We start from the raw sequence: 72,089 nt of genomic DNA, 5'->3' as shown, positions 1-72,089 counted from the left end.
GTACCATTTAATAACTCGACATCTTAAGCCACACAGTTGAACGTGGCCTTTCAGTTTTTTCGAGACTGTTCGCTCTGTCTACCCCGCAAGGCTTGTAGACGTCCCGTATGTATACATATGTGATCATATATTTTTTTTCAAATTATCGTCTTTGTGAGATTGTCGGCCGCATATTTTACAAGAGACCGCGGAAAAATCTAGTGATTAATTAATATAATAAAGTAAGCTCATGAATTTTTAATATGACATGATCAAACAGAATATTATCTAATATGCTTTAATATTTTTCAATATGCTTTTCATACTGCCGCGTATCCAAAGTTCGATTTTGGAACTATATCATGGTACTAATGTCAACGTTTCTATCGCGGGTAAAACTATCGCTGTTTCACTTTTTATTATGACGTGACATGAGACAACGATGGTTTTTCGCGCGACGAAAACTGCGGCGCGCATGCTATGCTACGGTGGCTGAATCTAGTAAACAAACCCGACTCAATTGAATCGCTGTTAACGTGAACGCCATGCCAAACCGTCCGCTATCACTTTAACTCGATAGCGTTATACCTAACCGTTCAAGTTTTAGAGCTGTATAAAATTTCAATAAAATTATGCAAGCAGCCGCCTTATAACCCTGCTTTTACCGGATGGCCAATTATTTTTTACATAAAGGACTTTTCGGAATTACAAACTGATTGAAAGTTTCTGTAACTTTTTTTAATTAGAGTCTTATTAAAACAATGTCCGTTTGAGTTATCTTGTCCAAATTTATGTTTTAACTTTAACTTCTAATTTTAAATATAGGGTTGGTTTATTACAAAAAAAAGGTGAATAATCATACCGAATTTTGTAATTAAATGTTTTAAATAATTTTTACATATATCTACATATAGTTACTTCTATATCCTTTGCCGAGTAGACAGAGCCAACACTCTTGAATATTTTAGGAAATTTAATGTCTAATGTCAAATTTATCAATATAGTTTAGCTAGTTTGATGTGAATACGTTTGAGTTTTTATAATTTGATAGAAATTTATTGTGAATTAAATTATTGCGTAATAAAACAAACACTATCATTAAGCCAAGCAGCTGAGCGTGGCCTTTCGGTTTTTTGATGACAATTGGCTCTGTCTTCACCTGTGTTATGTTATGCTAAATTTAATACTTGATAAAAATTTTGTTCCAACTTTGATGCCGGGAACTATATTAAGACTAAACCTACTGCGCGTTAAGAGAAGCACTGTCACACATACTTTTTTTTTTCACTTATAACATTGCAGTTAACATTTTTTTTTTCTTCTACCCGACCAGCCTTGGGTTAATAAATGATATTTTTGTAAGTTCCAAGTAAATAAAAATAAATTCAAAATTTAAAATGAAAATCTTTACATTTTTGAAATGAAAGACATTTTAAATTTTTACATTTTCTAGGGTATACTAATGTTATATAAAAAAAAACAATATAAATAGTTTTCTTCCAAAAATTTTACCATTTATTTTTAGATGAAATTTCGTACAAGAAATCGTTCAAACAATGTAAACAGACTGGATGCCCCCAGAAAACATTCGGAACAATTTAATTTCATTTTATACTGCGGTCCGGGCAAAGGCAACATCGTCATGGTGCCAAAGTATAATTTTATTGTCATTTTATGCTAAAATACTGCAAGAGCGCTAACTCAGACGGTGTGGAGTTTTATGGGGTTAGGCTTCGCTACGTGTTTTGCTGACGGATGATTTAAAGTTATTACCTGATCGAGGGTCTGACCAGTAATAATTGATTGCTAGTAGACTCCTTTAGTTAGTGGGATTTATGATAACTGTGGCTTAGTTAAGTCTCTTTACACATAATGTGGCTTTCTTGTCGAATGAGATGATAATGAGGTAAAGGTTTGAAAACTTGGTATCTTTCGCTTAGACAACGGAAAAAAAGTCGATCCGATACATTGTGATTTTTTTTTGCTTTGTCTTTTTTTACATTGAAATTTACATTGTTACAAGAATAGTAATTAATATCTTATTAAAATAATAGTGGCTAAGGCTAATAAAGTTGGGATATCTCTTGTGAGCAATGGACTAGCAACCTGTCACTATTTGAATATCAATTCCGTCATTAAGCCGTACAACTGAACGTGACTTTACAGTCTTTTCAAGACTTTAGACTCTGGCTGCTCCGCAAGGGATTGATTTGACACGTGATTATATGTACGAGTATGTAAAGGCAAACCAATCCCATTTTAGATTCAAAGGAAATTTATATTTATTAAATAATAGTTATACATACATATGGTCTCGTCTATATCCTTTGCGGGGTAAACAGAGCCAGCAGTCTTGCAATACTGGTCACGTTCAACTGTTTGGCTTAATGATAAAATTGAGATTCAAATAGTGACAATTTGCTAGCCCATCGCCTAAAAAAAGAATACCAAGTTTGTAAGCCTATCCCTTAGTCGCCTTTTACGACATTCGTCGGAAAGAGATGGAGTGGTCCTTTTCTTTTTTATATTTGTGCCGGGGACCACACGGCATTCTTTAACAAAATCGAGGCTTCAATTAGTTAATATCTGCCGTATAAAATGTCTAATCCGTTATATAATGCCTTTATTCGGCTCACGAGCTATCGTTCATTCGTTATGACTGACCACCAAATGATTTAAAAATGATGAAGATATGTATGTCAATTCATAGTGTCATTCCAACCAGGAATAAAACATTTTATGTAACAAAAATGGCGCTTTTATGGGCATTCCGCCCCCTTCCGCCATCGGGATATATCCTGTTCCGGTACATTAAAGGGTTGCTCGTAAAAACTAGGATTTGTTTCCAATAAGTATTTCCACTCAATTTGTTTCAAGAGTTACATTATATGTATTCATACATATTATTTTTGTGCCGTGTGGTTCCAGGCACTAATATAAAAAAAATAGGACCATTCCATCTAATTTCCCATAGAAGTCGTAAGAGGCGACTAAGGGATAGGCTTTTAAACTTGAGATTCGTTTCTTAGGGGATGGGTTAGCAACCTATCACTATTTGAATCTCATTTTTATCATTAAGTCAAACAGTTGAACGTGGTCTATCAGTCTTTTAAAGGTTGCTGCTTTGGTCAATGGGTTGGGTTAGGTTTCTACGATATTATATTTAACAATATATGTATATGCATATACAGACACATAATCACGTCTATAGCCCTTGCGGGTTAGACAGAGCCGACAGTCTCGAAACAACTTTTACATTTAAAATATTTGTTTTTTTAATTATTATACCTTTTTATACTTAAACACATACAAAACTGCTTATTACTATTTATGCTATTTAGGCAAATCTGTTATTAAATATCCTTGACTAATACTTATATATCATATCATTAAAAGTGTTTGTTCATCTTAGTGTATGTAGTATCTTTCATCTCTAGACTAAACAAGAAAATTTAGTACTGAACAATGTCCGTCCAGCGAAATCCGGTGGTACACTCATCAACAAATATCATAAACAGTAATTATAAAGTATAATGACGTTTATATCCCTTGCGAGGTAGACAGAACCAACAGCCATTAAAAGACTGAAAGACCACGTTCAGCTTCTGGATGCAAAGAAATTCTTGAGCTCAGTGATAGAATTGAGATTCAAATAGTGACAGGTTGCTAGTCCATCGCGTAAAGAAGGAATCCCAAGTCTATAAGCCTATGCTTTAGTCGCCTTTTACGACATCCATGGGAAAGAGATTAAATGGTATATATAATATTGGTGCCGGGAACCACACGGCACCAATATCTTTTCTCTCTATAATGTTATGTATAAACGACGTTGTGTACAATTTATTGCCGACTGTACCAAGTTCGACGAAGTTTGTTTTACGATGTTGCCCTTGTTGAATCAATGGCTTTGTTGACACTCCATGTTGTCGAGTTGTGTGCTGAAAAGATGTTCCAACATTGATGAAGCTTCCATTATTCATTATACAATGTTTATTGTGGCCTCCTTTGGTCGTGAACTGCTGTCATTATCATTTTCCTGCCTTTTCCGGACTGGGTTTTAGATATATATCACCCGCGGATACGTTCGCGTTTAAAGTGTGTACTTCTCCGTACTCCGCACAATACACACATACGGTCACGTCTATATCCCTTGCGGGGTAGACAGGGCCAACAGTCTTGAAAAGACTGAATGGCCACGTTCGGCTATTTGGCCTAATGATAGAATTAAGATTCAAATAGTGACAGGTTGCTAGCCCATTGCCTAAAAGAGAATCCCAAGTTTGTAAGCCTATGCCTTAGTCACCTTTTACTACATCCATGGGAAAGAGTTGGAGTGGTTCTATTATTTTTTGTATTGGTGCTGGGAACCACATAGCACTGCCGGGAACCACACGGCACTCCGCACAGTATGTATGCAAAATGTCAACGGACATCGGTTTAGTAGCTTTGACGTTAAGGACGGATAAGCGAACGTACAAACACACTTTCTCATTTATAAAATTAGTATGGATTCTATGACATCGCCTATGACCACGGTCAAAATGTGACCAGTTAAAAGGAGTTGAGTTAAAAGTCCTATGAACCACAAATCCGGTTACAAAAGTACAATAAATCGACGAGCTTGGATAAAGAGAGTTATTAATGTGAATGAAGCGAAAGGAGTATGCAGAGATCGTGGCAAGAAGAAAGATTCGTGTTTTTATGTTTATATGCAGATACTTACAGCGGATCCCAGACTCGAATCTGAAGCATTAGAAACGGGAACATCGAAAGATACATACCTACATACATACATATAATCACGTCTATATCCCTTGCGGGGTAGACAGAGCCAACAGTCTTGTAAAGACTGATAGGCCATGTTCAGCTATTTGGCTTTAAGATAGAATTGAGATTCAAATAGTGACAGGTTGCTAGCCCATCACCTAAAAAAGAATCTCAAGTATGTAAGCCTATCCCTTAGTCGCCTTTTACGACATACATGGGAAAGAGATGGAGTGGTCCCATTCTTTTTTGTATTGGTGCCGGGAACCACACTGCACGGCACATCCAAAGATATGTAAGAGTAAGTTTGATATGAGTGAAGGTAACCTTCAAACCTTGTAATTATTTCTTGATTATTACATGTAGGTTAAATTTTATTTTCTACTTCAAGTGGGTCATTGCTAAGGAAAACAAAACACATTGTATTAAATTAATTAGTTTGCAACATAACCTCAAATCCTCGTTCAGAAGCACCAGAAATAATTTCTCTCGCATCCTTCACATAACCTAATAAGGCAACTTATACACACACTAATTATTAACATGTTTGTTTCGCATCGTTTGTCATCCCCCTAATCCGGCCCACGCCGCACCTGCGTCGCGACAACCGGATCAAGCCGGATAAGTCGAAAACAATTTGCCGCCGAAACCCTGAGTGCGGCCCTGTCGAATACAGTGCACTCCAAATTTGAAATTCGAATATCAAACAATGGTTTCCTATCTGTTATCTTTGAAGTTTTTTTTTTGTGGACTGCGTTTGAAATATGGTTATGGCGTGAATGGAAGGTATCGATTAAAGTCACGGTGCCTACCATAGAAATCGTAATGATGTTAAACTATAGAAGTCGCAAGTACTGGCAAGAATCTCTCGTTGTAACTGATGGTAATAACCACTCTATCAGATACCGTTTTCATATTGCATATCAATTCTGAGTTTTCTTTGACAGCTGTAGAGAAAACTGCGTGCCTTTCAAGAGGACTATTATTCTTTGTCTTATATGTTAACTTTGCCTTAGGGATTAAGTTGTAATTGAACATTGGTTAGCCGCGGGTAAACGCTAGCTTAGTATAAAAATTACGAAGAGGTTACATTTATCGCTTGTAGCGATTTCGGAGACACGAGGAAGACGGCCCAAAACTGCCATTGAAAAAAAAATCTCATCCGCCAATTGCATACCATTTATTTTGCGGACCAATTAACTGCGAGCATTTACACGCTGAAATGAAATTCGGCCGATACGCGCCAAAATGAGATTCGGCCGTGGAAATTTACGGTATAAGTTTGTATTTTGTGACCCCTTTCGGGCGCTCTGTTACTATGGCAACACTCCCTTGGGTGCAGAGTTTCGCTACGATTGGATCGTACTTTGAGACTACCACGAATAACTGAATGTGATTTTATAATTCTTTTTTTTTTTTGAAACGGTGTAAGCCAGTACCTGATAGGAAAAAGATGAAATACAATTTTCTTTATGGCCAGTTACAACAAAAGTTTTTAGTGTTAACAGTAATTATAAGAAACATAGGTATGTATGTATTTAAATACAGATCATAAAAAGATTTTTAATGTAGATACATTAAGGGTGCATTTTTGACATTTGTTGTTTATCTGAGTTTAAAAAAGGAGGTTTAAAATTCGACGTAATCTTTTTTTAGCTAAGCTTGAAGGCTTAGAATTATTTATAAATAACATTTGGCAATGATCAAATACATATTATAGCCTCATAAGGTCACCTTGAAAGTTATGCACTAATATCTACCCACTATATCCTCAGGTAGAATAAGGTGAACATTCGACTCTACTACAAATTACATACGAAAATTGTACTTTACATTCGGTACTTACCCCACATAAAGTGTGATAAAGGAAGCCCATATATTTTCGTTGTTATTTCATTAATTAAGTCAATATTTTTTACAAGATTTCGGCCTGTTTTTCTCTTATATATAAAGGTAGGGCTCCGGGAGTTTTAATAACATTCCCCAAGGAGGTTTAAGTGTCACTCGGGATATGAGCCTCACTTTATTACAGTCTGTAAAAACTAAGGCTATAAGATTAATATTAAAGCATTTTTTTTTTTGCTTTTAAAGACGCTTGCATCGTAAAATTGTTATAACATTGGGCAAATTTTTTTTTAAATTAGCCTCAGGCGTTGTTGTCTATGAATCATATTCTTACATTAGTTACATCTTACAGTGATGGAAATCATTGCAAAAAAATCTGCACATTTTGGTAACTGGATGTGTAACCATGATCCAATATGTATAAGGTTACAGCGTAGTTACAAGACTCAAAGATAAATTAAACTCACAGAAATAATGAAATAACCTGAAAATTTTTAACTTAAAATTAAAAAAATACGTATTTAGACCAAAAACGTGTGTGTAAAGTTATAATATAGGTACATTAAAAATCTCAATTGGAATATAACGTTAATGTCTATTTATAAAAAAAGCCGATATTTGAGATGAATCAACCTACTTACATTAATTGGAATCTGTAATCTCCATATTGTAAAGCAGTACTTAACAATATGGCCCAATTATCGGTTGTTGAATAAAAATGAAAAGTAAAATGGGGAACGTTGAAATTTGAATTACGAAGTTCAAAGACAATATCCCAATGAATGGGCGACAATTTTCTTTTTTTTTTGTTAGTCGCCAATAGCTTCGCAATGTAAAATCTCGGCGTCGGCGATAATTCGAATTTCAAATATTGTCTCTGAAGAGATTATTTTAATGGAAAGTGAATCGCTGGGCGATTATGGCGCGTTCTTTTTTCAAGTTTTAAAAAGATATAGTCGATTTATTTTGAATCTGAGTTTGAATATTTTTACCATTATAAAAAAAACTAATTCAATCCTATTTTTGTTTCACCAATACGATGCCACTTTTAACAACTGGGTTTTAGAAAGCACAAAAGAGGAAAACAGAAAAATCGTATCTAATGAAGACTTACTGATGAAAAGTAATCTTGCCAAGGTTCTTTCAGAAATAACCCTAAAAAGGCATGCAAATTCTTCGTATTCTTTTGTTTTCATTTCATCGCTGAACGCATTGAGAGAGTAGAAACTTCAAAGTAAAAATAAAAAGTATAAAACTTGAATGTAGCAATAACAGAACGGGGCCGGTTATTGCTTTTTCATTTCTTACCATAATTTTTATTTATCGGACTTTTATTTCTCGATTTGCGCGAACAACGTTGGCGTTAATTTGAAATTACTCGGCTTTTGAATGTTTCGGAATGAAATTGAATGGGAAATGTGTCTTATAGTGTTTCAGTGGTTACTAGTTGGTATTTCTGAGGTATTTGGGTGGAGTTTACAAAAAATGGATGCTAGGTACTATCCGGTAGAGGATATATGTATATCCAATACATTTTTTACTGAGGACATCGTAAGTGACGAATAAGGTTATTACCAACTTATATAACAACAGTACCAACTGTTGAAAATTTTTAGCAGATGATATCAGGCAAGTCAAGCTATTTTAAATCACCTTAAATACTGAATTATTCTGACAACACAGCTAATGAAAATCACCCAGTACAGAACAATTTTGCTACTTTTAGTAACTCACGCCTTTGTTCCGGAGGGATAGGCAGAGACTACATCTTTCCGCTTGCCACGATCCCTGCATAACTCTTTCGCTTCATCCACATTCATAGCTCCCTTCGTGCAAGCTTGGTCGCTTTATTTATTTAAACTTCATTGCACAAAATACAAATGTATAGCACAATTGGCGGACTTAATGCTGAAGGCATTATCTACCAGTCAACCATTGGGTCTTGCAGAGAACTTTTCATTTGTACCTACATATATGGTCCTTGTGATGAAAATAAGAGATAGTAAAAGATTGCCAATCTATAAAAAGAATTTAAAGTTAAAAAGCATATATTTTGATTGTTTTTCAATTTACGCGGCTGGAGAATAAATATAAATATATACGGGACAGATTGCACAGATTGAGTTAGCCACGAAGTAAGTTATACTAACTCAACGATACTATATTTTATAATAAATACTTATATAGATAAACATCCAAGACCGATGACAATCAGAGAAAGTTCGTTTCTCATCATGCCCTGGCCGGGATTCGAACCCGGGACCTCTTGTATCGCAGACAAGCGCACTACCAGCTCAGCTGGTATACTTTATTTTTTCTTCGCTTCCCTTTGCTTCAAGCGTTCATTTATGACAAGTGTAAAATATTAATGAGACTAAAGAAACTGTGTTAGTATATTGTGCAGTATACTAACACAGTTTCCGTACATTCATTAATTTGTATACACGCTCGGTCTCTCTTCATTTCACCTCGCGTTCAACTAGAGTGTTCAAACATTTACTCAGCAAAATTGTGACGTCATCTTAATATTTCTAGCGCCGTGTAAATGTGCTCAAACATTTGTTCTGTGGAAGTCTAACGTTCGTGTTGTGTTTTGTTAGACTAACTTACGCGCTTGGTTTTGTTCTCGTTGGAATTTTGTTTGCTGGTCTGAAAGCAGAGAAAAACGGCGGCCTCTGTGGCGCAGCGGTAGTGCTCTAGTCTGTGACACTGGAGGTCCCAGGTTCGAATCTTGGCCAGCGCTGAGAAACGAGCTTTTTCTAATTGGCCTGTTTCTTGGATGTTTATCTTTATAAGTTTTTTATAATACATAGTATCGTTGGGTTAGTATCTCGTCACACTATTTCGAGGCTAACTCAATCTGTGTAATTTGTCGCGTATATATTTATTAATGATAAAAATTCTTATTGTTGGCCAGTTGCTTCTCATTTCCGATCAAGGGAAATATTATAAATTAAAAAAATAAAAAAAATTTACACAAGAAATTATTTTTCTTAAGGCCATGTGCTATCCACCTGTCACTATTTGAATCTCAATTCTATCGTGAAGTCTTAACGTGTTCCTTCAGACTTTTTTTAGACCGTTGTCTTTGTCAACCCTGTAAGGGATAAATAAGTAGTATGTGTATGATAGAACGGTAAAAAAAGTGTTAAACACAGATTGAAATCTTTCCGGGGCCATGCATCTTTTATGCGCTGTGTCTATTAGTTTAATAACCAACCAGTGCTCTCTCTGAAGAAATATCGTTTGAAATTCAACACATTTAGGCAATGGATTTGTAAATATGAGTTTGGTTCACGCAAACACTACACATGCGATCCTGTGTAAAAATTTTAGCACACCAAAGTTACCGTTCGTTTTTATTTTTCACGTAGGTACAGACAACAACACGCCAACATACCCAAATTCACAGTGAATTCGCCTCTACCACCGCGCCATAGAGTTCCTTGGAGTATAACTTGATATGCGGTCGACTGTAATAACTTACAACATCGTTCCTTTCATAGCTAACTGTGAGTTTAAAAGTGGGTCGCCTTCAGTGGTATGTTTTCTTATTTTCCCGAGTCCACCGCTGCTTCCTAAGTCGACATTTGTGACAGCTCTGACTTTTAACTTAGTTAATAAACAATAATGTTTGTCTGGTATTCTTGTGTTTTCATTGAGCTTCATGCCTTCATGTTAAAGGCAAATTTAGTTTAAACTTTTTTCCAATACACTATATTTTTATATAATTTTTGCAGTATACTTAGTTCATGACGGCCTCTGTGGTGCAGCGGTAGTACGCTTGTCTGTGACACCGGAGGTCCCGGATTCGAATCCCGGCCAGGGCATGATGAGAAAATAACTTTTTCAGATTGGCCTGGGTCTTGGATGTTTATCTATATAAGAATTGATTATAAAAAGAAGTATCGTTGAGTTAGTATCTCGTAACACAAGTCGAACTTAGTTCGAGGCTAACTCAATCTGCATAATTTGTCCCGTATATATTTGTTTATTTGTTTTTATTTTTAGTTCACGCAAAAGTCTCCCAGAATCTCGATTTGATGTAGTGAGCTATAACGTATTTAGAATATTTTAATTGTGCCGTCTGAATTTTCAAATGTACACTATCAATTACATACATTCATAAAATCACGCCTTTTTCTCGAAGGGGTTGAGAGGCAGAGACTACATCTTTCCACTTGCCACGATTTCTGCATACTTCTTCCGCTTCATCCACATTCATAACTCTCTTTATGCAAGATTTCGGCGGTCTTGGGTACTCTTCATCTGACCTTTTGCCTGGACGTAGGTACTTGATTTGATCAAGGTACATTTGTCTTATATTATTATTTTTTATTAAAATTGACAATAAATTCACAATTCTAGTTAATTAATTGGATACTTCCATTAAAATAATGAATATTTATAAAGCTTTTCCTACCATACCCTCAACTCGCCCAGTTGAAAGTGAATTAAAAAAAACTTGCAATATATAGAATAGATTTATTTCCAAAATTGGATACAAGGTATCACTTATTGACGTCACATTAACAATACGTCACAATAAAACAGAATACTGAACATCTTCACAGCCGAAGATATTATCAAAATTCACTCCTATATCAAATTCTGGGTCTAAAAACACATAACCAAATCTATCAATCGCCTACCGCGTTATATCGATCAGAGCTGCCCAACTTTATAAATATGTATACAGTAGGTATGCGTATAAATATGTATGGAGTCGTTAAACGCAGAGCTCTTGTATAATTCACGATGTTTCAGCCAAATTAATATTGCTGGAATGATGCGTAGTAGCGTCCGAATGTTTTTAAAGGTCAAAAGATTTTTATAGGTTTCAACGAAGCAAATATTCTTGCAAGGCATGCGCGACACCGTTTTTACCGCGCGATTAAATTACGCTAAAAAAACCATTTTTGTTCTCTGTTTGCTCAGTTTCGTCAAAATCGGTGCAGTAGTTTTTCGATTGCAATGATTTTTACCGTTAGTCGTATTACTACGTACGCCATCATTATTATTTTCTGTCAAAAACCACATGGTTACTTATTACAGTACAATATAAAATAATAAAAAAAGAAAAACAAGAAAAGATCCCAACGTATTTTCATCCAAGTGAAAGCAAGGGAATGAAAATAATTATACATTTTTACAGACGGACAGACAGCTATACAGCTGAATTAGCATTGCAAAGAAATAAAAATCTGTTGGAGAGATTTTTTAAAATTTAAGGTTCCGTCCATATTATTTTTATAGTTATTTTGATTAAAAATAAAATCACGTTCATATAACTATTTCGCGGAAATTTAAGGATCTATTATCTTATTCTTTTTCCTTTTTCTTCTCTTTCTTCTAATATTTAAGAGCTAACTCTTATCGGTGGAGTTAAGCGGAGCGTCCACCATTAATCTCTCTTCTCTATATTTTTGTTTTATTTATTGGTATGTTGTAGGTAACGTTTACTTTTTTGCTTTATTTGAACAAAATATTTTAGTCTCGATATTCCTCTTCCTCTCTTTCCATTATTTTTCTTTCTACTAACTATATTAATATTATAAAGTTGAAGAGGTCGTTTGTTTGTTTGAACGCGCTAATCTCAAGAAGTACGTGTTCGAATTGAGAAATTATTTTTGTGTTGAATAGACCATTTATCGAGTAAGGCTTTGGGCTATATAACATCATGCTGCAACTATAAGGGGCTCAACAACCGGCATTGTAAAAATTGTTTTACTGAATAAACGAATTTTGAATTTGAATTTTGAAGAAAACGGGGAAAATTATTAATCCTTGATGCCCAAAATAACTATACCACGCGGACGAAGTGGCGGGCACAGCTAATAGTAAATAAACACCAAACATCTTAAACTTCCTTTTGTATATTTTATTTTTTCCGAAATCTAAAAAACGGTACCCTACAAATAATAAAAGAAACTCTGAACGTTCGTTTCAGGTTTTGTAAAGTACCTACGTTCTGTGAAAGTAGCCAATGATTCGGAAAATTAATCTCTAAGGTTAAAAATAAGGTTTTACTGATTTAAATCGATCTGTGCTTATACAATACTAGCTGTTGCTCGCGAATTTGTTCCCCATTAAGTGATACCTTGTATCCAATTTTGAAAATAAATCTATGCTATTCTATTATCTACCTGCGTCGACGCACACTTCGCCTCATGGGTAATCAAGGTACATCGAATCGTGACAAACCAATCAAATTTAATACTATTCAGATTCCAAAAAAAATATTACATAAAATATTTCCAGGAAATGAACTCAATAACACCACGTATATTGACATAAATACCGGTATACCAAAAACCGTTGAAATTTAATTTAAAACCGACGGCAGAGCCAAACGACCAAACAATGTTACCTGAGGTAACTCTGAGATAGTTCCACTACAATCGGGTTTAACCAAAGGTAACCAATTTGTTCGCATCTTAGAGGGATGACGTAGAGCGCGCGCAAACAATATCGAAAAATTAAGATAACATACACACATTGTACTTATTATACACGAATTGAAAAAATCTGTGCTATACTTATTTTATAGTGGTAAAATTTGTAACTATAATTTTTTAACTCTATCTCTTTACCACGGATGTCGTAAAAGGCGACTAATGGAAAGGCTAATAAACTTGAGATCCTCTTTAAGCGACGGCCTAGCAACCTGTCACTATTTGAATCTCAATACCGTCAATAAGCCATACCTTTCAAACTTTGCAAGACTGTTGACGAAAGGTTATTACATTTCATATTAAAATTTGGCATTTAAATTATATTTTGAATATTTTTACAGTAAATAATATAAAAATGTATTATTTATATCATGAAACGAATTCTAAACTTGTAGTTACTCTAAGGGTCGTACCGACCCATTGTTCTATGTTTTATTCAATCCAGACTCAACCCAAATAGCTTCCTTTGCCGATTCCACGTTAGAAAAGAATATTTCTATTGCATTATTATCGAATGAAACCCTAGTTCAATCGACTTTGCAAACTTTATTTATATTTTTATGTAAATAAAAATTGGTCAAGATTACATTATAAAGCACGAGTAGTTGACAAACAAACTTACGGTGAGGGAAAACATCGTGAGGAAACCTGCACATTCAGGAAACTGGATGTGTAACCATGATCGGTCCAATACGGGTAAGGTTCCCCTGCAAAGGTTGCGGAGGTCAGACGGGAGTCGCATCGTGTGTAAACCTGACTCACCCAATCCAGGATCCATGGTCAAAGGTATATAATACCCCAAACTCCTCTCCAGAGTGGTGAGAAGAAGTGGACAAACAAACCTTCCAATTTTTATTATTAAGTATCCATACATACATAAAATCCTCATTCTCAGAAGAGCATGAATTACATCATTCCACTTACCACGTTACCTGCATACTTCTTATGTTTCATTCACATTCATGCATGCTCTTCGTTTTAGGATACTCTTGACCTGTTCCCGATTTGATCAAAATTCTCCTTCCAATTTCAACAATCAGACTTTTCTTTCATTCACTTACTACATGACCAAACCATTAATGTTCACTAAACCATAATATAATTACGACACTGGAGAAGGACTTTTAATCCCGATAAAAACTATACAAAGGATCTATGTCTAGTTTGAATAGTTGTGGAATTTGCCAGAAACCTGAATTCTTTTGTAGGTGGCGGTAAATTCGGGCGGGCGAAGTGAATAAGGATAATATTTACTCGTATTAATTATTCTATACCTAGGTATTTATTGATTAAAATGTACTCTTTTATTTGCCAACGTATCATTATCCCTGTGTATTTGTGGTTCGGGATCATTGACTTTACTAATTATCGCAATTGGATGCCGCATTAAAAGGTATTGTTGGTTATTTCATAATTATTTACGTTATTTCATCCGGGTTTAATTATTAACGAAGGTATTTTTTTTTAATTTTCATAACATATATATAATATGTGTATGTTTGTGTGCAACTACGAACATACATATCATCACGTCTATATCCCTTACGGGGTAGACAGAGCCAACAGTCTTGTAAAGACTGAAAGGCCACGTTCAGCTGTTTGGCTTTTTGATAGAATTAAGATTCAAATTGTGACAGGTTGCTAGCCCATCACCTAAAAGAAGAATTCCAAGTTTATAAACCAATCCCTTAGTCGCCTTTTACGATATCCTTAGGGAAGAGATGGAGTAGTACTATTCTTTCCACTTCTTCTGCACTGACGCCTTGGAAGCGCCAGTAAACTTAGTTTTAAGTAATTTATTTGACGTCAACCAATGTTTTTAAACCATACGTTTTGACAATTATTAAGCGATATGAAGTATCCTATAATAATGAATAAAAATTTTGAATTTGAATTTGAACTTTTTTCTATTGGTGCCGGGAACCACACGGCACAGCACACTTTGTGTGTAACCATAAATTATTTGTGTTTTCTCACCTCTTTGTATTTATAAGTTAGACCAGCGACCCGCCCCGGGAAGTATTATTGATTTGCATACAAAATTTCACTGCCCATTTTATTATTTATAGTATTAGAGGTCGAAGTATCTTATGTTAGAACATGGATTTCTAACTATACATATAAACCAAAGTATGGATATAGTTAGAAATCCATGTTCTGAGATGAAATTTGTTTCATTCAAATCGGTGTAGCAGTTTTGCTGTGAAAGTTCGACTTTTGGATTGATACATTGATAGATAGATAAATAGATATAAAATAGTAGTAAGGGATTTTTTTACACGAAGTGCCCTGCGGCTACAAAAAATAAAAAAACAATAACAATTATCAATCTAAAATGTAGCTCTCAATAATATATCTATTTTCTTCACATCTCGTCACACATCGCGCCGCCGCCGTTAAAATGAAAAATCTTTTTCTGAGTACACACTCATCCATCTAAAGCTATTGTGATGTGTAGATGTGTGGAATTTGTGGAGCCCAATAGGCGGTCAGTGATCGATGGATTATGTAAATTCGGTCAGGATGTTTGTGCCTCTGTTTTTTTTTTGTGTCCATTGGGAACCTTGAGAGTCGATTGTCGCGTGTCGTAATCGAGTAACAAAAAAAAAAGATATAGCGAATGATCATCATATGAATGTTCTTGGTTCATCGTTAAAATATTTGCTTTAGAACCCGGGGTGCACTATCAAGATTTGTTTACAATTGCATTCATGGGTAGACAGAGCCAACAATCTTAAAAAGACTGATAGGCTACGGCCAGCTGTTTGGTTTAATGACCAAGATTCAAATAGTGACAGGTTGCTAGCCTAGCATCGCCTCAAAGAAGAATCCCAAATTTAAAAGCCTATCCCTTAGCTGCGTTTTACGACGTCCATGGGAAAGGGATGGAATGGTTCTTATCTTTTTTCTATTTAATCAGACCAACAATTCAAAACAAAAAAAAACCTTCCCCAAATTGATCGATACACCTCCCTCGCTTCACTGGCTCGGTCAAACAATAAAATTTACGTCCAGTTCACAAAACTCCAAAACCTTTCCGATACAAATGATAACTCAAAAACTCTCCAACTGATAACAACTATACAGGGTGATTCCTTTTCGAAAAATTCCCGTACCAAAAATAGCCGATAGGCTCTATCGGGGCGCGCATCCCGGCAACAATTCAGAAGTCGATTTAACTTGGTCCTTCGAACGATCCCCGTCCGCGAGGCCCCGGGAAATTTATTTCCCATATCGGGGAAAACAAAACGTTTCCCTCCGTTCTCAATTGCGGAATGCGCAACTGCGTCCCGAGAACTTTGTGATTTTGTATGGAAACTGCTATTTTAGTTATTTAGATTTTTATATCTTACGCAGTATGATAGAATTGTATAAACGAATGATATAAACGCAGTATGATGTTTGAGCGTCGGTGGAACAGTATGGTGGTTAAAATGCATGATGCGCATAAAGGTACAGGTTCAAATCCAATCTTGGCCATTTGCCAAGCTATACTAATATTATAAAGCTGAAGAGTTTGTTTGTTTGAACGCCCTAATCTCAGGAACTACTAGTTCGAATTGAAAAAATATTTTTGTGTTGAATAGACCATTTATTGTGGAAGGCTTTAGCCTAAAGCCTTCCTCGATAAATGGTATGGAAAAAATCACGCTGCAACTATTAAGAGCGAAGAAATAATGGAAAATGTGAAAAAAAAAACGGGGAAAATGATTCATCCTTGAGGGTTTCAATGATGCCCAAAATAACTATTCCACGCGGACAAAGTCGTGGGCACAGCTAGTATTGAATAGAAATTATGTACGTAGGTTCGTATACTTACCTTCTTCTACCTCATACTTACCTTCGTTGAGGTAAAACATAGTAAAAAAATCATAGTTACATATGATCAAACACGGATTTTGATTCTCCTGCAAAAGTTGCGAAGGTCAAATGGAAGCGGCTTCATGTAAAATCCTGTCTCATCCAATACCAAGGATCTATGGTCAAGTGCATACCACGGGCTCATCTCCAGCGTGGTGTGGATGCAACCGGGACTAAAGCCAGGAGGAAGACAAGGAGCAAGAGACATGAAAAAAAAAAATTAGTTCGAAAAAAAATCAAATTTGACTGAAAAAAATATGCTACTTTCCCGATATTAAAGTATTTTATTCCTTATTAGTTTCTGACCGAGACTCTACTCACACATAGCTAATACACTTTCTTTAAAATTGTATAAGTTTTGTCTACCCCGTAATAAAATTATATTTATATGTTTTTTTTTTCGATATCGAGTATTTGTTATTCGATAATTCGAATGTTCCATTTGCATCCGGGGCGATAAATTGGTTGACGCGAAAAGTTTTATTGACAACAAAACAGATTTTTCTTTTTCATCCGCTTTCCGAATTGAATTCAGATATATTTTTACTATGAAACTTGCCAATTTGAATTCAGTGCAAGCTCACATACATAAAAACTTGCCGATTTTTATAGTTGAAATATTTATTGCTTAAAAATCGATATGAGGGATCTATATCTGGACCTATAGAAGTCAAAAATGAGATTTTAAGCATTTTTGTTTATCTGTTTGTTTGTACTTGTATAACACGAAAACTATTCTTTAGATTTTGATGCGGTTTTCTCAGATATTAGTCAGTGAGTTAGTAAATGCTTAATTATTCACAAAAGAAGTACATTATAATAGAATAGAATGATTTATTTTCAAAATTGGATACAAAGTATCACTTTTTGTTTTCACATCAATCATAACTACTACCGCTTCCAAAGCGCATGTGTAGAAGAAGCGGCGGAACAAACTACACTGCAGCATTTTCACCATTCGTCAATTTACAAATATAGATCTCTTAAATCTAAATCGTGGACGTATGCACATTGTCTACATTACAAGTTTAAAACAGTAATACAGTATAAAGGCGGAGTGATGTGTTCGTTTTGGTTAAATTTAAAACCGCCCGCGGGAATTGCAATTAATCCTCTGTTAGTGCAAATCTAGACCACGTCTACATTCACTATTCATAAATATTTGTAATTATGAATGTTTGCAACGAATAAACTCAAAAACCTATTGTACAGATTGTCACAAAATTTAGTGCCGGGAACCACACGATACTACATTTATTGTTACAATTGTAACTAAATCCGTAGTTTACGTCAGATTTCAGACTCAAATTTACACGCATCCATAATGGAATTACACAAAATATGTTTACAAACGAAATGAATACGATACGTACGTACATATGTTTATTTACGTTACAAGCGTTCGGATGTCTGATTGTTGTTGATTTTGTAAATGTTAAGGCTAAATTCACCAAAATGATGCAATGGAGATATTTGTTGTGAATTTAGACTTACTGGTTTCTGTCACACTACATATGTTTAAACATATCACGTCTTTATCCGTTACTGGGTATACAGAGCCGAAGTCTTAGAAAGTCTCAAACGACACGTTGCCACTACACAAGTTATAAAAAAGCAGGTACTTATCTATTTAATTTTAAAATAACTAAAAGGAATGAATTTAGATCTACTTCCATTTTAAAAGTGAGCTGAAAGAAATTATAAATCTGACAATAACATTTTATCAGATCTTTTACCAACATTTTAAAAGTCAATAAAGTCTTTTGGACTCAGAACTTCAAAAACAAAACCTGATAGTATCGTAAATGCTCTGTGCGTATATAAAATGCAATCGGGAACATTATATGCTAATTTGAAGTAAAGTCGCACGATAGATATAGCAATTTTAAACATGATAGTCATAGCACATCGACGATAATCGTCGCATATCATAAGCACGTTATTTGTAGCACATTGTAGCTCACTAGTGAGTGTCGTAGCACATCAGTCGTAGCAGATCGTAGCACGACAGTTGTAACTTATCATAGCACGTTATTTGTAGCACTTTGTAGCTCACTAGTGAGTGTCGTAGCACATCAGTCGTAGCAGATCGCAGCACGACTGTTGTAACATATCATAGCACGTTAATCGTAGCATGATAGTCATAGCAAATCGAAGCGCTATAGTCGTAGCAAATCGTTGCACAAAATTCTAAGCAATCAAAACAGGGTATTAGGTATAATACACACAATTTAATAATTCTCTTCTCTGTTCTAGCCAACCTGTAATTTAGAGGAAGTATAACTGTTGTGTGCGAGTCATTAAGCTCTTTAGGCATTACGCTCACAAGGGATTCATTTGTATGTTTGTTTGTAACCATTGACACAATTTGATCGCAGCACTAAACTCGCTATAATTCAGTAATAGTGGGTAATTACCCGGCGATTAGTTCGACCGATAATGAATAGCTGGCCGCTTGGTTTGCTGCTATTACGCCTAAATGTATGTAAGGGGATTATCAGACCTAGGTATATACATTAGTGAAATATATGTTATGTACATCAAATGATGTATAGTATAGGTAAGAGAAAAGTTTGTTTTGGAAGCGGTAGTACTTATAATTAGATTTAAGTTATGTGACGTCAATAAGTGATACATTGTATCCAATTTTGAAAATAAATAATAGATTTATTTTCAAAATTGGATACAATGTAACAAAAAATATTCTATTCTAATAATCTGTTCAAAAGTTACCGACCAAGTTTATGTTATTCAGGTAGCTAAAAAAAATAATTGACATTCACTTTCCGCCCCTATTTATATAGGTACATACTAGCTGTCGCCCGCGACTGCATACGCGTGGAATAGTCTTTAATGGTTCTCCTACATCGTATGCTACGTAAGGTGTTACAAAATTGTATTTTTGTACAAAATTAACATAAAATAATAACAATAAATAAATAATTTTACCTGCAAAGGTTGTGGAGGTCAGATGGGAGTCGCTTCATGTAAAAATTTCATTTACCCAATCTAGGATCCATGGTCAAAGGTATGCCTTTGACCATGGATCCTAGATTGGGTATGCACTGGATTGGGCATTGGGGACCTGGGGTATGCCCCAGGCTCCTCTCCAGAGAGGTCAGGATCCAGGACTAAAGCCAGGAGGAAGAAGAGGAAGAAGCATTTTTGTAACACGATAACTTTCAAACCGTTGGTGTGATTTTGATAAAATTTTAAATGTGTTTAGCATCTGTCGATAGAATTTGGAAGTTCGTCGTTTGTAAAGGCATCATAATAGGTCAAGTAGTTTTTTTGAGATATTCACTATTTCGTTAAAAGTATAAGTATTTGCAATTGCCAAACTTCGTCACGAACGCCTAGTTTTTAAAGAACAAATATAAATTTTCGATTTTCATTTTTAGTGTAGGTAACAAAATTAAAATCTTGAGTCGCTATTGAACCATCACTTCTAGTCCCTATGTGAACTGGCCCTAACAAGATTAATAAGACACGCCTTGAAAACATGAGCTCAAGAACATTTCCACATAAGATTACTTCCACTTACTCAGTTGTTTCTTCATTCAGCTGAATTAACCACTTTAGCAGTAACGCTTTGCTCTGTAATAGCCCGCAGTAAATGCAGCTCATGAAGTAAAGACTGAGCGCAATGAATAACCGATTTCTATATCCCTTGCGGGGTAGACAGACCCAACAGTCTTGAAAAGACTGATAGGCCACTTTCAGCTGTTTGGCTTAATGATAGAATTGAGATTCAAATAGTGACAGGTTGCTAGTCTGTCGCCTAAAAGAAGAATCCCAAGTTTATAAGCCTATCCCTTAGTCGCTTTTTACAATATTTATCCGTGGGAACGAGATGGAGAGGTCCAATTTTTTTTTATTGGTGCCGGGAACCACTCGGCACACGCAGCATTATACTATTTATAAAATAACACAGGTAATATAACGTACCTTTATTTAATCTCGGACGTTTCGAATTATGTTACAATGATCCGTAATCACCTAGCCGTAATACCTATTTTATTTATAAACTGAGCACCATATAACAATCACTAATTAATGGTCGAGTCATTTGAAGTGAAAAGAATGAATATAACTCAAATCGCAATATAAACAAATTACATTACACATAAGTTAAATAAATAATGATTTACCAGGAATGATTACAATTATTCTGTTTTACCAGGAATGGCGTCTTTACTTTTTTATAGTACGTCCGCTACCAGGACCTATTAAAGACAGTGTTGCTAAATAATTTATACGTGGTTTGTAAGATACAAGAGGCGTTTAGTTTATACGCTTTTACATTGTAACCCCTTGGGATAAAAATACTGAAAGAATAAAATAAAATTTATTCAAACGTTTATTTATTTCTTTTTCGCTGCCATATTGCATTTTTTCAATTATTCATTCATTCAATAATTATAACTTAGACTAAGCGGAAACCTTGTTACAAAAAATTGGCGTCACATTTGTAAAACAAATGGTCAATTACAGGTCCTTACTGATAAAAAACTCTAAAACAATAAAAAAATTAAAACACTAATCTCTAAACATCTAAAGAAATATCTTTCAGAAGACTCACGCCCGGAAAATTTAAAGAAAGGCGTTGGTTTGTGTACATATTTAGAAGATGAACTTACATTAACTTACATAGTTTAATTCAATTCGTTCTACCAAGAAATAATACGTTTTGCCTGTAGTCTTCTAAAATGTAATCAATTTACCTACTTTTTTTTTCTTCTTCTGTTTTCAAACTTCGAACTTAATAATTTTGCCTGACATATTTATTACACACTTGATAGTAAAGGACTGATTTGACAAAGATTTCCTTTTTGATAGTATGTTAAGGTACTTTAGGCATCCACCAAGGAAAAACTGACTGAAATTTGCAGAGTTTCAAGTCCCGAAAAAGAAAAAAAAACAAGGAAATTCCGTTATAATTGTAATAACATCTCCTGAAAAAATTATGTTCCTGAGACTTGATAAAAGAAATGCGAATTAGTTAAACAACATAATATAATTATAACAATGTTAATGATAAAATAAAACGGTAAATCACAAAGACAAAGAGTTCTTAGCGTAGCCAGAATAAAAATTAAAAAAAAATATGCCACAGACAAAAATAAATCTCTAATTGTTGAATAATTCATCGTCCTTTGAGTCAGTACATTTTTAACCAAAACACCGCTGATCTAATGTTTCAAAGGGAAAAAGTAAATATAATTTCCATTTAAAAGGTAAAAGAAAAAACATAAAAGCCATTGTTCTCGAGCAGAAACAAGTACAAAATTGATAAGAAAGCTGCGAACGAAAGAAATTTTCTGACATTTTTTATCTGTACTGCGAAGACATTTAGCAAAAAAAAAAAAAGAAAGTGTTGGAATAAGATGAGAGGAAATTCTATGCGGCCAGTGACATAATGGTTGTTATTTAGTTGTTTTGATGTCTTTTTAAAACCTGGCTTTAGTTTCGGTGTCATCCTCACCACTCTGGAGAGAAGCCTGGGGTATGCCTTTGACCATGGTTCCTGGATGAGTCAGGTTTTTACATGAATGGTAGAATGAATCTTATGCATGCAATCTCGTTCCTATGGACGTCGTAAAAGGCGACTAAGGGGTTGGCTTATAAACTTAGGATTCTTCTTTTAGGCGACGGGCTAGCAACCTGTCACTATTTGAATCTCAATTCTATCATAAAGCCAAACGCTGAAACAAAACAGCTGAACGTAGCCTTTCAGTATTTTCAAGACTGTTGGCTCTGTCTACGCTTTTTCCCCGGAAGGGTAGTCAGAGACAACATTCTTGCACTTGCCTCGAACTCTGTATACTGCTTTCGCTTCATCCACAATCATAGCTCTTTTTATGCAAGGGGCGGTTTACGGTGTACTCTTGACGAGACCATTTTCCAGGGCGTCCTTAATTTGATCAAAGTATGGTCGTCTAGGTCTTCCCACTCCATATAAATAAATATATACGGAACTATATTCGCGCGGGCGAACATGAGGGTAAAAATATAAATAAATAAATTTCATTAAATCTGTTAAACCCACAGGAAGAGATGGTATTACATCTATTCTATACGACAATAAGCACGACTTTGCACAAATTAAGCCTTCTGATACGTAATCTTACGCGCGCCCAATACAAATCTTACAACATATAAATCTACCCGAAATCGGCCGACCTTTCTTCGCCCCTCGGGAAATCCCAGCTGTCTGGACATGAGATATGGGACTCAGTAATACTCGTATCATCAGGATTATCTTGTGAAGACCTTGGCAGCGTCTGAGACAGTCTTGGTTAATTAAGTCTCGTGATGAATATAAATATAATATACTCGTATAAGCAAATTCATCTTGGCTTCAATGTTATGCCATTTACCTTTAGTGGCGCTCGGGCTACATATGCTAAGGATCTTAAAAACTACTCTAATTATTATCTTTTATAAAGTAAAATCTTATACAATCTTTATATAGATACAGATTTAGAGAAAGGTTTATATGGATATACCCGTGAGCCGGATTGCTAGTTAATAATGGTAACATGGATTGCTATGGAAATATGAAGTTACTAGAGACCGTCCGCGACTTCATCCGCGTGGAAACTCTATCAATCCCGCGGGAACTCCGGGATAAAAAGTAGCCTATATGTTATTCTGGGTCTTCAGCTACCTACATACCAAATTTCATTGTAATCGGTTCGGTTTTAGCGTGAAAGAGTAACAAACATCCATACTGACATACTCACAAACTTTCGCGTTTATAATATTAGTAGGATAAACATAATATGACGATAAGGCCAGCACATACTGAACATATTAAAATCTACGCCATCTGAGCACAGGATTCTATACCAAATATTGCAATATCAAGTTACGTACACTCAGCAATACAGACAATATTCTTGGATAATAAAGGTCAAAGTTGAGTAATTTGACTCTGCGTTGCCTGTACAGGATCTGTGGTAATAGAATTAGTCAATCCATCCTTGTATACATATATTGAATCACGTTTTCTCATACGGGGTAGAGCCAACAATATCGCAAAGACTGAAAGGCCACTTTCAGCTGATAGGCTTTATGATAGAATTGAGATTCAAATAGTGACGGTTTGCTTGACCATCGCCTAAAAACATCCCAAGTTAAGCTTATCTCTTAGTCGCTTTTGACGACATCCATGGGAAATGGGACAGCTGTGGGGGCTTCGTGATGGAATTGAGATTCAAATAGTGACAGGTTGCTGGCCTGTCGCCTACAAGAAGACTCCTGAGTTTATAAGCTTATCTCTTAGTCGCCTTATACGACATCCATGGGAAACATATAAAGTGGTCTTATTTTAAAGTGCCGGTTACCACACGGAACGGATGTATACAGTTTGTGTAGTTTGATTGAATACGTATTCATGATGGAATTGAGACCCAGATAGTGACAGGACGCTAGCCTTTCACCTAAAAGAAGAATTCATTCATATAATCACGTCTATATCCCTTGCGTGGTAGACAGAGCTAGCAGTCCTGAATGACTGATAAGTCCACCTTCGGCTGATAGGCTTTATGATAGAATTGAGATTCAAATAGTGAAAGATTGCTAGGGCATCGCCTAAAAGAAAAATGCCAAGTTAAGCCTATCTCTTAGTCGCTTTTGACGACATCCACGGGAACTAGATGTAGTGGTCCTTTTCTTTTTATATTGGTGCCGGGAACCACACGGCATTAAAAGAAGAATTATGAGTTTATTAGCGATTCCCTCGGCTTTTACAATCTGTACGAGAAGAGATTTGGCTGGCACAAATTCTGGTCTTTTGCTGCCAGATCTAACCACAGACTACTGCTACCAATCCATATTTCGTTTATTTATTCCTTGAATATGTTCACAATATACAAAGGTCTCAAATATTCAAGCACAGTTTCTGTTAACACACATTCTACCTTTGAAGGCGTCGGAATTATGTACATATATCTTAAATAAGCAGCGTATAAAGGCTCTTTATTATTATTATCATTTTGCCATTTTAATGTCAAATAATAATAATAAGTTTGTCAAATTATAATATTAATTAAGTTCTTAGAAGGGAAGGTAGAAGGAAGAATATTTCCATTTGCCACCTCTATTACTCGTATCTATACAAAAAACAAGTATAAGTGTAACATGAATGTATCATGAAAATTGATGGAAATTAGTCCACTTATTTTTTTGTGAAAAATTAACAATTTTTTTTTATATTTTTGGTGTTTCCTCATTACGCATTTCTTACCATCCTGCCGTAAAATTATTCGAATAATAAGCAGAACCATTTGAATGGGGTCGGTTATAAAAATATATATAACACAGAAATACAGCTCATTAAATAAATAAATACTACACCGAACATCCGGACCTTGAGTTCGTTTTTACGAACAAATAAGACGCTAAGATATCTATAAAATTGTAATAATAATTGTCTGCCTTAAAAAAAATGTGATTATCTATTCTTATGATTGTTTTTATTTATAGGAAAATAAATTGTTAGCATAGTTTAGATGTGATCCCTTCATGGGATAAGTCCGCCATTGCAAGTGTTTTGTTTATTTTATACCTATGTACTATTTTCTTGTTACTGTGTTTTCTATGCAATAAAGATATTACAAACAAACAAACAAACAGCTTCTTACCTTTACTTAAAAAAAAACGATAATTTAATTAAATTTCAGAACAAACTTAAAAATAAAGTAATTAATTAGCAGTACTTTTAACTAGTTCACAGTCTAATTGTACCTATTATATAAAAACTTATTCTATAAAAACTTATTCTGTCATTGTTAAAAAATATGTGAAATGGGATTTCTTTTGTAGCTAGTCTAGCAACCTGTCACTATTTAAATCTCAATTCAACCATTAAGCCATACAGCTGAACATAGCCTTACAGTGTTTTCAAGACTGTTGGCTCTATCTACCCTGCAAAGGATATAGACGTGACTATAAGTTTGTACATACAAACATACATATAGTCACGTATATAGCCCTTACGGGGTAGACAGAGCAAATAGTCCCGAAAATACTGAATGGCCACGTTCAGCTGCTCGGCTTAATGATGGAATTGAGATCCAAATAGTGACAGGTTGCTAGCCCATCGCCTAAAAAAAGGATCGCAATTTTATAAGCTTATCCCTTAGTCGCCTTTTACGACATCCATGGGAAAGAGATGAAGTGGTCCTATTCTTTTTGTATTGGTGCCGGGAACTACACGGCACTATAAGTTTGTATACGTATTTTTTGTACTTGCCTGTACTTAGGATGATCCGATCCACTAAGATTAATACAGTTTTTGTAATGGCCAGTTTCAGCCATCATCATTAGACATAACTCTCCTGTGCAGTCTTGCTTAGGCTGACTTGTCAACACGATAAAATTTCACAAAAACAAAAAAGAATAAAGAAAGTGTATTTGTGTTACAGAACTTTGTGTCTATTCTTACGATGTTCTCTTCCAATACGATGAGATATAGAAAAAACTCCATATTGCATTCGTTTTGTTCCTTCACTCAGCTGGGTACCGTAAATTATGTGCATATATATTTTTAGCATAATGCTGGGGGAAATCTTTGAAATTTTTGAAGTACCTAAGTGTTGATATTTTAAGTAAGTGTGCCGTGTGGTTTCTCGCACTTAAGAATAGAACCACTCTATATATTTCCCATTGATATTGTAAATGGCGACTAAGGGATAGGCTTATGAACTTGGGAGTCCTCTTTTTGGCGACGGGCTAGCACCAGTCAAAAATTAAAAACTTTTATTCATATTAATAAACTGACAACGTCAACTTCACTATTTGAATCTCAATTCTATCGCAAACATTGGTCGCAAACATTGGTAGCAAACATACGGTTGATTCACGTACTGCAAACATAACCCAAACTTGGCACCTTTTATATGATCACTGTGTGATCTATTCTAATAATTTATTTTCCTGTATATAAAAACAAACATAAGAAAAGATAATCACATATTTATTTTTTACGTATGCAGAGATCGTGGCAAGTGGAAAGAGGTAGGCTCTGCCTACCCCTCCGGGACAGAGGCGTGATTTTATGTATGTATGTTATATTTACGGTAAACAATTATTATTTCAATATGATAGATATCTAAGCGATTATTTGTGGTTTAAAACGAATTCAAGATTCTTATGTTCGGTGAAGTATTAATTCATTTAAAAATAGAAGACGTAAGAGACGAATAAGGGACTAAAGTCTTTCCTTTCAGATGGAGTTCGGTTCACCGTCTATGGGTCAGGTCATACACACATTTTACGGACTAAGAGTCCGTAAAATTTTAATTTATTGAAGTAAGTTAATGCTTTATTGTTCACTAAAGGAGTACATTTCAAATATAAAACAGTAGTACAATACAAAGGCGGGCTTATCCCTAAGGGGGATCTCTTCCAGCCAACCTGACAATAAGAGGTTGGCATACAAATTTTATTTACCCGACGAAATAATACAGATTTCGAGACGCTTAAATTAATTTAAAAGTATATATGATACCTTTTAATATAATGTTTTATTTCATCTCGGTAGAAAGTTACCACTAAGCGGACTAAGGGCTCCTCAGATCTGGACTTTAGAAAGATGATGATATCATTCAGCGATCCTAATAAAAAAAAAATCTTTATTCTAAAACTTTGAAACATTTCCTCACAAATACTTAAAAGAACAAGTTAAACTTAATTGTATAAAAACTACAGATTTCCCCACGAATTGAATGAAACTAATTTGAATTGCAGTAACAACCCTAACATTAGTAGACTTCTGAATAAATAGATAGAGCCACTTTTTAATTATTCAAATGATGTCCCGTCGTCGTCCAACGTGAAGTGGATCAAAAGAGATTTCAACTTACAATATTTGGGACGAAGATTCAAATTGCTTTGACGCACAATTTGCATACTAGCAGAATCATTTACTTTGCGATATTGGTACTTCATTAGAGTTTTGCGTTCATCTTGCAGTTTGGGAGTAATAACGTTTTGAGCAATTTGCTTTCGGTATAAAAAGATTGAGTTTGGATGGGAAATGTTTGTGACGTGATTCAGTTCGTTTTGGCATCTTTTTTTATAAACTTAATGTGTCATTATAAAGGTATGCTCCATGTTTTTTTTATTAGTCTTAAGTTCTTCCGAAGATTATGCGTACGTTTATTATTTACTAGCTTTTATTCGCAGCTTGGGCCGCGCGAATTTAGCGCCACCTTCAAAAGAAGACAGGTTTTTTGCAAATCCCACGGGAACAATAGTTTTTACGGGATGTAAATCGCATGTTCTTAAGAATCAGCAGGCTTGACAAAATTCACTAACATTGTGAATGAAAATGATAGGAAAAAAAATCCTTTGTCCTTCTTCAGACTTTTACGAATGAAGTTTCAACAAACTAACATTACTTTCGAACTTAAAATATTAGTTGAGATTTTTAATATGATTGAAGTATTAAAGATTAACTTTAATATACTTCATGGTCACGAACTTTCGGAATAAGACAGCCCTTATGCATAAAAAGGAAGACTAGATTTAAAGACTGAAAAGCCAAGTTCTGCTCTGTATGGCTTAATTATGGGATTAATAATAAAGCACGTGCTAGCCCATCACCTTAAAGGAGAATCCCAAGTTAATATAATTCCTTAAGTCACCTTTAACGACATCCATAGGAAAGATATGGAAAAGATTTAAAGGTCCTATTTTTAAGCGTCAAGGCACTGTAAATGTAATTACTAAATTTAACTTAGTTTTCATTAGGTACTCATTTTAATTACCGCTCCATATCTAACCATCACCAACTCTGTGTGGCCAGTCGAGCAACGCAAACTAAATTTAAATACCAAAGTCAAATTACGAATGCTAAATTCAATTCAGCCCTACACTGAATGCTAAAACGTGGTATTCCAGAATTCTGAAGTAGAAATAGGATTTATCTAGACACGGCCGCTGAAAGATCTAAATAAGATTATGGCATCCGTGTGTTCAGATCCGAGAGGCATTTGAAAGGGATTTAAATGTACAATTCGATATTTTTATCGATAATAATTAATATAGTCTCGATTTGAACAAATTTCGTTTTAAAGTTACTTTGTGAAGTTCGAAGATTCCATGCTGGTATGATGGCAAATAAAATAAAAATTAGTATGCCAACTCTTTCTTCTCTTCTTCTAATTGTGAAAAAACAACCAAGGGAAAGGCTTATAAACTTGGGATTAATTATTAAGACGATGTAATAACAATGGGTCACTTTAATAACCTCAATTCTTGGCAACACAAATATTGGATCTGTCTGCCCCGTTAGGGAGAAAGACGTAATTATATGTATGTACGTATATCATATAACAAATGCCAATGATACGTTTTAAATGGAGCGGATTAAGTCTCTAGCAATTTATCAAATTAGAACCTAGTAGTTCTGTATCGCACATCAAAATACAAACTATTATTCCCCAAGAACGGTTGCAATGTAAAAATATATAACCCACAAAACTTAAGAAAATTCTAGATAAACTTAAAAGTATATTTTATAGTTCAAGCGTACGGAGAGCTGACGTGCCGGTGCCGGACGTCCGGCCCGCGTGTCCGGCTCGCCGGGACACGGCCGGAACCCGTAAGCATTCACCCCGATTGCAGTTTAAACACTCTAATGTGGTGCCCTTTTATTTCACTGCTTGGTTCCAAATTTGCCTTTACATTATTTAAAGATTGAAACATGTAAATCTGAAAATAAAAAACCAATTGTTGGTCCCGACATTAATGGGAGTGAAAGTTGGGTATGGCAAAAGCACGAAAGCAGAATAAATGCAGTTAAAATGAAAGCGTTAAGGAGTATGATGGGTGTGAAATTGAGTGACCGGATAAGGAACAGCGTGATAAGGGAATGTTGTGATGTGAGAGAAGATGTAGTTACAGGAATAGAAAAGGGTAGGTATGTCAAGATGGTTTGGTCATGTGGAGAGGATGAATGAAAGCAGGTTGACTAAGCAGATACCTATGTAAGAAGAGTGTGGAGGGAAAGGTCGGAGTGGGAAGACCTAGACGAACGCATCTTGATCAAATTAAGGACGTCCTGATATAGGGTCAGGTCAAGAGTACCCAAAACCGCCGAGCTTGCATGAAGAGAGTTATGAATGTGAATGAAGCGAAGAAAGTATGCAGAGATCTAACAAGTGGAGAGATGTAGTCTCTGCCTACCCCTCCGGGAAAGAGGCGTGATTATATGTAGGTATGTATGTATGTAAGAGCCAATTTCTGACCCGTAGCGGTTTAGTATAACTGATTTAAACGTTCGCGGTCCATTATAATATTTATAATAAATACATATATCAAACGCGCACGTAACGTACCTTTATTTTATTTCGGACATTTCGAATCATGTTACAATGATCCAAAGTCACCGAGCGGAGTAGACAGGGCCAGCAGTCTTGAAAGACTGAATGGCCACGTTCAGCTATTTGGCTTAATGATAGAATTGAGATTCAAATAGTGACAGGTTGCTAGCCCATCGCCTAAAAAAGAATACCAAGTTTGTAAGCCTATCCCTAAGTCGCCTTTTACGACATCCATGGGAAGAGATGGAGTGGTCCTATTCTTTTTTTGTATTGGTGCCGGGAACCACACGGCACTACCTGTTTACCTGTTTGTATAAAGCGTCATTTAAACACGCCGACGCCTGCCCCTCTGGGCGGACCATCGGAAATTAATAGCGTTTCCGAAGTCCGCCGGACAATTCCGTCTCTACGGCGTTCCGTTCATCCGAATCAATGTGAAACTATTCAATTAGTGTACTCGTAACGATATAATACAACGTTGGTTTGATTATTGTTTTGATTATTTAACAATGTGCCGTGTGTTCCCGGCACCAATAGAAAAAAGAATAGGATCACTCCATCACTCTCTCATGGATGTCGTAAAAGGCGACTAAGGGGTAGGCTTATAAACTTGTGATTCTACTTTTAGGCGATGGGCTAGCAACCTGTCACTATTTGAATCTCAATTCTATCTTAAAGCTGAAAAGCCTATTAGTCTTTTCAAGACTGTTGGCTCTGTCTACCCAGCAAGAGATATAGACGTGATTAACAGACGTCGCACAACTAAAACCACACGGCACACTTTTCACTCTAACTATATCTAGGAGGAATAGATAAAACTGACGGCCTCTGTGGCGCAGCGGTAGTACGCTTGTCTATGACACCGGATGTCCCGGGTTCGAATCCCGGCCCGGGTTAGATGAGAAAAGAACGTTTTCTGATTGGCCTGTGTCTTGGATGTTTACCTATATAAGTATTTATTGTAAAATAAAGTATCGGTGAGTTAGTATCTCGTAACACAAGTCTCGAACTCACTTCGGGGCTAACTCAATCAGTGTAATTTGTCCTATATATATTTATTTATTTAAAAACTATCTTCAAAATACTGAAAAAGTACAAAGAATAACGAAATATTGTCTTCACAGTTATAATTTAACCGTTATCTTTTTATGGTGTTAATTTTAACTTATTCATAAGTTAAGCTGTACGGATTTTATGTAGCAAAAGCCTGAAATGTAGCGGAAAGTAGAACAAATGTGCATATATCTTAGTTTACGCTTGGCAATAGAAAATTTTCTGTGAAAATTTTTTGTACAGTACTCGTATCATAAATTAATTCTACTTAATTCTCTTTAAGGACTGCGTATGATATTATTTTATGTTAATCACCAGAAATATACAAAGCAACAGTAACTTGCTCGTTTATTCCACGTCTTAATGAGAAGCGTAATAGCGATAGTTTATCGCGCGATAAAATCGGCGTCGCGCGTGACATGTCCAGTAGCGACGTAAACAATAAAGGTACCGTGAGCCAGTTGTAATATGTCTTTTCTTGTAGATTTTATAAATCAATCGCATACAACATTATCATCAAATTTGTGTACTATATATATATAACAACATTCAACAACAACAGCCAAAAAAAAAATAAACATATATATATATATTACTAGCGACCCGCCCCGGCTTCGCACGGGTGCAAAATTATAAATGTTATTATACATAAAAACCTTCCTCTTGAATCACTCTACCTGTTACAAAAAACCGCATCAAAATCCGTTGCGTAATTTTAAAGATTTAAGCATACAGACAAACAGACTGAAATAGCGACTTTGTTTTATACTATGTAGTGTTTGTTGGCAAAAATTGGTATCGTTGAGTTAGTATCACAAGTCTCAAACTCACTTCGAGGCAAACTCAATCAGCGTAATTTTTCCCGTATGTATAAAATTAAATTAAAAAAACTAAATTCACTTCAACTTGTCCGAACTTACTTCGAGGCTAACTCAATCAGCGTAATTTGTCCCGTACGTATAAAAAAAAAAAAAAAAACTTAATTCACTTCAACTTGTCCACAGTGCCCATGACCCAAGTGGTAGCAGTCGCCGGGGAGCCAGTCTACCTTCCGTGTGACATCAGCACCCAGGATGACGTGGACGCAGTTCTCCTGGTGCTGTGGTACCGGGAAGACCTGGGTACACCTATTTACAGGTAACATACCGGTTTCATTGATATAGCAGGGTTCATGAACTCCAAGGGGTGCCGTGTGGTTCCCGGCACCAATACAAAAAAGAATTGGACCACTCCATCTCTTTCCCGTGGATGTCGTAAAAGGCGACCAAGGGTTAGGCTTACAAACTTGGGATTCTTTTTAGGCGATGGGCTAGCAACCTGTCATCTTATATGTATCTCAATTCTATCATTAAGCCAGATAGCTGAACGTGGCCATTTACTCTTTTCAAGACTGTTGGCTCTGTCTACCCCGCAAGGGATAAAGACGTGAACATATGTATGTATCTATGAACTCCAAATAGGTAACCTCTGCGTCAATTATTGATGTATCATTATTATACAAGAGTTTCATGGAATTCTTGTAGGCAATGAGCTAGCAATCTGTCTATTTGAATTTCAATTCCATCATTAAGTCATATAGTGCCGTGTGGTTCCCGGCACCAATAGAAAAAAGAATAGGACCACTCCATCTCTGTCCAATGGATGTCGTAAAGGCGACTAAGGGATAGGCTTATAAACTTGTGATTCTTCTTTTAGGCGACGGGCTAGCAAATCTGTCACTTTATATGTATCTCAATTCTATCATTAAGCCAAATAGCTGAACGTGGCCATTCAGTCTTTTCAAGACTATTGGCTCTGTCTACCCCGCAAGGGATATAGATGTAATTATATGTATGTATGTATTAAGTCAAACAGCTGAACGTGGCCTTTTAGTTTTTCAAGATCTTGACTGTTGGGTCTGTCTTCCCGGCAAGGAAAATAGACGTGACTTAAAGTATGTATATTTGTAACTAGCGGCCCGACCCGGCTTCGCACGGGTGGACATATTTTTGTGTTTTATATTTTGAAATAAACAAAGAGTAAAAACAAATTTATGCCTATGTCACTTTTGAAGGTCTATTCTATATCTGTGCAAAATTTTATCAAAATCGGACCAGTAGTTTTTGAGTTTATTCCACACAAACATACAAAAATACAAATCTTTCCTCTTTATTATTAGTGTGGAGTGTGGATATTATTAGTGTGGATTATTAGTGTGGATGTGGATAATGGTCATGTTATTAATATTATTATCGTCCACGTAAAGCAAAACAGAGTCTCAAACATCAAAGTGGAATTTCCACCTAACAGTAATTAATACTCGTACAACTTCAATACTTGTAACATGACTTACAGAGTTGCTCGAAGACCTACTTAGTGCCCCCAACTCCTCACCGGAAGCACTTAAGCCATGCACCGGAAGTTGAACAAGTTTCCGTTCAGCTGTTTATTGGAGACACTTCATAAACAATACTTGAATTTGTCTATAGCTTTCTTGGAGAATTTGTAAACTCTTTACTTTATGGTTTTGAGTTATACCTACTCTTTTAGATGTATTGTTTCTGTTTGCATACAATTTGTCAAACAAACAATTTTTTAGATAATTTATTTGTCACATCAACGAAGTATAATTTTCTCATATTATTACAGTATAATAAAGTACATACATTACTATCCTACTAATATATACTATAAATGCGAAAGTTTGTATGTAAGGATGTCAGTATGGATGTTTGTTGCTCTTTCACGCAAAAACTACTAAATCGATTACGATGAAATTTGGCATGTAGGTAGCTGGGTATAGGGTTCCCATGCGGACGAAGTCGCGGGCGGCCTCTATTACATTATAATGCTACATTAGTATACATTATAATGATACAATTTATCTTGAGAACATTGCAATGATATTCTATCATTAAGCTATGCAGCTGAACGTGGCGTTTCAGACTTATCAATACTTCTAGTTCTATCTACCCTGTAAAAGATAACATACATACATATAATCATATCTATATCCCTTGCGGGGTAGACAGAGCCTACAGTCTTGTAAAGACTGATAGGCCACGTTCAGCTATTTGGCTTTAAGATAGGATTGAGATTCAAATAGTGACAGGTTGCTAGTCCATCGCCTAAAAGAAGAATCCCAAGTTTGCAAGCCTACCCCTTAGTCGGCTTTTACGACATCCATGGGGAAGAGATGGAGTGGTCCTATTCTTTTTTGTATGGGTGCCGGGAACCACACGGCACATTTATAACTATTTCATCAAAATTTTCCATTGCAGTGTGGACGCTAGAGAACGAGACTTCGGAGTGGCTGAACGCTGGTCTGATGAGAGTGTCTTCGCGTCCAGGGCATACTTCCTGCCTGAAAGGAAACCAGCTGAATTGGGGGTAGACAGAGTCAAGGCTTCAGACCAGGGGGTGTACAGATGTAGAGTGGACTTCAAGCAAGCCCAGACGCGAAATTCTAGGGTCAATTTGACTGTTATAGGTAAGCTAAGCGTAGACATTATAAGTGTGTTTAAAGAAACTGATTTAGAAATTCTGTAGTCGAGGAGTTAGGTTGTCTAACTAAAGCGTGCTCTTATCATGGTTCGAATCCTACGAAGTCTTTTCTTTTTTTAGTTTTGATTCACCGATTGTTTCGTTCTCTGTCGGGACTAAAGTCAATTTATTTTGATACTAATACTATCTAGATATATATTTTTGTTGAAAAATACATTATAAAGTAATTTCTAGCCAAGAATAAAAAATCTTTTTTTACGACATCCATGGGAATGAGATGGAGTGGTCCAAGAATGCCGGGAACCACACGGCACTAATGAATTACTTTTGATATATTAACCATAATTTAAGAATATATTTGTTACTAAAAATACTTATAAACAAATATTTCATTAACAAATAAGAACAAAAGGAACTCTTACGACATAATAATCTTAACCAAATAAAAAAAAAATTGGCTGCATACGATTAAACATGATGAGGAAACACGAATTTAATTCTATGAAAGCCTACATTGGATCCAATTTATTTATTTACAATACGATTGACGTGCCCGCATGTACTTACATTAACATGTGCCCGGAACAATATTTGAACATATAATAAATAAGGATTCAGAACGTAAATGAAATGGCTAAAACGAGCAAATAAAATATTTTTGGTACAGTCGTCAACATCTATCACATAATGCTACATAATAATTCATTTAGTATTTTTGACTGAAATGGATTTAGGGGACACTTAGAAAACAAAAATTCCTTTTTTTATTTTTTTTGTCTGTCTGTCTGTCTGTATGTATGATCACGCTTAATTTCTAATATACTGAACCGATTTACGTAAAACTTTCACCAATTGCTTTGTTTTAACTCAGAAAACCATTTAAAGTTTGTTCGTCATCGTCATTTGAATAAACTCAAGGCATGAGTTTGCAAGAAAAAAGTTTAGGCGGAAACATTCGAAATTTACGCGGACGTAGTCGCGGGCAACAGATAGTAAATAATAAGTCGGGCGTAATTTCAACGAAAAAAAATCTGAAACTAGTTATATATATATATATATATATATATATTACTTCCGCGGTTCTGTCAGTATGAATAAATAAAGCCAATCAAGGGAATGGCTGATAAACTTGGGATTATTTTAGGAAATAATCTGAAACTAATTAGTTATATAGTATATATTATTTCCGCGGTTCTGTCAGTATGAATAAATAAAGCCAATCTAGGGAATGGCTGATGAACTTGGGATTGTTTTAGGCTATTGTCAAGCAACCTGTCGCTTCACACCTTGGACTGACAACTCTAAAATTGGACCATCATAAGGCTGAACTTTGCCTTAGATTTAGTGCCTGTTAGCTCTGTGAAAAACTTAATAGGTTCATGAAATAACAGTCATATCTTTCTCCATATTTGAGAATTTTATTGTGTACGCTTCAAACCCAAGGTCCGCTGTAAGTTTTATCTAGACATACATACATACATATGATCACGTCTATATCCCTTGCGGGGTAGACAGAGCCAACAGTCTTGTAAAGACTTATAGGCCACGTTCAGCTATTTGGCTTTAAGATAGAATTTGGATTTATCTAGAGTAGACGCAAAATATTAACGGTAAATTTAGCAAAATACTCCATAATAGCATTAGTATTCGAGCCAAAAGTCATACAGTACCAGTTAATGCTCACTTGGAATGTTCGGTTCTCTTTGGCACTCAAGGTTCGCTACTGGGACCATATAGTGATATATATATTGAAAAGCAATGGTCTGGCACTATATAATGTACAATAATAATGGAACAGATGAGAGTGCCATGTGGTTCCTGGCACATAACAATTTCATACATATAATAACTACGTCTATATCCCTTGCGGGGTAGACAGAGCCAGTAGTGTTGGAAAGACAGGCCACGTTGAGCTGTTTGACTTAATGATAGAATTGAGATTCAAATAGTGACAGGTAGCTAGCCCGTCGACTAAAAGAAGAATCCCATCTCTTAGTTGTCTTTTACGACATCCATGAAAAAGGATGGAGTGATCCTGTTCTTATTTCTATTGGTGCCGGGAACCACACGGCACTATTTTTACTATATTTGTATATAATATAGCCGTAAGTCGTATCCACTTATCTTGAAATATTATCTGAATGGTATTTTACTTAAGATTACATGATTCGAAGTTGATCTTTGATACACAATATTAATAGTATAGTGTAAAATTTCATCAACTTTTAAATTTCAACTTTTTAATCAGTAAATTTTTTATTATTATTAACATGACATGTGACTTTAATATTTATAAGCAAGCAGTCAAAAGTCATATGTCCGTTTCAACAATAAAATTGTCATGACTTGACCGTATTTTTCAACACAATTTTTATAAATACCTATAGATTCAATAATTAAAATGGGGCCGAACGAATTGGACCAATAGGGAATGCACCCCCAAAATGATATTATTCAGCGGGGAACGTTACTTAGAGACGTTGGATGCACACTATTGCACATGCACTGCGCTGCAAATATACAACGCCACGCTTTTGCTTTGTATTCAGATGATATGCAATGCATATTTTATTGTGTTACAATTTCCTTTTATATTTTTGGCGGGCCGTTTTAAGATAGCTCTTTTTGTTATTTATAAATACTACAGGTATTAAACGCGCACGTACATACATACATAAAATCACGCCGTTGTCCCGGAGGGGTAGGTAGAGACTACATCTTTCCACTTGTCACGATCTCTGCATACTTCCTTGGCTTCATCCACATTCATAACTCTCTTCATGCAAGCTCGGCGGTTTCGGGTACTCTTGACCTGACCAGGACATCCTTAATTTGATCAAAATACGTTCGCCTAGGTCTTCCCACTCTGACCTCTCCCTCCACACTCTCCTTGTATATCTGCTTAGTCAACCTGCTTTCATTCATCTTCTTCCACATGACCAAACCATCTTAACAAGTCGGTCGGTGACCGTGGATCATTGTAACATGATTCGAAACGTCCGAGATAAAATAAAGGTGCGTTACGTGCGCGTTTTAATACCTTTATTATTTATAAATAGTTTTTGAGATATTCACAAATTTGTAAAGGTCTAAAAGTATACGCACATTCAAAGTTTGCGGCGAACAACTAATTTTAGTTTATTCCCAAAGACAGCAACCAAATATGCCCTTATACCTTCCCGTACCTTAATAAGGAATTCTGACCGGGATTCTGGAGAGGCCGATTAACAGATACAATCAAATCAGATACGCCATTATCCCGGGATCAGCCAATTTCATCTTTCTTGTTACAAATACAGGGGAAATTTTTTTCCGCCCTATTACGGCACTGATTAAATGTGATCAGGATTAATTTGTATGCGAGATTTAAGCGTAATGTTGAGAATTAAATATTGTAACGTTAAATTAAAAATTTATAAACTTGAATTACTTTCTTAATTAATTAGTCGTATTAGGCGACAAATTCAAATTCAAAATCTTTATTGAATATCATAAAGTACATCAGTAGAATTACAGTAACTGCTTATAAATAGGTATAGTATGAACCCTGTTGGGCATCGCAATTTTAAAATAATATGGAACAAAGTGATAGGCTAATAAACTTGGGATGCCTCTGGTAGGCGATGGGCTAGCAACCTGGTACTATTTGTATCTCAATCCTATCATAAAGCCATACAGCTGAACGAGGCCTTTCAATACTTTTGGTTCTGTCAACCCCGACAGGGATATAGACGTAACTATATACATATGTATGTAAGCGTTAACTTTAGACCGGAATTAGTAATCATTCCTGATAGCAACTACATAATGTATTAATATGGTTATGCGTTATTGCAACTATGTACTATATACATATATGTATTAATATGGATTTTTGTTTTTTTATTAACAGTGCCGCCAAGCAAAATGGTAATAATAGACGATAGAGGAGACGTGAAGCAAGCCATAGTCGGCCCCTACGTCGAAGGGGATTCGTTCACGTTGAAGTGTGACGTCACGGGAGGTAAGAAAATGTCTATGTTAGAACGCATTTGTAAAAAGAGAAGCGAATGAAGTTTTAGAGTAAAAGAAAGGAACACATTTTTAAAAAAGGAATTGAATGAAGTTTAAAAGTAAAAGAAACGGGTATGAATGAGTTTGAGAGATAAGAATTTGAGATGGCGGATAACAAGACGTGTGTATAGAGGTATAATAAAATGACAATTATGAGAAGTGAAGAATATTTTTTTATTTAACCGCCTATTGTACATCTATATATGTATATGCCGTGTGGTTCCCGGCACCAATACATAAAAGAAATGGACCACTCCATCTCTTTCCCAAGGATGTGGTAAAAAGTGACTGTTGGCTCTGTCTACCCCGCAAGGGATATAGACGTGACCACATGTATGTGTGTATATATATTTATTTTTAATCTTGTTCAATCTTTGAGAGTAATGAGTGTGGAGGAAGCGGGAGAGGTCTGTAGGGATCTGAGCAAGTGGAAATCCATAGTCTCTACTTACCTCAATGGAGTTCGAGACAGGCGTGATGGTATGTATGTATATATGTTTAATTTTTATTGAGCTTGGGATTCTTCTTGTGCTGTCATTATTTTGACTACTTTAAGTCTTTTCAAGATTATTGGCTCTGTCTACACCGTAAGAGATAAAGACGTAATTATGTAAATGTATGAATGTATGTAGGAAGTAGTTAAACGTTTAACACCGTTTCCATTGTGTTAGCAGCTTAGGGCGCCATTTTTAATGAGAGAGAGAGAGAGAGAAAGGAACATACATACATACATATGGTCACGTCCGTATCCCTTGCGGGGTAGACAGAGCCAACAGTCTTGAAAAGACTGAATGGCCAATGTTCAGCTATTTGGCTTAATGAAAGAATTGAGATTCAAATAGTGACCGGTTGCTGGCCCATCGCCTAAAAATAAGAATCCCAAGTTTGTAAGCCTATCCCTTAGTCGCCTTTTACGATATCCTTGGAAAGAGATGGAGTGGTCCTATTCTTTTTTGGTATTGGTGCCGGGCACCACACGGCACTGCCGGGAACCACACGGCACACGAGAAAGGAACAATATTTACAAACGGAACAAAGGGCTACAGACAGAAGCTGATAGACCAACAATACATCTTCAAGGAGCGAACATCCAATTATAGCTGACCAAATGCGATTTAGGACGTAGTAATAAATTCAGTCCGTTGAAAATTAATTAATTTTCCCCTCACATTGTGTTAACGTACAATAATAATGGAACAGATGAGAGTGCCGTGTGGTTCCTGGCACATTACAAGCTACTTTCGTACTTATAATCACGTCCATATCTCTTGCAGAACGGACAGAGTCAACAGTCTTGAAAATACTGAAATGCCATGTGCAGCTGTATAGCGTAATGATGGAATTGAGATTCGAATAGTGACAGGTTGCTAGCCCATCGCTCACAAGAAGAATGCGCTATGTTCAGCTGTATAGCTTAATGATGAAATTGAGATTCGAATAGTGACAGGTTATTAGCCCATTGCATACAAAAATAAGCCCAAGTTTATTATCATATTACTTAGTCGCCTTTTACGACATCCACGAAAATCAGATGGAATCGTTCTATTTCAAAGTTCCGGGAACGACACGGCACTATTTATTTGAACACTCCACATCTGTTGTTTTTATAATTTTCACTTTGTATAATTCAAACATCCATTATGAATATAAAGAGGGTGAAAAGGGTTCGGTCTTTTTAGCGATTTGTGTCATTGTACCGGATATAATTAGGGTACTAAATATGTTAATTTATAGATGTTCAATTTACAATTTTGACATGTGTTCCAAACAGAATCTGATATCTGCCTTCGTACATACATACATACATATGGTCACATCTAAATCCCTTGTGGGGTAGACAGAGCCAACAGTCTTGAAAAGACTGATAGGCCACGCTCAGCTATTTGGCTTAATGATAGAATTGAGATTCAAATAGTGACAGGTTGCTAGCCCATCGCCTAAAAAAAGAATCCCAATTTTGTAAGCCTATCCCTTAGTCGCCTTTTACGAAATCCATTGGAAAGAGATGGAGTAGTCCTATTCTTTTTTTGTACTGGTGCCGAGAACCACACGGCATCATATCTTTTAGGCAATGGGCTGGCATATTAACGGCATCCATGGAAATGAGATGGAGTGGTCCTATCCTCGTTTTATTAAAAATTCAAAATTTTTATTCATTATTATGGGATACTACATATCGCTTAATAATTGTCAAAACATTTGGTTTCACAACATTGGTTGACGTCAAATAAATTACTTAAAACTAAGTTTACTGCCGCTTCCAAGGCGTCAGCGCAGAGGAAGCGGTAACAAACTGCACTGCAGCATTTTCTTCAACAAAGTCAACTTCACAATTATCCAAACTTAGAATAGAATATGGACGAGAGAATACATTGTTCAGATTAATATATTTATATGAGATTTAATAATAAAATTAGTGCCGGGAACCACACGGCAAAGGTAACAAACTTTTCTATTAAAAAAATTTAATTATCATTCTCTTCCACAGGTCGCCCCCGGCCGTGGGTGAAATGGTACCGGGACGAGGTGGAAACCGACACTCCAGCGAGCCCCCTGGCCGGCGATGGGGTCCGGGGGGTCATCCACGTGGGGCCCCTGACCCGTGGAGACGTGCGGGCAGCCCTAACGTGCAGGGCTTCCAACCATCCGAGAGCGCATCCTATAGAAACGACTCTCACTTTGGATATGAACTGTGAGTTGTTTTGCCTACTTATTATCAGGTCATTGACGCAGTGTCGTGTGGTTCCCGGCACCAATGAAAAAAAATAGGACCACTCCTTCCATTTCCCATGGATGTCGTGAAACACGACTAAAGGATACATACATACATATAGTCACGTTTATATCCCTTACGGAGTAGACAGAATCAATAGTCCCGAAAAGACTGAATGACCACGTTCAGCTGCTCGGCTTAATGATGGAATTGAGATCCAAATAGTGACAGGTTGCTAGCCCATCGCCTAAAAAAAGGATCGCAATTTTATAAGCCTATCCCTTAGTCGCCTTTTACGACATCCATGGGAAAGAGTGGTCCTATTCTTTTTTGTATTGGTGCCGGGATAGGGTTATAAATTTGGGATTCTTCTTTTAAACGATGGGCTATCAATCTGTCATTATTTGACTCTCAATTTTATCATAAGCTGAACAGCTGATCGTGGCCGTGTCTACCCCGCGAGGGATATAGACGTGATTATATTTATATGTATGTATGTATGTAAAATTTCATTGAGATCAATCAATTTCAGTGACAGTCCAATACACTTTCACATTTATACCACCTGGATTCCTCAATTTCCATCGATGTACCATGATATTAAGCCTCTGAGTATTGTGACTCGTGAAAAAAAGATAGGAAATTACTTATTCTTAATACAGCCCATTCTAAGCATAGAAAGACATTATATGTTGTAATTTTATAGGCTTATAAATGGTATCTATTTATTTATATGTACATATAATCACGTCTTACACTCCCAAGTTGACTCAGTCAACAGTTTAAAATGGCTGTAAGGCCACATTCAGATATAGGGCTAAATAATTCATTCATTCGTTCAAATTAAATTTACATTTTTTCTTGAGGCTCCGTCGACCCCGTTTACGATAAAAACGTGACAATACCTATGTCAGACTACGGAGAGTCAGAAAACTTTCGCGATGTATGAAAGCTGTCAGTTGCAGATTGCAGGCAAAGCATCCTCTGCCAAATTGCTTCCAAAATATTGTCTAAAAATACGAGCTTATTTATTGTCCGCGCTTATTGTTAAGTCAGCTTTTAAAATAAGAAAGGTTCCATTATTTAAATTCAATTTTTTTATTATGGTAAGTACCTATCTATTATGTCTACCTAGCAAGGAATATAGACGTGATTGAATGTATTATTATGGTAGGTACATTTCAAACATCACTTATTGTTTTACAAAATTGAACGGCTAAGCTTGGGCTATCGGTCTTTTAAGACTGCTGGCTCTGTTTACCCCGCAAGGGATGAAGATCTGATCATTTAAAATATATATATATATTTCTTGTGGATAAGATAGAACCAACAGTCTTGAAGAAACTAAAAGCCCAAATTCAGCATGCAAAATTACATTGAGATTCAAATAATGGCAGGTTGCTAGCCTATCGCATACAAAGAATCCCAAGTTTATATAGTCTTTCCCTTAGTCCGCTTTTACGACATCCATCGGAAAGATATTGAGTGGTCCTATTCTAAAGTGCTGAAAACTACACGGCACAATTTCATTTTACAATTAATATTGCCCTGGGTCAATAAGTATAATAGCTATAGTCTTTACCATAACTATAGAGGCATTCATTTAACTATTCTTGGGTAAGTTTTGAATGCGCATAACGCCCTTTGTAACCAGAGGACCAACTTCAAACGTCTTCAGCTTGAAGTATGCTCCACACAGATCTGCAGTTACAATAGTTTGAAATGTTATAAACTGTTACTTGCGGATTTGACATCAAAGTGTAGGTAGAATCATTAACCACAAATGCATCATTTTGATTAATGAAATTTTAAGATACATACATACATACAGTTACGTCAATGTCCTAATTACTATCCTACTTATTTGTCATTTTCCCAAGAAATATATAAGTTATTTTAATAAAAAAAAGTCCTAATAAAACATCTAGTTGTACATATCAGTTGGTCCACGAGGAACTCATGATTTGAAAATTATCTCTAACCCAATATTACTTGTTTCAGTCCCGCCTCTAACCGTGCACATATTGGGGTCCAACCAGCCCCTCTCAGCCAGCAGGAGGTACGACCTTCTCTGTCAGAGTTCAGGGTCGCGACCTCCGGCCTCCATCACTTGGTGGAAGAATGGTCAGAGGATCAACAATGCTAAGGAAACCGTAAGTATATTGTGTTATCAGTTGTAAAGCTTCGTTAGGCGGTAAAGTTATGTGGCGACTATAACTTACGTCACACGCCATCTGCCAATCATAGCGAAGACATTGACGCGCTCAGCCAATAGCAGCGAAGAATCTAAATCGCGCAAACAAAGATTTCACGGATTGGAGCATAAATACAACCTCCGACTCAACATAGTCGGAGCCGCGGTTCCCCAGGCATAACACCTAGCCTGGCGGAAGATCTTCCCTTTGGTGGCGGTCGAGCCGAATCATAGCTCCTGCAGCATATGTAAAGTATATTTTTATAGGCGAGTAAAGGAAATCGCTATCCCGTTTCACGTCATAATAAAAACCGAAAAAGCGATAGTTTATAGCGCATGCCACGTTACCTAGGCTGGATGTGTTACCAAGTTCCAATGTTGGTTAGGTTTCTCTGCAAAGGTTATTCGTAACCATGATCTAATACGTGTTAGGTTCTCTTCATCATTCGGATCGGAGTCATTTCATCTTGACTCACCTAACCCAGGATTCATGACAAAACGCACCCGGGGTCCTCTCCAGAATGGTAACGATGTAACGGGAACTTCTTCTTCTTCTTTGTTCTGTAATCATAATCTGCGCTGATCCAAATTCAAAATTATTATTTATTCATCTATGTATTTATTTATGTACATCAAGAAAAATAAGAATAAAACTAAAAATAAAGACAAATTCAATACAAGGGCACTACTATTTTTTACTTATACTACAGAACATACCAAAGATCACTGAATAATTGTAATATCGACGTGGGTTTCGAGTATTTTCGTCTACATTTCATAAACAAATTGAAAATTAAAAATAATAACATAATGACGTAATAATATGTTTAACCGCGGGACAAAAATAACATAGATATACAAATATATAATACAATGGAAATCCGATTAAGTCCTGCGTCTAATATAAAAGCGATTACGCGAATCAAATTTAGGTTCAGAACGAAAATAAACAAACGGATGGCACTTCCAACGCTGCAGAATAAAATCCCAATAATCCACCGCTTATTTGTATAATCCATATAAATAATACACTGTGTGCAAATATAAAATAGCTGAGTCGGTTCATCCATGCTTATAATAATAAAAATGCGAAAGTAAGTTTGTTTGCCGAGCTTGCATGAAGAGAGTTATGAATGTGGATGAAGCGAAGGAAGTATGCAGAGATCGTGGCAAGTGGAATGAGGTAGTCTCTGTCTACCCCTCTGGGAAAGAGGCGTGATCTTATGTATGTATGTATGTATATGGAGTAGGGGGGGAACGAAGCAAGTAGAAAGATGTAGACTCTGCCTACTCGTCCGGTAAAGATACGCGATTTTATGTATGTATGAAGTAATGGGACTAGTTGTTTCCATCGATTCACCACGCTAGTGAATCATGGGTCCAAGGCTCCCACTTACGAGCGGTTTGAGCACTCCCCGAGCGCTAAAAGGCCCATTCAATCTGCATTTATTACTTTTATGTGCCTTTATTTTTGAACGTCACGATGTTTCCTCACAAAAATTATGGGCCAAGACCAAATAAATTTATTTACATTAAATCACGTCCATATTCCTTGCGGGGTAGACAGAGCCAACAGTCTTGAAAGACTGATAGGCCACGTTCAGCTGTTCGACTTAATGAAAGAATTGAGATACAAATAGTGACAGGTTGCTAGCCCACCGCCTAAATGCAGAATCTCAAGTTTATAAGCCTATCCCTTAGTCGCCTTTTACGACATCCATGGGAACGAGATGGATTGGTCCTATTATTTTTTAATTGGTGCCGGATACCACACATAAAGAGATTCCCTGCGACGGTTATCCGGAATTCAACGGGAGTAACTTCTTGTAAAAATCTGACGTAACCAATCCAGGATCCATTATGATCAGAAACCTTCACTTCTCAGGATGAAAACGTTGTTACCAGGACTAACGCCAGGTAGATAGTGACCTACTTACATCATCAACTCTTGAATTAATAGCCCAAGTGACTTAAAGCCGGACATGTCAAAACCGGGTCAGGTCAAGAGTACCCGAAACCGCCGAGCTTGCATGAAGAGAGTTATGAATGTGGATGCAGTGAAGGAAGTACGCAGAGATCGTGGCAAGTGGAAAGAGGTTGTCTCTGCCTACCCCTCCGGGAAAGAGGCGTGATTTTATGTATGTGTGTATGTATGTCGTAAAATACGCAGGTGATCCTAACTTCGCTAAATATGTGGACGGCGTCTTTGCAGCTATGGACTTCACTTGGTAATTGTTGCATAAATGAAATTTCTTCAGTGTTAACATTGTTTGCGTTATTATGAACCCGGAGTTATTATGAAGACGGGGCGTTTTTGGACTGGTGTTTATGATATAGGAGTTTCAAAGTTAGTCGTAACCTTTTAGTATATTTAAAAGAGAGTTGCCAAAAGCTATGTTATATAAATATAATATAACACAATATAAATATAAACATGCATACATGTAATTACGTCTATATCCCTTGTAGGATAGACAGAGATAACTGTGTTGAAAAGACTTATAGGCCACGTTCAGCTGTTTGGCTTAGTGATAGAATTGGGATTCAAATAACGACTATAAGTATATAATTATTATATAACTTCCACTGATGATTGGCACTTGCGTATAAAGAAAAAGATCAATCATCCTACGCAACCAATAGCCAAAAGATAATAAAAAATTCTGTTTCGCAACTGGTTACGTAACTGAAATGCTATGGCGGAAGAAAGGAAAAAAATACAGATTAATGTTTAATGCAAAATATATCTATCGACAATTGAATATTTCTGATTAAGTTTGAATAACACTGATGTACTAATTTCTGTCAGAAATTTTATTTTTTCACTTTCTCTGTCTCATCATATTCCCACGATCGATTCAGCTGTACGGCTCAATGATAGAACTGATATTCAAATAGTGACAGGTGGCTAAGCTACAAGAGTAACCCAAGTTTATAGGCCTACCTCTTAGTCGCCTTTAACGACATTCATGGTAAAGATATACAGCGGTCCTATTTTAAAGTGCACGAATCCAATTGGCAAAAAAAAACTCACAAAATTAAGATAATTAAAAATTTCCACGAGATCGTACCTTAGACCCAAATCATTCAAGAATTAATATAACAAGAAAGCAATCAAGTTCGCAATATATTGCTACAATCACAGTCAAATTGGTTTTAATTAATTCGAGTTAATATTAATCTCTCGCCGCGGTATGTTATTCGAAAATTTAATTAAATTACAAACAACAGCTCACCCGTACACGATACGTGGAAGATATTTGATTGAAGCGACATATTGTGTCTTAATCAAGTGTCACAAAATAGTTAGTGTACAGAAGTAAGACGAATTTCTTTTAAAACCCTATTTATTTATTTGTAAATTCGTTTACCCAACAAGAAGTGGCTTAGTATTAGATTAGATGGAATCGATCCACACTAATAGTAAAGAGAAAAGATTTGTATTGTGTATGTTTGTAACGAATAAACTCAAAAGCTGTTGGACTGATTATGATCAAATTTGGTGCACAGATAGAATAGACCTTTAGGAAAAACATAAGAAACGGCGTAAAATATAGTAGAAAACATAACTGTTCTTACAATAACCGATTACTTTCGCGAACGAAGCAGGAATCTATATATATAAAACTCTTCCGTTACTGAGTGACTGACTGACAGACAACGCACAGTCGAAACTACTGGACGTAGACAGCTGAAATTTGGAATGTAGGTTCCTTGGGATATGTAGGGGAGCACTAAGAAAGGATTTTTGGAAATTCAACCCCCAAGGGGGGGAAAAGGGGTAAAAACGTTTCTATGAAAAATCTTATTCCTTGGGTTTATAAACTTGAAACTTGGCATGAACACGTACATAGGCAAGTAAATATGTTTGACATTATAAGTTTTTTCAAACTACCCTCCAATCGTGATTTAGGGGGTGCGATTGGGTGACTGATTTATTAACGCACAGCCGAAACCGCTCGGTATAGGAGTCTGAGATTTTGAACAGAGGTTCCTTTAGTAACATAAGTGAGCACTAAGAAGGGATTTTTGAAATGTCAACCCCCAAGGGGGGGAAACGGGATAAACTGAGCCGGGGCTGCGGGAAAGTTCTAACGAGATACCGTGGCCCCGGAACGCAAAGGGCAACTGAAGGAACGAGGTGGGTTTTAGTCAGTAAAAGTCTGACACTCCCTTCCGTTCCACCCAGAGCGGGAGAGGTCATTTGATGATTTCCCATCCTTAAAAAAAAAGACTTTGTATGACAACTTTCAGTCGTCTCTTTAACATACATAATAACATACATAATTATGTACATACATGCATAACATTAATAACATCACGCCTTTAAATCCCTATTTTGTGTTAACACTCCCCATACAAACAGCTAAAAGGAAACAAGTGAAGAGACGAAATTTGTCCGCATCCATTTTCACCTAAATTCTTAACGTTAATGAGATTTACTTTTTATTATCAGGTCAACCTAATAGCCTCACATGTACGTATAACTTCGTAAGAATTTTCTTTCAACTCCTAACCGTTGAGGAGTTGTACCTTCCATCATCAGCTCATTCACATGGGATGATGACTATCAGACGCAAATACTTAAACAGATCTATGAAATTGTCAAAAACGTAATTGCCTGTAAATTTGAGGTTTGCCCTTGATTTCCCTGGAATACCATCATCAGATCCTGACTAGGTAACAACGGGACCAACTTGAAAGTATACTCTACCGAACAAAAAAAGAATCACGTAAATCTACATCATCCCTGAGTAACACAGGCTATATTTAATTCCAGTTGTAACAAGATTTCAGCCTGTGGAAGAAAAAGCCCTGTCGAGATCATTAAAAAACGCTATATATAACCGAATTACACGTGGGCGAAGCCGCGGGCGGAAAGCTAGTAACTTATAAACTAATAAAGTTTAGATATTTTTATCTACTAAAGTCGGAAAGCGGACCCCAGGCTTACGGTAGCGGATATTGAAACTGGAAACACGCAAAAATGTTGATTTGCCATGTGGTTCAATAAAAAAACATATGAGCACTCCATCTCTTTCCCATGGATATCGAACAAGGCGACTGAGGGACTATAAACTTGGGATTCTTCTTTTAGGCGATGGGCTAGCAATCTGTCACTATTTAAACCTCAATTCTATCATTAAGCCAAATAGCTGAACGCATATTAATCTTTTCAGACTGTTGGCTCTGCCTACCTCGCAAGGGATATTTGTAGACATGACTAGGTATATGTATGTGTGTATGTAACACGCAAAGATGAGAGATATTTTTAATTTAATATAAATAAATTTATATTAAAAAAAACAATCATAAACAAACTTTACTTCTGTACTATCCATGTTTTATGCTCAAGTTATCAGGTGCCGCGCTTTATTGCATATTCGGCGACGCCCTCGAATTTGGATATAAGATTTTCGTATAGGTGCGGTTTCATTACGCGTGTCATAGATGTATTTATGTGTACTAGATGTAGCGTCTTATGAAACTAGAGTCGTTAATTGTCATTCATACATATAATCACGTGTCAATATCCCTTGCGGGGTAGATCGAGCCAGCAGTAGAATATAGCATAAATAGCAGATAGAATTGGGATTCAAATAGTGACAGGTTGCTTGCCCATCGCCTTAAAGAAGAATCCGAAGTTTATAAGTCTATTACTTAGCCGCCTTTTACGACATCCATGGAAAAGAGATGGAGTTGTTGTGAGCTTGGACTACTCAAAATGAAATACCAGTAGAAAGATGTGTAATGAGAATGATTTATTTTACAAAATTTACATGAATTTATACAATATTAATTAATTTCACACCTAATACGCGTCACAGTGTAACTCGCGCGGTGGTGGGGGGCACGCAGCACAGAGCGCGGCGTCGCGACGCGTAGTAATCTCTGTGGTACTTGTATGTGAACTCCACATTATCCCCCTTCAAGCGAAGCGTACACTAGGTTTGATTTTTCTTCCATATCTTGATGTCTTCGAATTAGTTAATGTCTCCTGTGTTCTTGGCTTGTTCATGACAATGCGTGGTTTTGGCGCACTCGGTGTGTGAACCGACGGCGCGCGCGGACCTGTGTTTGCCGCGGGTGCGGGTTCCGAAGAGTGGGGATGGCTCTGTTGCGCGTTCGCTGCTATGTTGTCGTCTAGATTGATTATGTGCGCCGGTTTGAGTCGATCTATGGATATGTTGGATGCTCGTAGAGGCAATTCAATCTTAAAATGTTTGCTGTGTCGCTCAATCACTTTGTATGGGCCGTCATATGGCGCTGTTAACGGGCTTCTTACGGTGTCATTGCGAACGAATACATGACTGCAATTTGACAATTCCTTATATACAAAGAGATTCTTGCTCGATGCGATTTTTCTCTGTACAGGTGTGAATGTTGACATTGTCTCTGTAAACTGACGGATGAATTCGGCGTCTTCATTCTTTGACTTCGTAGGTACAAAGAAATCGAACGGGACTCGTAGCGTAGAACCATAAGTCATCAGTGCAGGACTAGTGTTGTCATCACGAAGTGCAGTGCGTAAGCCAAGCAAAACTGTGGGTAAATCTTCTTTCCACTTTGAAATTGCGTCTCTGGCCATCAATGCCGCCTTCAATGTGCGATGGAATCTTTCCACTTTTCCATTAGCTTGAGGATGATAAGCTGTAGTTCTTATGCGCCTTATACCACATTTCTTCATTAGTGCATTGAATAAAGATGACTCGAACTGTCGGCCTTGGTCCGTGGTGATTCTTATGGGACATCCAAATCTCGATATCCATCCTTCGTAGACAGCTTGAGCAACAATATTGGCGGTGATCTCTTTGACCGGTATAGCTTCCATCCAGTTTGTATTGCGATCGATTATCGTCACGAGATAGCGGTAACCTTGCGAGATCGGCAGAGGTCCAACGATGTCTGTATGTATATGTTCAAATCTTCTTGCCGGTGAAAACTCGCCCAAGGGACTGACTACGTGTCTATGAATTTTCGCACGCTGACACCCAATGCAGGATTTGGCCCATGTTCCGACGTCCTTGTTTATCGACGGCCAAAAATATTTTGAAGTCATTATTCTTCTCGATGTGCGTATTCCTGGATGGCTTAATTCGTGTTGCGCTTTGAAAGCAGCGTAACGAAAAGCTTTCGGTAGATAAAGTCGATTTTTTCCCGTCGATGTTTCGCATGTGATAGGTTGAGTGACGCCTGCAAAAATTTTGTCGGCAAAGGTTAACTTTGGATGTTTTCTCAAATCTTGCAGGGTGACATCTTTTCTCTGTTCTTGTGATAATTTTTCGTAATCTATCCATGTGAGCAATTCTATTTCTTCTATACGTGACATGGCATCTGCAGCTTGGTTTCTCTCTCCATGTATGAATTTGATTTTTGTACAAAACTGGCTAATATAATGGAGTTGTCTTTCTCTTCTCGGTGTGTCACTGCTGCTCGGCGGTCTTGTTAAGGCGTTTACTAGCGGCTTGTGATCGGTGTAAATAGTTATTTCACTACCCTCTATAAGTCGACGTAGGTGTTTGACAGCGGTGTACATAGCTAGTAATTCGCGATCGTACACGCTGTATCGCCGTTGCGTTTCGCTCATAGCCTTTGAGAAAAATGCGAGTGGTTTCCATGCATCTTTTTCTTTCTGTTGTAGCACTGCGCCCAAACTGCAGTCAGATGCGTCGGTCATCAATGATAACGGTGCACCGGGCATTGGATGCGATAATGTGGTGGCTTCGAGAATGCTTTGTCGGCATGTATCGAAAGCTGTTTCTGCTTCAATTGTCCATATTATCGGCGTCTTATCGTTTTTCTTGGCGTTATGCAAGTACTTGTTCAGTTCATATTGATGTTCAGCTTGATGAGGTAGGCAGTCACGATAGAAGTTGACCATGCCGAGAAATCTTCTGAGATCTTGCACAGTGTTTGGCTTCGGATAGTTAGAGATGGCGCGCGTGCGTTCATCGGTCGGTGTTATCCCCTCCACTGAGACTTGATAACCGAGGAATTCAATTTTGTTTCTTCCGAATTCACATTTCTCGATATTTAACGATACTCCATATTTACTTAGGCGTTCCAGGACTTGTTCTATGTGCTTTTTGTGGTCATCCGGAGTATTTGAAAATATTAATAAATCGTCGATGAATGAATATACGATGTCATCCAAGCCTCGCAGTACCTCGTGCATGAATCTTTGGAATGTTTGGCTTGAGTTTCGTAGACCAAACGTCATGCAATTAAATTCGAAGAGTCCAAACGGTGTAATTATGGCTGTCTTTGCTTTATCTTCATCTTTGATTGGGATCCAATAGTATGCCATTTTCAAGTCCAATTTCGTAAATATTTTCTTATTGTGCAATCTGTATGTGAAGTCTTGAATTCTTGGTATGGGATAACGGTCGGGTACAGTCACGGCGTTAAGTCTTCTGTAGTCTCCACAAACACGAAGTGAGCCATTTTTCTTAGTGACGACGTGCAATGGACTTGCCCATGGACTTTTGGACGGTTGGCAAATACCCATCTCCATCATTTTCTCGAACTCCATCTTGGCTGCTTTGTACTTGTCGGGTGGTAGGGGTCGAGGCCGGGCGAAGAGTGGGGGGCCGGTGGTTTCGATGTGATGTGTAACGCTATGTTTTGTTGGTTCTCTCAATGACATCGGGCGTAGTACATCGGGATATTTTTTTAAGATATCTTGATATATGTGATTTTTGTCTATGATGTATACTGACGGCTGATCACTTGTTGTTTCTATGACTTCTATCTTCAAATCGGTGACGCTGTCTATGAGTTTCTTTTGATGTAGATCGACGAGTAACTTGTGATTTCGTAAAAAATCTGCCCCCAGTATAGATGTCTGTACGTCGGCAACGATGAAAGTCCATCTGTATGTGCGACGAAGTCCTATGTTGAGATCTATAGTTTTCTCTCCGTAGGTTCGTATCGGCGTATTGTTCGCTGCGTACAGTTTGTAGGTGTTGCTCGGAGTTTGTTTTCTGTTTCTTGCTGCTAATACAGATATGTCTGCGCCGGTGTCAACGAGAAAACGCTCCTTTGTGTTCAGCTCCCTGATGCAGAGGCGGTTACTCCCTTTAATAACACCAACGCCCGCCACCGTCGATGTTGCTTCTAGTTTTCCGACCGTCGTCGAGCGCAGGGTGACTGGCATTTTCTGGCCCTATCACCGAAACGATAGTGGTAGGAGCACTCCCATTCTGGGTCACCTGGTTTTCTTCCATTTCTCGACTTCGATCTTGTTGACGATTTGTTTCGACGGGGGTTTCTAAAGGGCTGACGACCACGAAATCTGGATCGATCTTCCTTGAGAGCGGCAATCTCGAGTGTAAGCTTTTCTATTTGTTTGCTTAATACTTGAAATTGCAAATTGTTTTGTGCTCCGCTGCTGCTTCCAGGGGTTGCATCCTGTCGAATTTCTGCTACGGTTTGTTCTGTGTGCTCCATCATTTTGTCTGCCATCGTGGCCATGGTGTCGAGCGAGGATTCTGTGCTGACAGACAGCACGGCTCGTACTTGTGACGGTAAATGTCCCATCCACAGAACTTTCAGGGCATCATCAGCGACTTTTGTTCCGGATAAATCTCGCATAACACGAAGAAGTTGTGAAGGCTTCTGTTCTCCCAGTTCTAATCCTCCTAACAGCTTTTGAAATTGTTTGGACTCTGATTCCTCGTACACCGACAACAATCTCTTCTTCAGAGCCTGATATTTTCCAGCAGATGGGGGATTGCAGATGATATCGCTCACTTGCTCGATGTCTGTTCTTTCTAATACGGCGATAACGAGATTATATTTCTGATCTTCACTGGTCTTGTATGATGATACCACGGCCTCAAATTGTGCAAACCACAGTTTCGGTTGTGCTCGCCAAAATGATGGTATTCTTGACTGAAGAGAAATGGTGGAGACTTCCCTTGCAACTGCTTCCGGAGAGGCGGACGCGTCAGTATATTCTTCCTTTCTTTCCATTTTCTTGAATATTTTTCTTTTTTTTTGAATCGGGGTCACCAATTGTTGTGAGCTTGGACTACTCAAAATGAAATACCAGTAGAAAGATGTGTAATGAGAATGATTTATTTTACAAAATTTACATGAATTTATACAATATTAATTAATTTCACACCTAATACGCGTCACAGTGTAACTCGCGCGGTGGTGGGGGGCACGCAGCACAGAGCGCGGCGTCGCGACGCGTAGTAATCTCTGTGGTACTTGTATGTGAACTCCACAGAGTGGTATTATTCTTTTTTATAACAGTGCCGAAAAACACACGGCGCCAAACTGGAGTCATTGTTCTATTAAATACTTTTAGGTATTTAGAACATTAACAGAGAATAAATTATCTCCTATCTGTTTATTATGACCAGATACGAGTAACTTCGTAACACTCAGCCTAATCTTTCTTCAATTTAATTGTAAACCGTGCTACTGAATCTATGGGATAGTTAAACAATGAATTAAAAGAACAAAGAAATAATATATTATTTGAAAATGAAATTTGAATATCCCATCACCAATACCCATTAAATCAAAAAAAACTCCATGCTTAAGATATAAAGCAATAATTTAATAGCGAAATTAAAATATCCTCTACAAATTGGCAGGTCTAAATTACGGTGAGCCCGTCAGATATAGCGGAGGGATAGGCAGGGGCTTATCTCCGGGTGAAATAATAAATGCTGGAAAAATACAAAAACTTTATCCCACTTTTTCCTGAAACGGAACGGACAGAGAGTAGATTACTATACAGAGCCACAGCTACTATCCTCCCTCCTGGCTTTAGTCCCGGTTGCATCCTCACCACTCTGGAGAGGAGCCAGGGGTATGCGTTTGAACATTGATTGATTGAATCATGTTTTTACACGAAGCGACTCCCATCTGACCTCCGCAACCTTTGTAGGAAAACTTAACCCGTATTAAATCCTAATTACACATCCAGTTGCCTGAACGTGCATGTTTTTACACGATGTTTTTTTACCGTCGCCGTAAGAGCATCGGTTAGTATTGAAACTAATGTACATTACTTCAAAAATAGTCAAAGAATCAACTAGAGAACTACCGCGGTTCCGCCCGCGTAAAACGAAACCTCCCGCTATCTCCCGTTCCCGTGGAAAATTCCAAAAATACCATATCCTATATTAGAATGCGAAGTCTTTAACTATATGTATACCAAATTCCAATCGAATCGGTTCAGCGGTTTAGCTGTGTAAGCGGAACAGACAGACAGATTTTTGCATTTACAATATATTAATAAGGGATTTTCAAATGTAGACTCTGTATTTAATCTACTCTACGAAGCAACAGCAAAAACTGTCGGACTAATTGTCTTGACAGAAGAAACTAAAGTAGTTACAGAGAGTATTCTGATTTGTTTTGATGCAAACGGTCATTATTGTTCTCCTGATGACTTTTTCTTCTGTAGTATTTACTTTTGTGCATTAAGAGCAACGAATTTCTTTTGTTTTTCTTAACGTTTGTATTTTCTTCGGCCTCGGATTTCGGCTCTCAGACACACAAGCTCACTGTACATTCAATCATGTACTGCTGTCCAAAATCTGTGTTGGTGGCATGTGTGCTAGAGACAACATAATACTTCCTTCTCTTTCACTTTAATTTAACGCGATGTCTACAAAAAGCGACGGATTCAACACAATCCACAAAAAATACAAATTTTTCGCAATCCCACGGGTACTATAGTTTTAACCGATATGAAATGCAACTAAGGGATAGGCTTATAAACTTGGTATTGTTCATATGGGCGATGGGCTAGCAACCTGTCATTATTTGAATCTCAAGTCTATCATTAGGCCAAACTTTTGTCTTTTCAAGACTGCTACCTCTGTCTGCCTCGCTAGGGATATAGACGAGATTATATAAATGGATGGTGTCCTTTAGTTGTGCGTTACTCACCCCCTCTGGTTACGTTCTACATTAATTTAATATATTTTTTTGCAGTTATCATCAGACGGAAACACAACAACTTCAACAGTTTCACTGCAATTGACCAAATCTGATGCCGGAGCGAAATTGGCGTGTCGGGCATCGAACCCGCAAATGGCCAAAGTTACACCACTCGAAGACGACTGGACATTAGATATACAATGTGAGTTCTAACATATCTACTAAACTTTTTTTTTTAGGAATCCGTACTTAAGAGGTAAAAATGGAACCCTATTACTAAGTCGTGTTAGCTATCTGTTCGTTTGTCAGTCAGCCCTATCTCATAAACCGTGATAGCTATAAAGCTGAGATTTTCACAAATTTTATATTTCCGTTGCCGCTATAACAACATATAGACATACATACATATAATTACGTTTATATCCCTTGCAGGGTAGACAGAGCCAACAGTCTTGAGAAGACTAATAGGCCACGTTCAGCTATTTGGCTTTAAAATTGAATTCAGATAACAACAAATACCGTACTTAAAATTTAAAAAGAATATTTAAATGTTTATTATTTTTTGCTCAGTATTTAGGAAAGTAAGGTAGACGCTTAAAATTTTCACAGGATAAGTATTTACTTTATATATCTATGTATTACTTTTAAAAATAAACAATGAAATAACAATAAAGCAACTATTAAAATGGGGTTCCCATACAACAAACGTAATTTTTTAACATTTTTTTGGTCGCTTCAATAAACTGCTAGAAATGTGAATATAAAAAATATATATTTAAGTAGCAAATGTGACGATGGCACGGAACCCTTAGTAAGCCAGTCGGACTCACACTTGACCGTTTTTTCACAACGACATGATGATGCCCAGCCGTGGATTTCATGCTACTGAGGTGATGGTTTATGGACAAAGGTACTCTATGATCTGACTTAAACCTAAGGCGTGATAAGCTGAAACATACATACATACATACATAAAATCACGCCTCTTTCCCGTAGGGGTAGGCAGAGACTACCTCTTTCCACTTGCCACGATCCCTGCATACTTCCTTTACTTCCTTTCCAAGCTGAAACAATGTTTCAAATTAAGATTAACATTATTATTCTCAATTAATGCAGACAATGTGCATTCGTCCATGATTTAGATTTAAGAGATCTATATTTGTATATTGACGTCCGATGAAAATGCTGCAGTGTAGTTTGTTCCGCCGCTTCTTCTACACATGCGCTTTGGGAGCGGTAGTATCTAGTTATAATTAGATTTAAGTGATGTTACGTCAATTAGTGATACCTTGTATCCAATTTTGAAAACAAATCTATTCTATTCTTATGATGAGATGGTTTTGATATGTCTAGATAATGGATAAGGACAGACTAACAGGTGAAAGATATATAGTGATTCTATTCTAAACCACACGGCACTTGAAATACATACATACATACATATGGTCACGTCTATATCCCGTGCGGGGTACACAGAGCCAACAGTCTTGAAAAGACTGAATGGCCACATTCAGCCATTTGGCTTAATGATAGAATTGAGATTCAAATAGCACTTGAAATTGTTGACATACATACATAAAATCACGCCTCTTTCCCGGAGGGGTAGGCAGAGACTACCTCTTTCCACTTGCCACGATCTCTGCATACTTCCTTCGCTTCATCCACATTCATAACTCTCTTCATGCAAGCTCGGCGGTTTCAGGGACTTTTGACCTGACCCTTTACCAGGACGTCCTTAATTTGATCAAGATACGTTCGTCTAGGTCTTCCCACTCCTACCTTTCCCTCCACACTCTCCTTGTAGGTATATCTGCTTAGTCAACCTGTTTTCATTCATCCTCTCCACATGACCGAACCATCTCAACATACCCTTTTCTATTCCTGTAACTACATCTTCTTTCACATCACAATATTCCCTTATCACGCTGTTCCTTATCCGGTCACTCAATTGAAATTGTTGTTTTAAATCTTATTTTATTTACAGATGTGCCGGAGACAACGGTAAGGTTGGGAACGAATTTGGACCCGACAAACATAAGAGAAGGGTCGGACGTTTATTTCGACTGCATCATCCGAGCACACCCCTATGTTTACAAAGTGGAATGGAGACATAACGTGAGCATTGACAGATTCTTTATATATTACAATAATACGACATATGGTCACGTCTATATCCCTTGCGAGGTAAACAGAGACAACAGTCTTGAAAAGACTGATATGTCACGTTCAGCTGTTAGGCTTAGTGATAGAATTGAGGTTCAAATAGTGATAAGTTGATAGCTCATCGCAAAGAAGAATTCCAAGTTTATTTACCTACCCCTTAGTCGCCTTTAACGACATCCGTGGGAATAAGAACGGGAACCATACGACCCAGTTAAATTATATTTTTTGGCTAATAAATTAGACGCATCCTGAATGGAATCATACATCTGCTATTGAGGCCGTCTTGTTACTTTAGGTCATCTAGTTGTCAAAATAGCCAGGCTTAAGTGAAACAAAACAAGATTAGTATTCTGTAATTTATTAGCTCTTCGTTCCTTTTTCTTTTAAATCGAATAACTCACAAAAATTGCTTTTTGTTTCTTGTTTCGTTAGGTAAATAAATCACGTGACAGAAGGAAGGAAATAATTATGGTCTCAATAAAGGCCGCCCGTGACTTCGTCCGCGTGGAATCAATCCCGCGGGTACTCCGGGATAAAAAGTAGCCTATATGTTATTCTGGGTCTTCAGCTACCTATATTCTAATTTCATCGTAAACGGTTCTCTAGTTTTTGCGTGAAAGAGTAACAAACATCCATACTGACATCCTGACATACTCGAAAACTTTCGCATTTATAATAAATAGTAGGATAGTAATTGATAACAAAGTCATATTAACTTTTACCTCGAACCGTATACTAAAAACTGTGCAACTTGAAAATGTTTTCTTTCGACATAAAACATTTATATTATAAGTTTTGATGACCGTAGCTTCCATAGGATTTTGAACTCGAATATGGAGAACTAAAAGTATTTTTATAAAACACACACACATCCCAACATTGTTGACCTTGCTTCAACGAAGCCAGTGATTTTCATAAGAGGTCGTTTTTATGAAACATACATACATAAAATCACGCCTCTTTCCCGGAGGGGTAGGCAGAGACTCCATTTTTCCACTTGCCACGATCTCTGCATACTTCCTTCATATTTATGAAACATTCTGATTTAATTCTACTACTGCCACAGAAACTCTTTTATATAAAAACGTTTTGAATTTGTACAAACAGATCGTTCTAATGATACCTAACCAATTGTGTGCGTCAGGTCAATCGCCACTGCACACCTTGGTGTTCACCCAGCCTCTGATAACATTAAATCTTACAATTGTCCTAACTTTCGAGTCGATAAAGAAATCTCTAAAATTGTTGACAGGAATAGTGGTTTATTAAATAAATATATAAGGGTCAAATTACACCGATTGAGTTAGCCTCGAAGTAAGGTCGAGACTTGTGTAACGAGATACTAACTCAACGATACTATATTTTAGAATAAATACTTATATAGATATACATCCAAGACACAAGCCAGTAAAAAAAAGTTCTTTTGTCATCATGCGCTGGCCGGGATTCGAACCTAGGATTCGACCTCCGATGTCACAGACAAGCGTAATACCGCTGCACCACAGAGGCCGTTATTCAATCTCATTTAGTAGAATTTTAATCTTTATGGTATTTCTTTTGTCTACAGAACTTTCAAATCCTAACTCAAAATTTTATTCTTCAACATTTTTACGCTACTGTATATAGTTCTTGAGTTTATTAAACTACCCAAACTCATGAATCTTACTTTTTTATCAGGGTAAACCGCTCCTCCATAACGTGGGTCATGGCGTGATCATCAGCAACCAATCCCTGGTCCTCCAGGGTGTTGGGAGAAGAACAGCTGGGAACTACACTTGTGTGGGCTTCAACGCCGAAGGTGACGGAGAAAGCAAGCCTTTCACTCTTGATGTTTTGTGTAAGTTTCCATTATCTATTTAAACTTTATTGTACAAAATACAAATGTATAGTACAATTGGCGGACTTAATGCTAGAAGCATTATCTACCAGTCAACCTTTGGGTCTGAGAGAAAACTTAATGTGGGGTCGAACTAAATAAATATATTTACTTTGTATTTTCTTAAAATTCAATACAACTCTCACATTTTCGAAAATGTCTTAATGAAAAAATATATATAAATGGATGTGACAAAGTTCAAACTGAAATAATATGGTTTACAGTTGAAATAACGTCGTAAAAGCATCTGCTTTATAACCTGCGGTTAAAACTGGCAAACGTAACAAGAAAACGTAAATAATACACAAATTTTAACAGTCATTCTTCCTCATCGTGGCAATAGTCCTAGTAAAATTCTCACCTCCCACGATTGGGTAAGTCAGGTTTTTAAACTTAGCGACTACCTTCAGAACTCCGCCACCTCTGGAGTAAAACTTTACACATATTGGATGATGTTTGATAAAATTCTAGAATGAATGCAATATGAAGGCTTATTTATAAATAGTAATTTTAATCAGAAATCTATTGTTAGATGTTCTTTAGAACATTAAGGTAATATCATTGTTTTTGTTTAGACGCACCCACCTGTAGGAGCTCCCAGCAGAGAGTGCACGGCGTCGCCAAGCAGGAGAGGGCTCACATCACATGCCATGTCGATGCCAACCCACCAGAAGTTGTGGTAAGTTGTTCTGGATATTTCTACGAAACCTTTATTTTGAATGCATAGACAATTGTTTTTTTTTGTCTTGAAATTTGAGTGAAATAGGCTTATGGTAATAGAGATATAAAATTGTGCACGCAAGTTTAAAAAATGTATTCGATAGTGAATTTAAAATTCATAAGTTGAAGATAACATGTGCATAGAGACGCTGGGGTGGGATTCTAAATGAGACAATATCAAAAAAAATCTTATATCGCAATATCTTAATTACGATGTAGTATGAATAAGCTGTACAGATGTATTTATATGTTAGTTGTATGACATATTAAAAAATCACGAATAAACATTAAAACTTTATGAATGACTTTAATCTCCGGTGCCAACGCCGCAGTCAAAAATATATAACTTACACAGATATAAAGTTTATTATTATAAGTTTATATCACACATGTACATAATATCGCTGCTTTAATAATTTAAATCTTCGCTATTTTCACTGTAATAAAGGATTTTTCCACCAAAAGCAATCTTTTTTATATCAGTTTACGAGCTAGCACTTCCAAATATTTGCGATTTTTCGCTTTATTATATTTTAACTATATTTTATTTTGGTAAATGTATAGTTCGGTGAAAATTTACAGTCAATCAACTAGGCTATTTTAAAACACATGACTTTTCCATTGAAATATTGTGTAATAGTTTTAAATACAAAAACTGATGTAAACGTTAAAGTTAAACAAATAAATCACGAGATAACAAATCAAGAAATAGTGCGCGTTCCATCTTAAACTGGTCACTTAGGAACCATTAACTTGAGCTCTATCGTCCATCTTTTTACAAGAAACTTACTTATTGTAGAAAATAAATTATTTTCATTTTTGTACTAACTGTCTTATACAACCAAATGAAGAGGTATAAATATGTATTTACTATTTATGAAGAAAAAATACTAATAAACTTTGGATTGTCTCTTAGGCGAAGAGCAACAGTGACACTATTTGAATCTCAATTTCATCATTACTTTTTCCCTGTGGTCATTTGCCGTCCACTTTCCGATCTAATTAAAACTATACAATTCAATCAAAAGTTTCATACATACATACATATAATCACGTCTATATCTCTTCCGGGGTAGATAGAGCCAACAGTCTTGAAAAGACTGATAGGCCACGTTTAGCTATTTGGCTTTAAGATAGAATTGAGATTCAAATAGTGACAGATTGCTAGCCCATCGCCTAAAAGAAGAATCCCAAGTTTATAAGCCTACCACTTAGTCGCTTTTAACGACATCCATGGGAGAGAGATAGAGTGGTCCTATTTTTCAATTGGTGCCGGGAACCACACGGCAACAAAAAGTTTCATATTCCAATTAATTTAAAATTAGGTTAACTCCAATCCTAAGCAAAATCGCTTCGAAAATTTAACGTCTACTATCTCCAACAGTTCCGGTGGACCTTCAACAACACGGCCAATAGCAACGAGGTCAGTGACACCTACGTGTCCAGGGCCGGCACCAGTTCCACCGTCACGTACACCCCCCACACGGAGATGGATTACGGCACCTTGCTCTGCTGGGCCCACAACAGGATAGGGAAGCAGAGGGTCCCATGTGTTTACCATATCATTGCTGCTGGTAAGTTTCAGTTTAAATAAGAGTCGATTTTAAATTTGCCCTGAATTTTGTGTTGAATGTGTGGTCATGTGGAGAGGATGAATGAAAACAGGTTGACTAAGCAGATATACATGGAGAGTGTGGAGGGAAAGTTCGGGGTGTGAAGACCTAGACGAACATATCTTGATCAAATTAGGGACGTCCTGGTAAAGGGTCAGGTCAAAAGTACCCGAAACCGCCGAGCTTGCATGAAGAGAGTTATGAATGTGGATGAAGCAAAGGAAGTATGCAGGGATCGTGGCAAGTGGAAAGAGGTAGTCTCTGCCTACCCCTCCGGGAAAGAGGCGTGATTTTATGTATGTATATATGTATTTGTGTTGAATGGTGTGATGTTGTACCGCTTCGGCCTCCCCGGCGCCCCTCTTCATTACCCGGGAGCCCTATGTGATAAGGAAGTAGAGGGTCCCATGTGTTTACCATATCATTGCTGCTGGTAAGTTTCAGTTTAAATAAGCGTCGATTTTAAATCTGCCCTCAATTCTGTCATGAACGGTGTGATGTTGTGCCGCTTCGGTCTCCCCGGCGCCCCTCTTCATTACCCGGGAGCCCTATGTGATAGGGAAGCAGAGGGTCCCATGTGTTTACCATATCATTGCTGCTGGTAAGTTTCAGTTGAAATAAGAGTCGATTTTAAATCTGCCCTCAATTCTATATTGAACGGTGTGATGTGCCGATTCGGTCTCCCCCGCCCCCCTCTTCATTACCCGGGAGCCCTATGTGATAGGGAAGCAGAGGGTCCCATGTGTTTACCATATCATTGCTGCTGGTAAGTTTCAGTTGAAATAAGTGTCGATTTTAAATCTGCCCTCAATTTTGTATTGAACGGTGTGATGTCTCTCCGGTCTTTTATTGATGCCTCAAGCTTTTTTATTTATACCCCGACGATTTTACGGAAGATCTAGCGTTACCTCCATAAGACCTCCATAAGACTTTTGTGCTACTTAAGTCACAGGAGCTAATTTTAGTGTTCCACTATTGGCGGCAAAGCTAAGGCTTAAAAAAGTATTTACTTGCATGTTTAAAAGAAATTTGTTTATCGTCTAAGAAACTCTTCTTAGATCAGGAGTTTACATAAAACATATGTGGTCAATTAATACTTGTTTGTCCAAATGATAGGTCGACCGGACCAGGTCCACAACTGCACGGTGGTCAACGCTTCCCTGACCTCCTTCGGGATCCGCTGCTCTGAAGGGTTCAACGGTGGGATGCCACAGTCATTCCTGTTGGAAGTGCGGGAGATCGTCTCTCAGGTATATTGTCACTTTTAGTTTGCCGTGTGGTGGCACTAAAGAATAGATGTCACTCTTTTTCCCATCGATGTCGTAAAAAGCGACTAAGGTAAAGGCTAGTAAACTTGGGACTTTTTTTGTAGGGGATGGGTTTGCAACTTGTCACAATATACATACATAATGATTATTACTTACAAACTTCCTTTGCTTTGTCTTTCATTTAAATTCTCTATGTAAAATATTGCCGTGTGGTCCCCGGCACCAGTACAAAAAGAATAGGACCACTCCATTTCTTTCCCATGGATGTCGTAAAAGGCGACTAAGGAACAGGCTTATAAACTTGAGATTCTTTTTTAGGCGATGGGCTAGCAACCTGTCACTATTTGAATCTCAATTCTATCATTAAGCCAAATAGCTGAACGTGGCCATTCAGTCTTTTCAAGACTGTTGGCTCTGTCTACCCCGCAAGGGATATAGACGTGACCATATGTATGTATGTATGTACGTATGTAAAATATTAATGTTTTCAGAACATTTTCAACTTTCTCTTACATATATTTAGTTTTATTATGAATTGATTGATTAGATATCTATGTAAATACAATATTTATGTTGGTTTTAAAATTAACATGTCAATATTTCTTTACCAGGAAATTGTAGCCAATGTGTCCAGTGCAGTTCCTCGGTTCACTGCTGTGGGCCTGTCTCCTGGCAGGACCTATGCTGCAGCAGTCCTCGCCTACAACGCCAAGGGTCGAGGGGATCCTTATCCTTTAAGAGCCATGACCTTGAGGCCACCAGAGAAACATCATGTCCATGACAAGAGTTTGGGTAAATATGAAACTTACTTTTGGACTGAAGGCGTCAATATGTTTTTGTAATCATCATGTATCATCGTCGCTATGGCAGTGACTTTAGAAAAAAATTGTCATTATGTCATCACTCTAGATTTTTTGTAATTTTCAAGTTTTTTATTATTTGTAATCAATCATCAACAACATGCTTTTAATCGCTCTTTTAGAAACCCCAATAAAAATTCAACAATACAAAAAAGTTGTTTACTAGAATTTTCTGGAACGTTTAAAATTACGTAACTATTGTTATCACAAACGAAATTAGGTCTCGACCTTTGAAACTCAACGGTAATCTTGATCTTTCCACCAGATTTACCAAGAACAGCGTTTCAAATGTCCGGAGCCATGTCGGCTGCCGTCGGCGGAGGCGGAGTGCTGATGGTAGTACTAGTACTCTTCATGATAGCTGTCAGACAGAGGTGCGCCAAGAGGAAACCCAGGTCTGCACCCCCACCGTCCTCGCAACCAGCCTCCCCGGACAAATTGAGGGAGAAAGATGACAGTGAGAGCGACGATAGGAATCCAGATATTATACCATCTGACACAGACCAGATGCAGGTGAGAATTTAAATCTGTTTATCATATTTTTGCATCACGTGATTAAGTTAAGTTTTTGCTAAATAAATGTAGTCTTAACTTATGTGAAAGATTATGTTTTTTCTTCGATTAAAAATCTTTCTTATACCTACTTGATCATCATGCAACAAATTTTATCTAAACGTATGAGAAACTATAAGTCAGACGGGAGTCGCTTCGTGTAAAAACCTGACTCACCCAATCCAGGATCCATGGTCAAGGGCTTACCCCGGGCTTCTCTCCAGTGAGGTGAGAATGCAACTGGGACTAAAGCCAGGAGAACGATTAACATTTGTTTCACATTCAAATAGAACAAGTACTAGATTCTATATTTTTTGTAACCCGAATTTTCTTCTTCAATGGGAACTTTTATTAATGACCACCTTTTTTGACAGTTGGACTACTATCGTCAACAGCAAGTGTCCACGATCTCCCCTCCACCCGGCAGTAGAGGTCCCAGAGGCAGCGTTGCTGGGGTCAGAGGTGGTCTGCCAGGGTACTGCCCGTTGAGAACTGCCCCACCGCCGTCTCATCCTATGCATGAGGCTTCGGTAAGTTAATTACTTTTCGCCACTTCGAGTAAATTACTACAAATTTTCTTCTTAAACGGATATATAAACGTTAGTACCTGAAACCGACGAGATTGCATGAAGACAGTTATGTGGATGAAAAGAAAGAAGTAAGCTGTGAAAAGATAGTGTAGCAAGTGAAAAGATGTATTCTCTGCGTCCCCCGCCGGAAAAGAGGCGTAATTTAATGTATATTTAGAAAGAGCGTTACCAAGTTGATAAATCTGAAGCCTAATTTTATTCTGACAGTAAGCTCGATTGATTGACAAAGCAGATATTGATCTTGAAAACTTAATTATGCTCCTAGATATATTTACTGCACGGCTAGTTAAAGTAACTAAAATGCTAATAATAGTTAAAGTTAAACCATTGGATCTCCGCCAATATTGGAAGCTGTGCCGTGCCTTCTTTGAGGTCGGAATTGGCGTTGTATCAAATCCAAATGATGAATTCTTTTCATTACCAATGTTCATGAAACATAATGTCATCCTGTTTTTCGTTCGATCTTTTTAATTTTCCTTCATGTCTCACCTTAAACTTCTTTCCATGTAGTAAATTGTGTCATTAATTTAATACTATCCACTCCTCTAAAGTAACTGGATGATGCTCTTAGAAATAAAAATTCCAAAAGTGGTGCTGACAAACCTAATTTGTAAGAGTGGATTCAAAAGCACTGCAGATGTGAATTGTGGATGCGTCCAGATAAAATCAAGTACACACAATTGATTAATTGGGCTGATTCAATGAGATAAGGAATGTTAAATCTACATTATTAATTAATTCAGCAGAAAATATATTTTTTAGATCCGACACACCTAAGGCTAAAACTACCAAAAACTGTTCCCCAAAAATTTACAAAGCTAGTTGTTAATATGCAGACAACAAACTATCTGAACTGCGCCAAATTCAGTAACATTATTTAAAGTATTATTGTTCGACACAACAGCTGTTTGCGAACTCAAACTTTGTGCCCAACATCTGACAACGTAATCGGGTGAACGCTGTGATGAGAGATATCGCACCGACATATTTCAAAGCATATGTGCTCCACACTCACGATTCTCCAATAAATATGCGCATAAATTGATAAGGTTTGCACCGAAACACGAAAGTTTCCGATCGCTCGAATAATCACCTCATTTGTCTCGACCCCCATACTTCAGCCTGTATTCGGCTGCCAACGGACAAATGTAATTGAGCCTTAAAACAGTAGTCGTTTATCAGTATTTATTTCTTTGCCGTCGCAGCTCGTATCGATAAAAGGTTCGCTCGTGTTTTAACTGGATTAGTAGGGCAAATTGTTGTATTGTTAGAATCAAGTAAGTTGTCGTTCGTTTTTTGGATACTTTGACGACGTTATATCTTAGTGGTCTATGTATTTACTGGGACAAGGTATTTTTAGTTTCAAATGACATTATAAAGTCATATTGACAGGATTAAATAATGGTTTCAGAAGGAACACTTTGTTAGACGTGTCCTGTTCGTTACTTTTAGGTTTTTTAATGAATCTTGTCAGAAGCCGAAGTGAGGTGATTTAATCTTCAATTATATAAGTGTCTATACCAGAAGCCATGCCCAGAATTAATATGTGCAAGCTAAGCAGAATAATTCTGCTTGTTATTCCGTTCTGAACGAGCATCGTAACTCAGTGTTTCCCTCAGTTATTTAAAAATGAGGCGTTTTAGATGCTGTCTCGCTGTAAATTCTTGCTTCACAACTCATTTTGTTTCACAGGACACATTCCAAAACGCGCCATCAGGCATACCGCCGCCCGCTCGGTTCGCCGCGGGCTCATGCACCTTACCTCGGGGGTCGACGATCACAGTGCCCAATGACAGCCGCTGTGGCATCCCCCTCCAGCACCTCCGCACGTTACCGCGCCCCCTGCCTGCGCCCGCGCCTACAGCGGCGCCGCGCGTTACACCGCGCGACACGCCGCTCTGACAAACGACACAACTTTAGGACGCGGTGTAAATAGTGCTCAACGTTATAAAGAACTCAGGTGACATTTTAGTGTAAAAAGACACAGATTGAAGCGTGGTTGGAGGGACGGGTCGTTTTTTTAGTGTGAGATGTTTTTTTTTTTTTTTTGAACACGATACGTTGTACTAATTGCAAATGTTTTGATTATATTTATTGTAAATTTATTTACGTGAATGTTAAAGGGGTAAGCAAGAAATGATTGATGATGATGAAAATGGCATTGACAAATGATTGAAATGCTCAAGCTAACAATTGAAAGCTTAATAAATGGCCTTGTAGTTTCAATTAAATAAGTTTTATAAATAATCATTATGTGTATAATAACAGGCGGAAATCTAACAATCAAATTATGTTGTAATCAAAATAATTTCTTAATTTTTCTCTCAAATCTTTTCTTTTACCTAAGATTTTATTTTGTTCTTAAATAACAAAACGCTATTATTTTATTATCTCATATTGTACCACTTCTCTAGTATCTTCTTCTTATCTTATATATAAAATTCTTGTGTCACAATGTTCGTTCCCGTACTCCAGCGAAACGGCTTTGACCGATTCTCATGAAATTTTGTCAGCATATTGTATAGATCTGAGAATCGGCCAACATCTATTTTTCATACCCCTTAATGATAAGGGTTGTCCACCCTTAACATTTTTTATTTAGAAATTTCTTATAAATTATTTATATGGCAAAACAACGTTTACCGGGACAGCTAGTTGGATATAAATTCAGAGAGATAAGAACGTCTTGTTTTTAAATATACCATAATTTTCTTTTGCAAAGATCCGTCATTATGCCACCTTCAGTGCTAACACAATTTAAACTGAATAGTGGAATTCATAGGTAGTTAGGATAAATAATTGCGTTACTACTAACATTTAATGTATATACATATATATAATAAACGTTTGACTACAAGGTATCATTGAATGAATATGAACGAAGTAATGACGTTGATTATTTAATTTTCAGTTGGCAAATGGTTGTGAAATTAATAAAAACCAATCGTGTGTAACAAATTATTACAATTATTAAATTTTATTACCAAAATTCGTAAATTACGTAATTAACGTGGCTATCGGACGGGAAAAAGCCAATTGAATTGTGTTTTCAATTGATCATTCCCTTATTGTAAAATAGTTGATTAAAACATATTAGTGAATAATATATCATAATCACAAAATGTGATAATAAAAATAATTAATACTGATGTCTCAATTCTTTTGTACACGTTTTTGAACTGTCACGGATTAAATTGTATAATCTACATAAAAATATTCATTTTTATAAAAATAAACTTTTACTTACGACTTTGTATTTTACGCTACCTTATCACTGCCAGACAATTTATTATTAATTTACATTTTGATTATATTTTTTGCTGCGAATGTCTAAAAGCGAAACTGTTAAATATTTTACACAAGACTTGAGACGTCTATTTTATAGTTGGTCCATTTTGTAAATAAATATTACACTGTAAATATGTTTTGTATAATACAGTTAAACCTATTTGTATATAAAGGTCTCTACACACTAGATGCGGTGAGAAATTATTTTGTTTGTACGTAGCCTTTGCGCATTCTGTATTATTAATAGCGCCTAAGTCGTCATATAAGTGGTGAAGAAAATGATGATGGATAAACTACTTCTTTCTTTGGAGCCTATTAGGCTTAAAGAATGAGAAAAATAAATTCTGAGATAACCTCTCAAATGTTGAAAAAGATATCTTGCTTGGTGTTGTCAAGAAACAGTTACAAAAAGTTAGGTTAATGTATTCCGCGCCAAAGCTCACCGCATTCGATGTGATGTGTCAAAGTGACAGAGAAGAGATGAGAAACATTGTAATGCCGACATTATTAAAAAAAAATAAAGAGGAATTTTTTTAATGTTTATGGTCGGTACGCATAAAGATAAAAATAATTATTCGAAACATTTAATATATGTAATTCATTATATTAATTCATTTTCTGTGTTATTTTGTTTTGTTTCAGTAAAGTAACTATGTTGTTGTAAGTCATAATTACAAATTCTACATATAATAAATGTAGTTATATTTACTTGATTGAGACACATATTTTTTAATGTAAATAACAGCAACTAATATTTTTTAATTAATAGTAAAATTACAAATGAATGTCCGGCATTACTTTGTTGAATAAGTACTTAGTTTGGGTCGGAAAACATACACATAATAATAACAAATTTTACTAAATACAGTAAAGTGATGTTTTTATTACGGCTGCATTTATCATTATGAAAAAGATACATTGTTTGTAAATAATATTGAGCGTAAAATCATATAATATACCGACCTCAAAATGTATGATGTGAAAATCTTTGAAGTTTTCGACATATTGTAAAGTCGTTTCAAACTAAGTATAAATATTTTAATCCTAGACTCCGTAAAGAATGTGCCACTTTAAATAAAGGAAACAATCATTTTGTTTTTATACGTACGTAAATACGTATAATCACGTGTATATCCCATGCGGGTTAAACAGAACCAACAGTCTTGAAAAAACTGATAGGCCACGTTCAGCTGTTTGGCTTAATGATAGAATTGAGATTCAAATAGTGACAGGTTGCTTGCCCATCGCCTAAAAGAATATACCCAAGTATGTGAGCCTATCCCTAAGTCGCCTTTTATGACATCCATGGAAACGAGATGGAGTAGTTCTATTATTTTTTATTGGTGCCGTGTGGTTCCTGGCACCATTAAAGGAAAATGTTTCTTGGACAGGTATTTTTATTAAGGAAATATTTTCACAGTCCGTATCTGAGTCCGCTATTAAAATATTTGTACTTAATTTTGCACGCACCTTGTATAAAAACGTTGTGAATTAATTATAAATGGTAAGTTGAAAATGCGATTTTAGTTAAGGATATGAAATATCCAATTTCGTTGCTAGTTAATAATTTTATCTAATAAATAAAAATTTGCTTAAGTTTGTCAGTTATAATGTAAATAGTTTAAACGAAGTCTTTCTAACTGTCGAAATGTTTTCACTAAACTATTGGAAAACGAAAATAAATGGAGATATTCGCAATTTGTTGGTTTTATTTAATAAATTTATGATTTGTATTTGTACTCTTGATGTTCCTACATACTATAAAGTTTACATAGTAATATACATATATATTTACTATTGTGTCATAAGATTTATTTAACTAATTGACAACGCCCGTCCACTCCCGTCAAACGAAAAATCCCTATGATTTCCATTCTCGCGGGGATTTCGGGCAGTCGACGACAAAGAACCTACATTCCAAATGACATAACTTTAGGCCCAGTTATTAAGTCTGTGCGTTAATATATCAGTCAATTAGTCAGTTAGTGTACTTTCTTATAAATTAATTTAAATATATTTGTCCTCAACATAATATGTATATCAACGTAAACAATACATATAGTGCCAGTTAATTAAAAAAAAATAAAACAAAAAAAAAACTAAATTCGTCTAAATTCGAAAAAAAGACTGGCTGATTACAAAAACGTAGCTTAGCGTTGATACCTCTAACTAAAAACTGGCGGAATGTACAAATGTACCAAAATGCACATCCAAAGAGTCCCGGTGCTAAGGCTTAACTAGGGATTAGTGTGGATGAAACAAAAAACTCTAATCCAGGCTTGGTTGCGGTGCTGCGGCCGTGATATTTCTGTGGTCGTACGCATTAGCTGAATAAGGCGAGGTGTTAGTGCGGGCGGGAAAATTAAAAAAAAAAGTGTCATATCTTTCTAATTTTTAAATGAGAAATTATTAAGTAAAAATGTGTTCGTATTTTAAATAATTCCGAAAATTCAATTCGAAGTGGTTACGAAATTTTAATGTAACGAAAAACTGTTGATATTTATGTGCATATTTTATACTCGTAAATATACTTATTTAGAATTTTTATTCGTAGATAAAACGTTACGTTACGTAGGTAAGTGTTCATAATTATAATTTCGTTTATTTGAAGCTCACAGCTAAAATATACCTTCTTATTGGGTTCGATTCTCGAGAGTTCACAAAATCCACACAGGTTCTGGCAAAAATAAATGCCTCATATTACGTAAAAAAAACTAAATATGACAGTTTTGATCAATCTAAAATCATAACTCCTTAGTTTTCTGTAATCGTGTAACGAGTAGCCACCAAAGTTAGCCCTCCCATTTAGGGAAGTAGGTCAATGAATCCCAAAACAACGGGCCACAACAACCTCCCACAATGTGCCGGGATATCCTTGGAACAATTTGGTAGTAAGTGGTAAGTTTTGTTGAGGCGAAGGACTAAATAAGTCTATAGGGCGGTTAATTTTCTCGGACATGTTTTGGTATAGTTTATAAAATGACTAGCTTTCACCCGCATCTTCGCTCACGTAAATTTAGCGCCACCTATTAAAGAAAACGGGGTTTTCACAAATCGCACGGGAACTTTATTATTTACGGGGATAAAGGTGCCTTGTGGTCCCCGCACCATTAGAAAAAGAATAGGACCACTCCATCTCTTGCCCATGGATGTCATAAAAGGCGACTAAGAGATAGGCTTATAAACTTGGGATTCTTCTTTTAGGCGATGGACTAGCAACCTGTCACTATTTGAATCTCAATTCTATATTAAGCCAAACAGGTGAAGATAAGACTGTTGGCTCTATCTACCCCGCAAGGGATGTAGACGTGATTATATGTATGTATGACGTTTAGGTAGATTGAAGGTATATCGATAAAAATGGCGGACGTCAATCAGCTGATTTTAATTGTGGGATGGACAAAATAATTTGTTACTCATAAATCTTCTTCAGCCTTTAGCCCCAGTGCATCTTCACCACTCTAGAGAGGAACCCGGGGTATGCCTTTGATCATGGACCCTGGATTGGGTGAGTCATA

General features: G+C 36.7%; 1 protein-coding gene across 1 annotated transcript; it reads left to right on the top strand.

The window, feature by feature from the left end:
• The first annotated feature begins 32,300 nt into the window (after nt 1-32,300).
• Nucleotides 32,301-67,185, top strand: LOC106137403 (hemicentin-2). The gene is made up of 15 exons (XM_013338221.2): nt 32,301-32,428; nt 34,552-34,760; nt 38,667-38,777; nt 41,316-41,519; nt 43,542-43,693; nt 55,696-55,843; nt 57,626-57,756; nt 59,482-59,641; nt 60,256-60,359; nt 61,785-61,974; nt 63,130-63,263; nt 63,893-64,073; nt 64,407-64,654; nt 65,068-65,223; nt 66,976-67,185. The coding sequence occupies exons 1-15, from the start codon at nt 32,301-32,303 to the stop codon at nt 67,183-67,185; spliced, it is 2,466 nt and encodes an 821-aa protein (XP_013193675.2).
• Nucleotides 67,186-72,089: the final 4,904 nt, after the last annotated feature.

Source organism: Amyelois transitella, chromosome 18 (genome assembly GCF_032362555.1).
Source record: "Amyelois transitella isolate CPQ chromosome 18, ilAmyTran1.1, whole genome shotgun sequence".
NCBI lineage: Eukaryota > Metazoa > Arthropoda > Insecta > Lepidoptera > Pyralidae > Amyelois > Amyelois transitella.
Note: the sequence above shows the minus strand (reverse complement) of the source record. Positions and strands in the feature narration are given on the sequence as shown.

Coding starts and splice junctions, on each gene's coding strand:
- LOC106137403 (XM_013338221.2), top strand. CDS start 32,301: ATGACCCAAGTGGTAGCAGTCGCCGGGGAGCCAGTCTACCTTCCGTGT. Junction 32,429..34,551: donor CTGGGTACACCTATTTACAG/GTAACATACCGG, acceptor TTTCCATTGCAG/TGTGGACGCTAGAGAACGAG. Junction 38,778..41,315: donor GAAGTGTGACGTCACGGGAG/GTAAGAAAATGT, acceptor TCTCTTCCACAG/GTCGCCCCCGGCCGTGGGTG.